Source organism: Macadamia integrifolia, chromosome 14 (genome assembly GCF_013358625.1).
Source record: "Macadamia integrifolia cultivar HAES 741 chromosome 14, SCU_Mint_v3, whole genome shotgun sequence".
Classification (NCBI taxonomy): Eukaryota; Viridiplantae; Streptophyta; class Magnoliopsida; order Proteales; family Proteaceae; genus Macadamia; species Macadamia integrifolia.
This window is the reverse complement of record NC_056570.1, coordinates 20894430-20953063: the sequence shown is the minus strand read 5'-3', so window position 1 is coordinate 20953063 and position 58634 is coordinate 20894430. Positions and strand designations below refer to the sequence as shown.

Below are 58634 nucleotides of genomic sequence, written 5' to 3'. Positions count from 1 at the left end.
CGTAGGGGCACAATACACTGTTTCCCAGAGCCTAGAGATGACTTATAAATGCATAATTTATAAATGTGTCTTCCAATGTAAGTGTTATTCTCTTATTCCTTTCATTTTCAAATTTAGGTTTTTTTTAGGGAAACAAACAACATCTTCCAGCATAGGAAATTAGGAATTTGAAACCCAACAGCCATGTTCCCATTTAGGTTTCAATAGCCTTGTTTCTGTTCCCTTAGTAGACCATGTACTGTAACTAATTAATTAAATGAAGAAGAAATAGTACCTTCTCAATGACCAAAATACCCAGTTGTCCCTCCTTGTTTGGGCAGATTCGCAGAGAGATTGTTTGAACTTAAATGGAAAAGAAGTTAGAGAGAGAGAGAGAGAGAGAGAGAGAGATGTGATGGTATCATGGGAAATCAAGCATGCCATACACGGAAGTAGGAGAAAGGCATTATGGGGACATGAAGGAAGGTGATGGTGAATCTAAATTCTGAAAGAGAAACTTACCCATGTTGCATTATGGACTTATCTGAAACACCCTTGCAGTAGAGAGAGAAAGAGAGAGAGAGGAAGCAAACAAACAACTGAACAGAGCAAACAGAAGTAGTCCCACCAAAGATACTTCTCCCCCTGTCGCTGGGACTGATGACTCATATATGTCTATCCCATATGTAGTAGTAAAAGGTATTTGTTCTTTGTTGTAGTTGAAGAGGCCAAATTAAGCAAAGTAGTGTGGCCTGTGGTGAGTTTGGTGACTGGTGAGTGCATTTTCTCCTTCTTAATTTATCCAACTCCAACTTTTTCTCTGACTTCTCTGACGTCCCACCATCGCGCCCCGCCCCCCTCTTCCAGCTCTGCTTTTCCCATAATTAAACATCACTACTCACTATCCAGTACCCATCTTCTCCTTTCTCTCATGATTTCATCTTCCTTTCATTCCTTTTTATTTCCTCCACTTTCTCTCTATTCAGCAAAAGCAGAGAAACCCAGAAGCCTATTTGTCTCCTGATGATCAACAACCATACCCAGATAGCTATAACTCCACTGAAGATCTCTACAGTTTCGAAATGGTATGTATGAAGTAGCTTTCGTTCTAGACTTTATTGAGTTGGTGTTGTTTCATTTTTCTTTTATTTCCCCTTTCATTTGATGATGCCTTGTTTGAAGTAATAGCTATATGAGTTCTATTGAGCTGTGTTGCTTTGATTTGGGTGGTAAAGATGTAGTTTGTTGTAATGATTTGTGGGTTGCTTCTATAGTAGACTCCTTTTTCTATGCTTTAATGATTTGGGTCTATTTGTTTCATTTCTAATGCTTCTATGAACTTCCTATGGCTCCTTTTCTTTCTCTGGATATGTTGTGTTTGGTTTAATAGTGTATAATCTGCTTTTTGGTGCATTTTTTCTCTTCTCTGAAAGATTTGAGGCCCCTCCTGGCAATGAATAGAAGGGGGACTGAATTTTTTGGAGAAACATGCAAATAGTACAGGGGAAGGAGACTGTTTGGTTCAAAATTTTTAGTGGTAGTATGATGAAATAAAAAATTTCAGTTGTTGTGTGGTTTCTGTTTTCTTCAATTGTGTTCCTTTATACTGTTTACATATCAAGTTTCCCCAGGTACTTATGAGGATTTTTTCAAAGTTAGGACTACGGATTTCTAAGCTGTATATATTTTACGGGAAAAGGAATCACTAAGCTGTATAGCCATTATTTGTCTTTGCAAGATTAAGAATGGTATTCTGAAGTCACTTTCGCGTATTAGTGCTGGCATGGTTGTTTTCCTTAATAGTAGTCTCTGTGAAGTTCGTGCATTTATAATTTACTTAAGTCTGATAAGTGTTTGATATATTAGCTTAAGAATGTTTTTTTCTAGTAAATATTTCCATGAATGGTTATCTGATGGATTCATATATTTGGTTCACTGCAAGGCCCAAATAGTGAACCTCAATTGTATCTTGATTATCTTCTTGTGACCTGAAACATCTATTCTGATGGATTTTGGTGTCTTCACTAGCTATTCATCCTTCTTTGTCACCACAAAAGAGCTACACAGCCTTTTGCATTTCAAATTTAAATTATGAGTGCTAAGGACTATTTTTTGGGTTAGGTAGTGGCATCGTTTGGTCTTTCCTCTATTGGCAGACTCGAAATTTTGATAAAGAATGAAATTTGTTACAGAAAAGGTTTGAGTCCAGCAAAAGCCTCAATGAACTTGGATATTTGTTATTTCAAAGTTGAAATGTCAAATTTGAATGGGAATCCAATGAGGTTCTATCATGCATATCACCTCCCTTGTTATGTCTGTTTTGTTGCGGGTTCAACAAGAAGAGGAAAGTGAAAGTCTTATTTCCAATCCTGTTTGATTCTTTGGATAAAGTTTCCTTCCTGGGTATATTTACACATCCATCCACCCATCCACACAATGTTTGTGGAATATGAGTGGCTATTTGTTGTTCGCATCTCTGCTTTTTCTGATTTTGTACTACTTTCTATGTCTTCTCCATGGTCGAGAGAATGCGTTGGTATTTTATTCTGCATGTGATTCTATTGCACTACTGTTAACTGTGAAGCAAGAAAATGAGAGCTACAATTCTTCTTTCTGTTTTGTGGGTTTCTAGATTCCGAATATATTTCATCAAGTCATGATTTTCTTTTCCATTTGAGGTTGATTTGTCTCCTGAGTAAACTAATTAATTGGTAGTTTTTCCTTGTGTCAAAAAAAAAAAAAGAAAAAAAAGATGTGGAGATGTGGTTTTAGAGTTCCACTCTTAACACTTGCTACCAGTTCCATGATAAATGATCTCCTTGGGTGGGTAAAGTTAATTTCAAGGTACATAGCCCTGTTTTTCATTCTAAAGAAATCATACCTGGCCCATGAAATTATTTGTTATTTTAAAGGAGATCATTCTGGTTTTGAAGAGATTATGGCAGTGTTTGGATGCATGGGAAGTTAGCCGAAAATGCTGTCTGGCACAAGCCAAAAGTTACTTACCCATCCAGCTGGTCAACTCTGGGGGAGTGGCCAGAAGAAAGCCCTGGCTGCCCATGCAAACAAATGCTGCTGCCTTGAATCAGGATCTGAGGTGCAGACAGAAAAAGCGAGAAAATGCTGGCAGTCCATGTATGCAAATGCAGAAATTTGTTGAGAAGCACAGGATGAACTCACTAAATGATACTAACCATATAAGTTGATACATACTGGAATACTTCTATCAATATACACACACATTAGTCTTCTGGTTTAGTTTTGACTAGATATAAATTTTATTGTATAAATATTTGTTTTTCTTATGTCCTCTGCATGTAGCAGTGTAGCTAACCTCATTTATTGTGTGTCCCATGTTCGTCAAGTTCAATAGATATTCTCCTAGCTGACATGATAATTAAAAAAAGGAAAAAGGAGGAGGCCCATGAAGATGAGCTAGTGGCACCATTTCTGGTATTCGTGGGGGCTTCTTCATTGTTGTTCTTTGACATCAACCACTGTCGGGTGGTGGAACACAGTTTTGGTGGACAAAAACTCATGTTATCTTAGGGGATTAGAAAAAGGGTAGAATTTCATGTGATGCAAAGTTGAACATTGCCGAAAATAAATCAAGTTTAGTGTGTTTAGGCCTTGTGGTATGTCCACTGGTACCTAAATATAATGGATCCGTACTATTCAGTTTATCAGAGGATTAAGGGAGAGTCTCCTGACCTGCCACTAGAATGGGATGTGCACTGGTGGTGAAGGCTTGATGTCAAAAGGTCATGTGCTGCTTACATGATTGCTAACCAACTTGTTTGTTTTCTTTACAAGTCGGCAATTGTTGTCATATAAATAACATCCTTAAGGGAAGGATTAAGTAAATGATCTATAGGCTGTTACAATTATGAAACTCATTTAAACATAAATCATATGATTTCAGGTTTAGAGCTTATAAAATGGAATGGTGGAACAGGATCCATGCAGCCAATCAAAAGTACTTGAATTAGGGGTTGGATGAGTTATGTCATTTATTCTCACTATATCTGTCTTTCTTGCTTTACCAAGCCAGTTTTTGCTTCCTATTCTTCCTTTTCTTTTTTATCCAATATCTGAATTACTCACTCTGTTCACATGATCTTTCTCATTCATGCATATACAATTGCATGACGATTGTAGCATGATCTCAACTTGGCAGTTGTAAAATTCGAAATGAGTAGTTGTGTATCAATCTCCTCCCCCTTCCACAGTGTGAAAAATATGAAATGGAATGGATAGTCCTAATCTAATTAGCTGCCTTTAATGGCTTCCAATGCTTGAAATCTTCCATATGGGAAAGAGTTTACCTAAAGTAGGCAAGTATTCTTAAATATTTTTACATTTCTTCAAAACTTTTGCATTTCTTTTAAAGCTGCAAGGAAAACTATAATGGATGTACATTACCTTTCTGCTAGAAATGGAAGGGAGTTAGACAATTAAGGACTTGCTACTTATCTAAGACAGAGGGCCATCTTGAAGGTCTGTAAAAGGTTCAGTAGAGCTTTGAAGTTCTGAAAGAGACCTAAGCATTGGTGATTTCATGGCCCAGATCTCCTTGAACTTCAACTTTACCATTAGGGTTGCAATGCGTAACTTTATAAATACTTATAAGTCGTTAATTTTGTTTGATCTAAACTGTTGCGTGTTTTGGGATTGATGAACACAGTGACAAAGGGATGAAGTTTGTTCTACTGTTTGTTGATTTTTTTTGTGGTAGAGTTTTACTAAGTATTCTAAGTTTGGAGGTCTCCTTTTGGTAAAATAATCCATGCTGTGGGTTTTACTAGTGATGGTGCACATCCATGGTTGGGTTTCCCCATTAAAAGGATCTATTGTTGACTTTCCTTCTGGATAGTTTATTATTACCTTTTTCTATGCAAGAGTTTGTGATCACTTAGATGGTGGGGATTATCTAATTGAAAATTTAACTTAACTTTGGACCTATGACATTTTGAAGATTGGTCCTTGAAGATAGCTTATCCTAAAAGAGTCTCCCCATCCCTACGTTATCTTTCATCTCCACCTCCCCCCCCCCCCCCCCCCTTCTTTCTTTCAATAACCAAATTTTATCTGTTAAAGAGTCCCTATGATTTCTCATATACTAAGATGGAAATTCTGGGGCATTTGCCTGACACCAATATCTGCTGAAAGTTTTGCGTTGAATTCCTATCTCTGTGTTCTTGCTTGTATTTCCTATTTGGTCTTCCCGGTTAAATTATTTGATCTGGACTTCCAAGATAATGGATTTCCATTGCCTTTTATACAGAACAAATGGCTAACTTGATAGAACTGAATCATTGTTCATTGATACTGATAAATGCAGATGAAGAGCTAGCAACAACTGCCTATCAGTTTCTTGATCCTCTCCACAGGAAGCTCATCCTGAATGGAAATGAGTTCTCAAATCTTGTTAGACACAAACATGAAAACACCTAACTCTGACTTTGAAGCAGAAGCCTCCGTGGAAGAAGAATCAGAAATCAGTAGCCAAGTTGCTTCAGATGTATCAAACCTGGAAAACCCCCCAGATCACTCCAAGGATACCACCAATGCCTCTTCCCGCTTAACAGATCTCATAAAGCCTCATCCGGGTGCTACGCCCATGTCCCTTGATTTAACTCTTAGCATCAACAACAATGACAGTGATTTTGGAGGCAGGAACGAGTCGGTAGGGCTTTCAATATCGAGCATGAGTGAGAGTAGTAGTGAAGCTTCTGCCCATCCTCCAGCAGTTTCTGTAGCAAGAGTTTTCTCTTGCAATTATTGTCAGCGCAAGTTCTTAAGCTCACAGGCTCTAGGTGGTCACCAGAATGCACACAAAAGGGAGAGGACACTTGCGAAGAGAGCCATGCGAATGGGAATCTTCTCCGAGAGGTATGCCAGCCTGCCATCTTTGCCCCTACATGGGTCTGCATGCCGGTCCCTTGGGATCAAAGCTCACTCCTCAGTTCACAACCTTGCACCACAAGAGCGACCCCCGAGGTCAGAGGTGGTGGAAGATTTGAGCAAGGGTACCTTGGCCTGCTGGTGTTCACGGAGGATGATGATGCAGAGTTGTATTGGCCTGGAAGTTTTCGACAAGTGTCTGATGGTGGTGCTGTTTATCCAGGCTTTGAATTGGGTGGAAATTCGACTTTAAATATTATGGCAGAGATTCCACCACCAGAAATAGACTCATCAAAACCAGATCTCACACTGAGACTTTGAGAGCTTCCCCCCATTTTCTTTCTTTTGTACTGGCTTCCTTCTTGTTGCAGTGATATTGTACAGTGGGATATACATAACCCATGACTGACAATGTTTTACTATGGATCTGTTATTGCTGCATAAGGGCTTTTTAGAGGATTGTCATTCTCATTATATGATTTATGGTATTTTCTTCTGTTATTCCTTTTGTTACATGATAGTGGCAGATATATAAGTTTCAGATAATATTCGTAGGTGTATGAGCTATATATTGAAGTATAGAATCAGATGATCCCCTTGGGGATTGCTTCCCTATATTTATGAGAAGTATCAGAAGATATATACACGGAATGGGAAGACTCTGGAAATAGAGTCCTACTGTTTAGTATGATTTTTGCAGTATGCCCCATTGATGCAAATAAGCACATTATGCTTCACTTGCAATTCAGAGGAAAGAAAAGGACAGTAGAAACCCAAACTCACACAGTTATGTACTAAAAGGCCTCTAGTGAAATTGTAGAGATACCTTACATGACAACCCATAATTATTTGTGCCACCCACCTTGCAGGAAATAAGGAACTAGATATATGTGACTTAACAGGATTGGAGTATCACTCTTCTGAAGAGATTCATGGGAAGATATCTTGTTACTTGTCCAGTCATTTATAATAGCTATCTATAACTAGCTATGGCTCTTGCATGTTTTGAACACATCCAGTGTTTTTCTTACTGGGCTAGATTCAGGCTCAGCTTGCCAAAATGCAAGGTAGAGTTCAGGTTTGAACATCAAGAACCAAATGTGTCTTGAACTGTGAAATTTTTGTATGTTCTTAGTCTTCTGTAGAAAAGAGCATTTCCTCTAAGCCAATACAACTCAAGGCCAGGAGCATTTTTCCATGTTATTGGTTTTAGATAGTCATTGTACTTAATATACTGTTAAGGCAATAAGCTCAAGTGTGGTCCAATTGATTACAGAAAAAGAAATTTGACATTGAGACCATCCTTGGTTTTTGTGGTTTATTGTCCTCCAAACTGGAAAAGTTCAGGGTCTAAAGACTATTTGAATGGCCTTTCTCCATGGGTTTCTGATAAATTTGGTCTACTTCTGAGTTAAGGACAACGGTTTTATACGCGTACGGAAAAATTCAAACATAATACTTATTGGAAATAATGCAAAAATGTGATGCATACAAAATCTGTACCTTATATGCAAACACAATTCTACGATATAAAAGACAGGGCTTTTTCATATTTTTGAAGTATATCAGATGTAATGTGTATTTTTGATATAATACAGTGTGTATGCATATTATTCACATATAGTACTTGAGTTTAGCATGATAACAGTCGAAATAGCCTCTCAACATTCTCAGGGCAAGGCTGCGTAGTTCTTGCTCTCCCCCCCCCCCCCAACCTCACACATGTAGGAGCCTCGTACACTGGGTACACCCTTAATTTAGCATGATAACACCCCATGATTCATCAATGCTTTTAACCTATTTTTGTGAGTGATGTAACATTCCCAGAGTTTAGGGGTTATTTTTTCTTTTTATTATGAATAGGCAACACAAGGGGTGCAAGTTTGGCCCCGTGAGCCTGAGCCTGCCCATAGCCCGCATTGAGCTTGGCATGGCTTGGATTGGGCTTTTCAGCCCCCGGGGCCGGCCAGGGTTGAGAATTCTAGGCCCAATATAGGGTTGGGCTGGGCCTGGGCTCAGGCCTTGATGCGAGCCTAACCAAGCCCGACCCTATATATTTATATACATATAGACCAAAACAAAAAAAAGGAATAAGTGGGTTGAGATGTGTAGCTTTATTTATAAGCATCACATTCTTTATTCCTTCTCTTAAGTTTTCAATGCGAGATAAGAAATAAACAACTTTTTACTTCAGGGCAAGAAAAAGGACTTAGAGAATGCATTCATGTTTGGTCTCACATTGAAAATTTTAAGAAGAGAACAAGGAATGAGAGGGGAGAGATGATGGAGATTGCAAAATTTGATCAGTTTTGGGCTAACCAAGAGGAAAAGGGCCTAACCTAGCTCATCCTGAGCCCCGTAGGGTCAGGCCTCGATTGAGATACCTTAACCCGACCTAGAGTCAGGATGGGCTTGGGTTAAAGATCGGAAATCCTAGGCTGGCCCAACCAGGCCCTTTCGCACCCCTAGGCAACACACATGGTGAGGAGAGAATCTCTCAACCCTACTAGCAAAGGTCTAAAATACCATTCGTGGTTTAAATCAAAGGGTTTCATCCTATGGCTAATATGAATCCAATAAATCAAATTCCACAAACCTTCTTATTCAGGTGATGACTGCTTCTTCTTGTTGAACAACTTCAGTGGAAATTTCATAACCCAAAAGACCATCAAAGAACCTTTTGAAAAAGAAAAAAAAATTGAAGCCCTTAAGGTTTTCTTAGATTTGGTGTTTGGCTTCACAGTCAAAACATCAATTCGCAAAAACAAAAACAGTTCTTGGCATTATCTAGGAAGTTTGACCTATTAAAAAAGTAAGGAGAAATCATATAGAGGGGGTCCAACTTATTGACAAAGTTGTATTCGAAATGGTGTCATCCTTTCCAGATCTCAAGCTGGTCCGTCAATCCACATGGATTAGATCTATTGTGGGTTCCAAACCTTTTCCTTATTCATTTCAAAGTGCGAAAGTTCTCCATTGTTTCCCCAAGTCATATTTTTCAAACAGGCTTATCCTTAGAAATTGATCCAAATATGTACACAAAGGAAATAAGGGAGAGTCCAGCTCAGCTTCTCACCGAATCCAGAGTCCCTCCCCTACCACAACCACCTCACCTCTTGTCAAACCCCATGAAAGATGTAAGATGGGTTGGAGAGTACAATGGCTGGAGAGGATCCAAATTCTTTGAGATGGGGTAGCGTGATTACTTGCACGAGAGAGGATTTCAACTTTTTCCCTCCTTATACATTCGTAAGCTGCCATGTGTACTCCACCAAACTGGGCATCTCCTTCGAACTTTTTTTTTTCTTTATTCAATCCGTGGATCTTATCTTTTATTTTTTTATTTTATGCTTTTTGGCTTGACCAATGCCCCAGCGACATTTTGCACCTTGATAAACAATTGCTCCACCCCTACCTGGACCGGTTTGTGATGATATATCTTGATGACATTGTGGTCTATAGTGGGACGCTTGTAGAGCACGTAGAGCACTTACGAGCTGTCGTTTTTATAAAGGAAAAAAAATTTGCCCAATTTGGTGGAGTACACATGACAGTCTTCTAGTAGTAGAGCTGAGCCAGACTTACCACAAATTGAGAAGCACCAAGACTAAGGGGGGATGCCAACAACACATTGCACTGTGGAGGCAAGAAAACAAGATATGATTTTTTGATTCCTCACCAGACATGCAAAGAGAGGGCAAGATGGGCTGGAGGGAAGCTTTCAAACATAAAGAAGCTGATTCACTCCCACAAAGTTGTTTACTAAACAGGTTACAAATGCTAATTAATTCCATTTTTGAAGATAAAAAGTGCACTTCTGGATTCTTATCCCTTTGTACTTTATTACATAATTGAACCCCATTATTATTAATGCTAATTTGCAACATTGGGTGATCCTAAATTTTTGATTCCTCTCCCACTTTTGGGTCAGTCTCACGATTTTTATGATTCTATTAGGAATATACGCTGACCTGACTCGTGTATGTGAAGATGTATATATGCATCCAAATGATTAGTCAGTTCAAAGGTTTGAACAATCTCGACTTAAAATAAATAAAATAAAATAAAATAAAAAATAAAATAAACTCGATCATTTTAGAGGAAGGATTACAGGTGGAGGTTAGAAAAAGATGATTTGAAACCAATTTGTAACTCAAAGCCAAAGATACTTTATGGATTCCACAAGTTGGCTTCTTTGTTGTTCAGCCATCAAAAGAAAAAAAGAACAAAGCGTGCTTTGTTCAGCAATGGAATTATGTACTTCCTTGTTAACTATCTTATAGAATGTTTCTTGATACCCAAAAAAAATAAAAAATAAAAAAATAAAAAAAATTATAGTATGTTTCCTCCCAAATAGTATATTACATGAATATATATGCAAGATTGCATGGCAAGCTACTTTTGTTCTAAAAATATAGAGAAGAGAGAATATTATATCCTGAAACATTAAAAGAAAGAGAGATAGATAGACAAATTAGTTTTCTTAATTTCCGAAGACCAGCATTTATGGTAAAGTATAAAGTGGTAAAAAGCCAAAATGTAAGTATGTAGAAAAAAGAGAGTTGTACAGTGAGACTGTGGAACCTTTGATTTGTCATTCTAATAATTGGACATATATAAAATTATCTGATATGTCACTTGTCAAATTTATAACATATTTCGACTCTATGGTTTATCATATATGAGATATATATATATATATATATATTTTCAATTATCTTTATTTTTTAATACATTTAAATTTTTTTAAATAGTTTTCAAAATATTTTAGTGAATATATATATATATATATATAAACCAAATTCTTTTGAAAAATTAACTCATGACTAAATAATGATACGGACAATATGTTTAGAGGGTTTGGGCTCCACTTGATATTTATTTTATTATGGTAAAAAAGATTAATATTGGTGTATAGAAAGTCACAATTAAACACTATTTTCGTGTCATTGCAATGTGTTGGGATCAGAAGATATTTTTTTATAGATCTTTATAACCTTGAGATCGTTTTAAAGATGTTTCAACTACTTGCTTTGAGTAATAAAGTTAATGGCGTTTTCTATGTGTCCATCTTTCTCCTCTCTCCTAATAAAATGGCATTTAATTATTCTCTCCATTAGAGGATGAGAGAGATAGACAGGGCTGTTTCTAGGGGTGTCAATTCCTAAATCGAACCGGTAAAACCGGCCAGACCGAATCGATAACAACCCGGATCGAACCAAACCGAAGCCTTATTGGTTCGGTTCGGTTTCAAGTATTCTAACCCCAAAACCAAACCGAACCTCACCGAAAACCGGATGAACCCGAAACCAAACCGAAACCGACTCAAAACCCGGATCGAAACCGAAACCAAACCGGTAAGAAACCGAAACACTCCAAAATTCATTAAAAAAATTAAAATTTGAATAGTTTTGTATACATTTGTATGGAAAATCGAATTCAAACTAGACCAAAAATCAAAACCAACCCGGTTACAAATCGATTTAAGAAATCGAAGTTCAACAATTCATCATTTGGTTGTTTCCTAATGGCTCCATACCGGTTTAAAAAACCGATCCAAACCGAAATGAACCTAATAAATCCAAACCGGTACCAACCCGAACCCAAACCGCACCGAAACCGAAATCGACACCGGACCGAAACCGATAAATCCTTATTGGGTCGGTTTCGGTCACTTCCAAACTCACACCGAAACCGGTGGAACCGGACCGAAACCGCACCGACCCGGACCGTTGACACCCCTAGCTGTTTCCATAGGTCATGCTCTACAGATAACATTTTTCCATAAAAGTATTAGGAAAAAGGTTGGGTATGCCGGCGATATCAAGTATGCTAACACCCATTGTGTCTATCTCTCTTTTCCATTTTTTTGAAATAGCCCTCATATCATTCCTGAATGATACTCCATCATGTGTTCCTATTGGTGCTATCTGCTAGCATACTTGATATCGGCGGCATACCTATCCCTCTCCCAAAGTATTAATTCGATTTACAACTTCAATCCAACTTGAAAACTTGAGCATTTTTTTCTTTGTGGTTTAAAAATAAAAGTGAGAGTCGAAAGTGAAATTATGCAGCTTTTCCTTCTAATTTTTTTAAAGATTAATAATATATCAAATTTAGTGGCTTGGCCCGTATGCACATCATTACAAAAAATTTCTCTTGTTTTCAAAAATCCAAGTGCTCCTTAAAAATAGCACCAATAGAAGAAGAAGAAGAAAAAAGTGCTTTAAAAAGATTTTGAGATGATTTTTGAAAAATTACATATGAACAGACTATTCATTGTTCTTCCTTTGATTCTGCTTATCTTGTTTCAATTTTATGAGTATATAAAATAGGTGAAAAATGTTTGAAAGTTATTTCAAATTAAGAAGGGTAAGAAAACTCTCTCCTTCGTAGGTACATGCCAATGGGGGTAGTCAATGGGAAGGCATATCAAAATATCTTCAGTGAAGTCTTTTTGCACCCGTTGTATTTTGACGCAGATATACACGAGAGGGTAAAGTCTTTCTTCCAAATGCCACTAATCTTTAATGTGTAATCATGGAGACAATGGAATTGCCGCATAATTTTTCGCTTTTGGTCTTTTAATTTTTGATCTAATACATAAAGTGGTTGTTTTGAATTGAATTTTGATCAATAAGACTGGTGGAGTCCTTTATAAATGGACCCACCAAATACTTAGAAATGTCAAAAAATAGATTGAAAGCTTGGCAAAGTTTTCAAACGGAACGTTGTCAAGATCTTTCAATTCTCATATGTATGCCAAAGATATCGAGGAAAAACAGATCACAAAAGGAAATTAAGAAGCACACACACACTTTATAGAAATGTAGCGATCAGGAAATGACCTAGATCAATTGTTAGTCTGAACTCAACCTTGCATTCCCTTAATTGGGCTCGGGGTCCAGTCAAGTCCTGTTAGGGTTTAAAAAGAATCAATCTTAACTTATCTTCAAAACAAGTCGGGTTTGGCCGAATTCTTACATCTATGTTAGTCCAGATCAACAAAAGCTACTTTAATACAATATGTAATAAGCGGATAACATATTATATTTATATATATATAATAATAATAATATAATAATATTTACAACAAACGTCTGAAACAATATATGTATCAAACATTCATATAAAATAATCAGGGTTAACGTCAGGGTTGAATTGGTCTAGGCCTAGACTTCAACCTGGGTCTGGCCCAACCAGACCTAAGGTTAGTGTTTTTCAACCTTAACCTAACCTTAGAGTTATAAATCTTAGTCCAGACCTTGTTCGGGCCCAAGACAAGTCATGATGGGTTTAGGCGATCAGGGCCAAATGTGCATCCGTAATGCAAAGCATATGTTAAATATGAATAGTTCATAAGTTCATGTTTGGGAAATCATCTAATGGTTTTTTTTTTTTTAAGATAAGTATCCAGACCTTTGATCTGACTAGTCCCGTAGGTTCATATTAATCTCACAACCGTATGAACCGATCATATTGCACAAAGAGATGGGGGTAACACGATCATTTCGCACTTGCTGTGTTTGTGACTCTGAATGTTTCTTACATTAGATTGATAAGATTTTTTTTCACAATATATTATTAGATTCTAGAAACCAATAAACCAGAAAATATACCCAGAGTGCATATCCTCAGCCACTTATAGTGCTAGTTTCCTTGGTGTTTCAAGCCAATCAAATACACATATTTCGTTGACAAAATATGTAGAGAGAGAGAGAGAGAGAGAGAGAGAGAGTGAGTGAAACCGCGTGATGATCGTCTTGTCTATGGTTGAATGAATGGAAGGCAGAAGAGAAAACGAAATTTCAAATACAATATTTTAATGATGAAAAGAAAAAAAGGCGTTAAGAGGTCCCTTGGTCAATTGGTTGTGCTAAGCTCGTCAATGAATGAATCAATGACATATCCATTTATTATTAATCCTCAGCTAAAAAAAACCCCTAGGTTTAGTTTTTGTACATAATTATGGTTATAAATACTGGTATTGACATTTGTATTTATGTCAACGAAATATTTTAGTCATATCGGCTATATGAGGTGGTTTCCCCAAAAAAATAAAAAAATAAAAAAAATCAATTTTTTGGAATAATTTTTCATTAATAAGGACAATTTAATACTGATACTTAGCTCCATGATTGGAATCTGGATGCTAGCACCAAACCAAAAAAAGCAATTCACCTGATTTGAATGACAAATCTGAATCAGGGAGTAAAAAAATGAAAAAATAAGAACAAGCAATCACACAATACACATAGATTTATCAGTTTCGGTAAGATTGTATATGTTCTCGATGAGATAAGATCATGTTTCACTATCAATAAAGAATAGTTACACATGTAGATATAGATACTCAACCCTAAAACAATGTAGACAGAATGAAAAAAATAAAATAAATAAATAAGAATAAGCAATCACATAATGTACATAGATTTATGAATTTCAATAAGATTGTCTACGTCCTCGGTGAGATGAGATCCTGTTTTATCATTAATGAAGAATAGAATTATAAAACTCATCCTCAAAACTCTCTCGGCTTTTTTATAGAGAAAGAAAAGTATCACTACAAATATATAGTGTAACTCTATATAGAAAATTTATAGAAATACCCATATATGCTACTTTTGCCATCGATGAAATTAAAGACATTGTACCCTCAACAATTGATTTCATCCCACCATTGAAAATAACGTTGAAACTACCTTGATGATAGAGAAAGATGGTCTCGGCTTGATCCGAATCGATTGATTCTGATTTGATCCAATTTCTCAAATCCTAAAATGTACATAGATTTATGAGTTTCAACAAGATTGTTTATGTCCTCGGGGAAATGAGATCCTACTTTATCATCAATGGAGAATAAAATTATAACACTCATCTTCAAAACTCTCTCGACTTTTTTATAGAGAAAAAAAATATCGCTACAAATATATAATGTAATTCTATATAGAAAATTTATAGAAATACCCATATAGGCTACTTTTGCCACTGATGAAATTGAAGACATTGTACCTTCAACAATTGATTTCATCCCACCATTGAAAATAACATTGAAACTACCTTGATGATAGAGAAAGATGGCCTCGGCTTGACGCCTTGACCCAAATGGATTGATTCTTATCTGATCCAATTTCTCAAATCCTAATAACAAATCCAAATCAACCCGATTCACTCTAATTCTTCAAACCCTAAATCAAACAGTGATGTGAACTGATCCCAAACGGGCCTTTTGAAAAGAAAAAAAATCCTCTCTATTTGCCTAATGGGTCCCACAGTCAATTATAAAACGGTCCTAAGAATATCTCATTTAAAACTCTCAACGGTCTTGAATGTTTTCGTAATTTACTCTAAAATTTGGACTTTATGAGTTGATTCCTTTAACACGGCGGCGAAAAAGTAAAAGCTGCGGAGGAACCTTTTAAGCAACTCATAGTCCCCAGTCCCCACTCGGCTTGCTTGGTTGCCGAAAGCCATCCGTGACTTATAACATTAATTACAAAGAAAAGCACCCTATAATTTTTAATAATAACAAACATGCCATTGGAGTCAAGACTACCCTACCGACATCATTTTGTGTTCATAACTTGACTTTTTGTTGCATCCTCTATTATTTATTTGGAAAAAAGTTGGGATCTCTTTAACTATGTAAACCTCACAATTGTATGGGTCCCATGTGAATGATACTATCCTTGACGTCAACATTGGCACGACATTGGAGATTCCTCACATTGACATTGTGAGAAATTCTCCTCTATTTCATTTTTCCTCTTTATGATTGGTAAGTAAATTCTTCATTTTTTTAGGGGGGTTTCAAGTGACTCAATCTATCAACAATATATTTATAGTTAATATATAATTTTCTATGTTCGTAAATGGGAAAAGAAAAATCGTGGTCTCAAAAGAATAGAAATTAGGGGCTTGGGTTCCAACGTACATGTATTAGAATTCATTGCATCACTGTAAATAATAATAATAATAATAATAATAATAATAATAATAATAAATAAATAAATAAATAAATAAATAAATCATTGCATCATGCCTTGATAATTTCCATGTAGCGATAGGACCCAAATTTATTAGCCAATTCTTATACGAGAGTTTTCCACCACCTGTGAAGAGGGGCTCATCCACTATGTTATGATTTTTATTTGACTACTTGGATTCACCATTCCTTAATTGCGTATAAGATTTATTTATGAAGCTAGTCTTAATTAGTTCTATTGTCTAAATGACACCTTTAAAGGTATATTTAGAACTTGAAATCTTCTTTTGATTGTCCGTTGTATTATTCCTAAAGTTCTTTAAATTAGAGATGTAAAAAGGTTTTAAAAAAAATTGAATGTAACTTATCATTATTTATTTATTTATTAATTATTTTTAGTAAATTCTTTATGTCTGAATATAAAGGTGTCATTATCATATACATATGAAATGACATTATTAACCCTCATTGGAAAAAATTGTATGTTATACTAAAATGATAAACAAAAAAGATTGCAAATTAGGGAAAAATAACATTGTCTGGGCCTGTACAACTTGCGCTAGACGTAGCACCCTAAAATAGCCTCTTGCCCCCTATAAAATGAAAAATCCCCCAGATCGATGGCCCATCCACTCTCATTGGCCCACGTGCTGGTGCATGAACCATGCGATCGACAACATTCTTCTGCCCTACAAATTATTTGACCCCTGGAGTTGGTTGGAGAAGTATCAATAACAAAATACCATTCATGAACCCAAGCTCTTGATTGGCAAACTAAGGGGAGTGGTTATCTCTACTCCTTGTTTGCTAGTTTTTAGATGAAGAATCCGTCTACAAAAAGTTTTAATGCAATAAACTTAAATCTTTGGTATGAGATACAGTATACACTAGAAGTCATCTCAACACCAAGTAGTTGTCATATTAGGTCTTCTCAACTGCTTCTCATGCTTGATATAGTTATGAAGCATATCACTCCTACTCCATTTGGTTGAAAGGGAATTGAAAACAACAGCAGTGAAGTTAAGAATTAAAAAAGATGATTTTTATTTTATTAACTCTAACACTTATTAATTATGATAATTTTAATTTATTTTTCCTTTCAAAATTCTTGGAATATTGGAATAGGAGAAAAAGAATCAATCCACTTGAAAACTTTAATTATCATATTTGATCAGATTTTAAGTTTATTACAACGTCCTCATCATACAAAAATTTTCATTTTCTTACTTAAATTAATTCAATTTTCTTTCATTTTCCTTTTCATGCATCCAGATAGAGTCGTTTCAAAAACGAAAATCAGACCAACAAATTAATCATTTTGGATTAGAATCATTTATGTTTGATAGCGATTGTGATCTCTTTGATACTGCCAATTAATTCTAAGAAACCTTAGAATGATCAAGTTTCAAATTTGAGGGCCAATTCTAAGAGTCTTAGGACTGATTCAATCCCTGATTTCGTATTTTGGGACACTCAACATGATTAATATAAAGGATGGAAATTTTATCCTTTTTATGCTTTCAAGCTATACAAACTTGATAGCATATATTCAACAACTTGACAACTTTATCTCTGCATCCAAAAATTTTGCATATTCAACTTTTTTTTCTAAGTTTTTTTCATGGACAATCCTTTATTTTTTTTATATCCATTTTCATCCCTCTATGTTTCTCAATGTTATGTCAGACCTTAGCAATATGGAGGGTAAATTGGTAATTTGATTTGGTAAAATATGAGAGCACTTGACAAGTTGATTTGATATAAGAATGAAGGAACAAAACCAATTTTTTTTTTTTTTTTTTTTTTTAATAAAAGGAACAAAACCAATTGTCCACTATTTTGTATATAATAAAGGCTACAAAGCAGTGGGAACATGGGACCAGTTCACAAGTAGAGTAGTTGAGCAAAAGGAAATTGTTACTGTTTGTCTCAGTTTATTGGTTTTCTCATCTTCTTTTGTTGATCTTTGTAGTTCTATTGGCTGAAATTTCGCCGAATCAGTGTTTCCTTATAAAATTTTTAGATTCTTATAAAAAAAAAATAATAATAATAATAAAAAAAAAATCATGAATGGTTAAAAAAGGTTGATAATAAGTCGAATAAGGTATAATTTGTCGTGTGACTTAAAAAAATAAACACAAGGTAAAGGAAGACATTGAAGAAGAATCACAATAATGCCAATAATTTCTCATCAATGAAGGGATGAGAAATCAAATCATCCAGTAAGAAGTGGGTTTTAACTTTTAATAAAGAAAGAGGGTGTAGAGTCCGAAGATGAGATGTAAGAGGCATGAGTAGAAATATACACAATGACATCAGGAAAATCATTTTTGCGAAAAACATATAAGTGTGACTTTTTGTCATATGAGAAAATTATTTTGAACATTGGATTGGAATTTTATTTTAAATACAGTTTTATGATTTGGATTCAATTCGATTGAATTTGACTTGAAATCAATTGGGCCCAATTCTATTTATCCCAAGTCAAGACAAATAAAAAAATAAAAAATAATTAAAATTAAAAAAAAAAATATCAGTAATCAAACAAAAAACCATCCACATTGTTACCAACATACATAAATAACTTCTTACTTTTGATTCTTTTGTATAAGTCTTATTAGAATATACGTCTGAATACTTTTTCTTTTATTTGGAACAAACCTTGTATGGCACATCTGATCTTTGGTGTCAACGAGTTCCCTGAAAATCCATAGCTTAAAGCAGCATAGTGAAACTTTGGTTGAAAAAATAAATAAAACCCTAACCACTACAACATGATCCATGCAACCATCACATATAATTTGATACATAAACAGGTATAAAGAGAGAGATACACCAGTATCAAGATCACAAGAAGTTACAATGTCGAAGCATTACACAAAATCAGAACTCTTCACTAATAAATATACGTAAAACAAGAAATGAGAGAAAGATTAATTTCGGAACATGTTTACTTTTAAACAAAAATATATTAATATAATAAATAGTAACAACTGAGACAGACATAATACAAGAGACTACAATTTTAAGTATAGAACGGGAAAAAAACTAAAAATTCAAAGTACTTTGATCATAGAGATAGAGCTTCGAAGAAGTACGTGTGTAATACAAAGGGTCCAGTAGTATGCCAGCCCATATATTTTGAAATAGAGCAAGAGAAGCTTCCTACAACAACAACAACAAAAAAAAAAAAAAAAAAAAAGCAAGAGAAGATAAAATTTATTTATTGATTTATTTTTATAATAGCTGAAGTTTATTTAATATCGATTGGATTTTGACATCACAATCACTTTCCTTTTGATTAAATCTATAAATCTTTTTTTTTTCTTTGGTGTAATGTATTAATCCTCCTTAAAACAAGGTCAACATTTACTATTTAATAAGCTAGGCTTTCTGCATATCTATTTGACTAAGCTTCTATAAATTAAATTAAATACAAAAAGAAAAAAAAAAACGATTTATGAGGTAATCACAGAATTTTTTTTTTTTTGATGAATGAAAAGTTTTGGATGAATTGTATCACAGAATATTGTTTGTTAGGTGGAAATATTTTTTTAGTACTTAAACTTTGAGAATATGTTGTTCATATCATTACATTCTCATGTGTGTTAGAGTTTCAATTGAATCTAACATTAATGTGTATTAAAATTAAGTGAAATGTTAATAAGGTTTCCTTCCTCCAACTAGACTCGTGCTGGAGCTCAACACATGTGGGCACAAAGTCCCATGTGGTCAACACGCAATCTTAGACTTGCATAAATCTGGTTGATGAGCCATTAGAGAGCATCTCAATCTTCACAACCCCTTGACACCCACCTATTGGACTATGGACCTTCCATAGGTTTAGAAAAAAGAAAAAGAAAGATTGACCTTAAGCATTACAAAACTAGGTAATGGTGTAAGGATGCCCTCTAGGCTATTAGTCTAGGGCACCGTTTGATAATGTTTATGGGTTTTTCATATTTTTGGAAACAAAAAGGGATTTTTTGGTCTTTGATAAATCTGTTTCTTGAAATGTTTTTCGCAGTCATAATGCCACTAAAAAACCCAATAGTATCATCGGATGCCCAAAAGGGAGAGAGGGTTCGGTTGTCTCTTTTTATGTTTAAATAATTGGGAGATTTATCGGGCATAACAACCTCTTTTTGATTTATGTTTCTAGAAACTGGTGAAACAGAACAACTTTATCAAACGCTTTTGAGGTTATTTCTTCGTTTCTGGGAACAAGAAAATACAAATACGGTAGAAACAAAACGTTATCATACAGTGCCTAGGTTTCCCACTTCCTAATAATATTATTCTCCTTAATATAGGTAGCAGTGGCACACATGTGAAGCATACCCCCATTAAGATACATGGAGTGGTTGACAAATCCTCCAAATCCTGTAACTCTCCTCTCTCATATATCACTTAATTTAGGGTCATATATATATAGTAAGCTTTTTCCTCTTCACTCTATGTCTATATCCTTTCTCTTCTTATATGTATAAGCATTGATTTTTGTTGCACATGATCCAACCATGTTTGACTTTCCTTATTTGATTATTTTCTAATCTTTCCACCTATATATAACCATTTAATATTTTCGCATCTCATCCACATCCATTCTACATTCTGTATATCCCTTAAATGCCTTTATAGAATAAGGTTAGTCTCCTATTCTTTTCTATAACTTTTGCAATAATATAGGTAGTATTCATTGACCATAGATGATAGAATCATAGAACAACTCTCTTAATTACTTGGTGAGATATTTATATTATATATCAAATGATGATGATCATATATGTTCTTATATTAATCAAACTCTCTAACCAAAGTTGTTGACATTTTAGATGTGTCATCACGACGTAATTAATAATTTTAGGCGGTCGAATGTCTCAAATTATCTATTACCCATATCGCGGGTCAATTATAATTAAAAAAAAAAAAAATTGTAAACGTGACTTATAAATTAAGTTTGAAATGGTATATTAGAGTATTTCATTAAAATGGTATTAGTTGTGATCAATATTGATACTTGACTAATATTGTATGGGTGGTATAAAAATAGAGGAAGCGAAATGGTCCAAAAAACCTTGTATTGATATCTCCCATGGCCAAGTCTTCATATCATGTTGTAGTCATTCATCACGTATTGAGAATCAGTCCAAATGTTTACGAAAGTGATTACCAATTCTCTTTTTCTTTCCAAGCCGTCGTAAACTGCTTTTACTTTGGATTCCTTGCATGTTCCCTATCAAACTAAAGTCCATAGAGAACCCCACAAATTTTTTATAATAAGTAATACGCTATCATAGAAACCCATCCCCCTTTATCCAAGTAGTTGATCGAAGGAACTCTCCATGTTGTTATAAAAGAGTGGAGAATAACATCTAATCATGGCATTTGTGGTGATCGAAATTGATACAATAATATCATTATATGTCAAAACATCATTTTTTTCATAAGAAAAAATATGGGCAAGTACACACCAGCATGCAAACCAAAGAAAGGACGCACATGAAAAATAGATAGCATTCTTTCTTCCAAAAGATATATATACATATAATATCGGTCAATTAATATCAATCATGGTAGATATCGATACAAATCGACCACAAAATGTGTCAATAATCTTGTGTTTCTACTTGACTTCAAGTTTTACTAGGCTTCTTGCATGGACTACAACAAATAGTAATGGGGAAAAGATGTGGACAGATAGAAATGTGGATGGATAATGACCATAACATTCTTTCCTTGCTGTCACCAACCAGAGCCAATCCAGATTGGTAAGACTTTTTCTTAAGAATGGATTGACAAATCTGACATACAAATTGTGTTGACTAGGACCACCCTCAATATGGTTGACTTTGACCTCAGGAAATTAGACCAAAACTCTGTTTCAAAATACATGTGGACATGGCTTCATCCCATTCCATATGGAATATATTTATATTTTTATAATAATTCCATGTGGAAAAACACATTGACCAATTTCACAATTTCACCCTTATTTCACATCCATATCAAATTTCCATTTCCATGACCTTTTGAATTAGATATTTACAATCCTACCTTCTAAGGTCATCAAATCATGAAAAATTGATTCCTATAATTGATAATATAGATATTTTTATTACTGTGTATTTTTCTATAGTCTTGAATTTTCGAAGCTTTGTTTTTATCATGTCTAGATATCTGATAAAATTGAAACCTGGTATATGAACAAAGGACCTATTCATAAAACCTGGGTCCATCCATTTATTACATGGTAGTTATTGGCATTTAAAGAGAGAATACAAGTCCTACCATGCATAGGCAGATAGGAAGTGGGTTCATATCAACTTATTGAAAATAGTTAGGATTGGAAGAGGAAAAACAGATCCTAAAAGCACATAACAAATTAGGAAGAAAAATCTAGACATAGAGAGAGAGACAGACTCCTAAGGTCATTCTCTACACATTTGCTGAGTTTTAATAACCGTTGTGCCCTTAGCATGCCATTTCACAGAAGTGGACCTCACACCATGGTTTTAGGTATCAGTTTGAGATTAATCGATCATGTATCGATATAGACCAAGAGTAAAATAATAATAATAATAATAATAATAATAATAATCAATAAATACACTGATTTGTATCTGATCTCATATTGGTCTTCAAAGGAAAAAAATCATGGATCCAATCCTGTAAACTTAAACCATGCTCCAAACACTCTCCTCGTTGCAAGCCCAATTTGTTTCGAGCAGGTAATTGACAATCAATGATCTCATCCAAAGGTTTTGAGGTGATCAAAATAAATCAAGGCGTGCCAAAGGCACATATCTAACTACAAGACAATCACTAGCTGAGTCGCATGGTAGAATCCGCACCTATGACCAACCAACTCGTTTCTCTACAATTTGAACTTTGGGAGATTCTCTCCAGTTTGGATTTTGGAAGATCTCGTTGTGTCTTGCGTTAGTTAGTTTATATTTTGGATTCTTCATTAATAAGGGATCTATTATTCATCAAAAAGAATCCTTTGATTTAAGGGTTTTTTTTTGTTTAATCTCAATTATAGGATTAATAAGTGTAGAGGTTTGAGTTTAGGGTTTTTAATAATTTACACATGTATCGACTTTTTGAGAGAATGTATTGAATGATAAGTGAAATTTTAAGTTCATGAACATTCGAAATCTTAAAGAGTTTATACCAATAGCCTTGAAGAGCTATGATATGTTGTTTGGAGTTCTTGTTCATTTGCTACAATCCCTAAAAAGTTCGTAATCTAAGTTTTTGTAACTTTTGTATAGTTTGTAATCCATCCGTTCCTTTCACTCCAATTAGTGCACCAAAGTTTGAAGAAAACATTGCCTTATTTTCAATTAAAAGTTTTCCTTTTATAAAGCAAAAGGTGAATGGAGATCACAAGACGCATCATTAGAGTGACATTAACAAGAGAGCTATACATTTCACTATATTAAACCATCCAACTAATCACGAATATGCTCTAAATGTGATTCGTTGATCAAACACACATTTATAAATTATATTAAAAACTGATTTCATTGTCAACTTACAATAGAATTTCTCTTCTTTCGGGAATTTTTTGAACGAGAATTATAACCTTATTTTTTCATCTTCTTATCATAATACATACTTTATTTTTCTTTTATTGATGGTAAAACCTTATAATTGATAGTTTAAAAGTTGAAAAATCTTAGACTAATATCCATAATTTGTGTCAACAAAATGAAATTATATATTTTCTAATCCATTCAAGATTTGATCATTCCCCAATTTTTTTCAACTCATCATTTCTATTTATAAGTATCATACTACCATTATCATCATTTTAATTAAAAATAAAAAAATACAATTTTAAGATCTTTGTCATGGACCCCACCATCTTCAATTAAAAATTAGAAAATAAAAGGAAAAAGCCCGCACTTCGTTTAGTGCTTTTGTGATTGTGTGGCGGTAATTTTCAGTCCTTTGGACGGTTTGACGCATGTCCCCTCCACCTTCTTTACCATTTCAGTAATTAAATAAACCATAAAGGGTATTCTTGGAATATGAAAAGTATCACCGTTTGTACTTATAAACGCCGCCGGCTGAACAGCCGTTGCAGGATAGAGAAAAAAGTTTCGCTCAAATAGAGAACAAAACCAGAGCAGGTTCGTTGAAGTCGAAGGAGTAGTAGAAGAACTGAACAACAGAGGAATCTAAGCATCTCTCTCTCTCTCTCAAATCTCTGATCCCTTCAACAAATTTGCTTTTCTCGTTCTTTTTAGGGAGAGGGCACTCTCTCTCTCTCTCTCTCTCTCGGACGAGCCATGTTTTCAGATATCGATCTCTCAAATGGGTTTGTTCCCTCGAATGATTTTGTTCCCGGAACTGAAGGCTCTACAACAAAGAAGCTCAAACCACACCTCTCGAAGCAAAATCTCGAGAACCCAGATGGGAAAAATGGATTTTCCGACAAGGGTTCCGATTTGCTGCGCGATTCAGATGTGGGTCTTGATGGGTTCCGTTCTAAAGCTTCTTATTCAAGAATTGGGAATCTGGGTTCTCAAGAACTGACTCTGAGCTATCTCTGTGATAACCCAAAAATGGTTTTTCAAGAGAAAGAGATTTCAGGGAAGAATCTATTGAGTGTGCTGGAGAAGGATAGGTACAAGGGGAAGGAGGTGATTTCGGAGAATACCAAGGAAGAGGAGAGATGGGTTGAACGAGATTTTCTGCAACTAAACGGGGTTAGAGCGGCAGGGACGAAGCGAGAGCTTGATCAAGAAATAGAAAGAGAGAAGACAGACAAGAAGGCGAAGCTAGAGACTCTTAATCTCTCTCTAGCACTCCCAGATGTGTCTCTCTCTCTCAACTCTTCACCGAATGCAGATTCTTTTGCTCTCCCAAAACCTACTAGAAGCATTCAATCATTGGCTCCATCGAACAATAATACACGAACTGCGAGCTCTGACGACTTCACGGCTGCTTCGCTCTCCTATTCGTACTCTGTCCCGTTCTCTCACAACCCTAGCTGTTCACTCTTCACACGCAACTCCACCGAGAACTGCGAGTACTCGTTTGGGAGCCACCAAAAAGATACTGACCAGATTTGGTGCTGTGGAGAAGGAACTAATGGATCGGTTCACAGTAGGTTCAGGCCCGTCGGTGACGGCGTTGTGTTGGCCAATCACGGTGGCGGAGGTGGCATCGGCGGTGGTTTTGGCCATCAATTGATGCAGAGTAATCGTCAGATTAATAAGGATCCATGTAGTCTTCACCGAACAGCGAGCTCGGATAACCAGTCCTTCTTCCCGTCGGAGCTTCCGGCCAGGCCGAAAAAAGAAGACACGGCCTTGATGGATTCGAGAGGAAGAGCTTCTCGAAAGAATTCAGATGGGAACAGAGCAAGAAAGGGCACGAGGCCACCGAAGAGGATTCTTTTAGAAATTGTCTCAGATTCTATACCTGTGATGGCTGGGATGATTCAAGACCTCCCTGATGAAACGATTGAATCTGCAAAGGAGCACTTGAGGAATCTCATTGGGTCGCCTGAGAAGAGAGAGGAGTTGGCTGATTTGCAGAATCGGCTTAAGAGAAGATCGGACCTCACTTCTGAGACACTCTCTAAGTCTCATAGAGACCAATTAGAGATATTGGTTGCAATCAAGACGGAACTTGTGAATTACATATCAGGGAAGAATCGTATCCCCATGCCCGAGCTTGTGGAGATCTTTATGCTCATGAGGTGTCGCAATGTCAACTGCAAGGGTTCATTGCCTGTTGATGATTGTGACTGCAAGATATGCTCGGCAAAGAAGGGATTTTGCAGTGCGTGTATGTGCCCTGTGTGTTTGAATTTCGACTGTGCCTCCAATACTTGCAGTTGGGTTGGTTGTGATGCCTGTTCGCACTGGTGCCATGCCTCTTGTGGCATTCAGAGAAATCTCATTAGGCCAGGGCCTAACTTGAAGGGGTCTGCGGGAACCTCGGAGATGCAGTTCTATTGTCTTGGATGTGACCATGCTTCTGAGATGTTTGGATTTGTTAAGGATGTGTTTATCCACTGTGCAAAAGATTGGGGTCTTGAGACCCTAAAAAAGGAGCTTGACTGTGTCAAGAAGATCTTTAGGGGGAGTGAAAGCTTCAAGGACAAGGAGCTGCAGAGAAGGGCAGAGGAGGCTCTCTTGAAGCTTGAAAACAATATCATTTCTCCATCGGTAGCCTGTGATTCCATCCTACAGTTCTTCAAGTGTAAGTCTCGCTAATTCTTCAAGTTGGATTTTGCTCTATGTTTTAATAGCACTTCTTATAAACTGAAATATTTGTGCGGAAGGGTGGTGACCAATGAGTAGGTCTTGTGGGAGGGACCCTTTTCAATCATTGTATCAGTGCAGGAGGTATTTATGCCAACGCAAGGTGGCTTATTGATGATAAATGGATTCCTAGCTGATGGAAAAGTAGTCTCTCCCATTGGAGCCCTTATTAGTGAATCATAAAATTGATACATGAAACTAATTTTATCTCTAATTACCAGATACGATTTTATCAATGAGATTGCTTGAACTTTTACTATTCAGCAATAGCATGAAATGGTCTCTCTACACGAGTGTTTTATGGCTGGCTATGTTCCATTAATGTGATAGTATCTGTGAGCGGGTGCTGTTGGTTTTTCTTTATGTAGAATGTTTAAAATTCCTAGATTATGGCTTTTGTGGAACCTCCCATACTTCCCTTTTTTCAGTTATTATATGATGGTTGGCTATGTTCCATTAATGTGAAAGTATCTGTGATCGGGTGCATGGTTTTTCTTTATGTAGAATGTTTAAAATTCCTAGGTTATGTGGAACTTCCCATCCTTCTCTTTTTTCAGTAATTATGTGTGGTTTTGCTTTAGGGAACCAAGTAGTAGAATTTGTTTGAAATAGTAGAGTGATGTATTTTTTCTCAGGCTTAATTTTTTATTTTATTATTTTTTTTCCGAAGGATAAAATAGTTTTGATAGTGGAGAAGTGCTGTCGAGACATTGTTAAATTCTTTTCTTTGATTTTAATGTCTTAGGACTTCAAACCATTTAGCATTACAAACCACCGGTAGCAGTTTGGCCAAATAAATAGAAAGTTTTGCGGAAGACTCATCTTAGTTTGTGATAAGCTCAGTGATGAATTTAAACCATGCTTTGCAAAACCAAGGACAATTTCTGCCACAAGTCCACTAACATCTATTATGATCTGCTGGTAGTTGGTGAGGTCCCTGAACTCATGCGGCTGTTCATGAGTATCTGGACCAGGAACTGGTAACTCTTTCTCAGTAAGATCTTCCTTGAAGTATTAGGCCAATGACTCACCATCTCCCCATTTCCTGTAGACATGGTTGGAATCCCAATGTACTGAATTTTGTGTGTTTGGCTGGTTGGCAGAATTAGAAAGAATTTTAGTGACCAATTATCTGGTGTTCTGGTTCATTATGAATACATTACTTCCTAATATGTGCTTTTCTACAGCCTTATTTGGGATCTCTTGGGTTTTCCCAAGGAATATAATAGCTGAATTACAGGTTGGAGTATCATACATCTAGACTCTCACATTAGATAGTCAGGAATATGCATCCATGGATATTCAATGATAAGCATTGCTCCTGATTGGCCATTTCATGAAGTGCTTGACTTGCTGTATTCTTGGTGATGACTTTTTGTCAGGGTTTTAAGGTATTTCCTTTTGTTAATTTTGCATGTAGATTGGTCAGATGATTTGTGGTGAGTGATTTATCCTTTTAGGTGGGCCACACTTCTTGTGCTTGCTAGGCATCTTGTCCCCTATGCTTTTGGTAGAATGGTATTTTTATTTATTGAACATGAAAGATTGGGAATGCATGAAATATTCTGGAGTTTGTGGGGTCACAGAACACGGTTGATATTGATTAGCCATCTCTTTCATACCCAGAAGGCCAGTGGTTAAGTAAGGATGTGGGGGAGGAGCTTAGAGTAGCTAGTAACAATACGAGGGAAAGTGAACACGGTAGTTTGGTTATAAGCATGCACCAGCAAGAAGAAGTGTATCATATGAGTTCAAGGTGTTAAAAGGGACAAGGGGAAAGCTGAAATGACAGGGGTTTTAGTGTCCAGAGACATGAGTTACGATGGAAGATGTGGCTCTAGATAGAATGGGATTTGGAACCAAATTTCCATAGCCTAGTAATCTTCTTAATCTTCTTTGCCTTAGTATTATGGGTTCTTGGAATTGAAGTACTCAAACTGATAATTTCAAAGTTAAACTACTGTTGAGATTAGAGCGGAAATATTGTTTATTTATGTTCTATAAAGCTTAACTGAGGCTTGTATTGATTGGAAAGGTGGATGGAAACACCTTACCTTGGTAGGGGCATTCTAGTAGAATAATGTGCTGCATTGTGAATGTGGCTCATAATTCTCATCTTTGCATTTTGTTGTTAATGGGAAGGATTTGGGATGCTAGTTTTTGCCGTTTGTACAGAAAATTCAAGTTACAATTAAACATAGAAAATCTTCAAATTTGAAGCATATGTGTTGTTGGAGCTGGGCGACAGCTTACCGGTTTTATTATTTGGTCACTTCTTATTCTGAACACATGTCGTGTAAGATACAATACTGTCTAAAATAATTTACATTAAATTATTTGTAACTATTTAATAAATTTCATATAAATACCTTCTTTGCATTGATAAACGTCATAATCTTGCTGTACGTTATTTGATCTTCAATCTTATTCACTGGCTCACTCAGTTGTTGACGTCCTCCTATCTGACTTCATTTTCTAGTGAAATTGGGCACATACATACACATGGTATATATGCTTATGAGACATAACTTTAAGCAGTTCCCCTGAGGCAGTTACTACGACTTCCAATTGGATGGGGACCTGTGGAAGGTTATGCTTCTTAGTGATTCTAAGTTCCAACCCTCTGATGTAACTTTCGACTGCTCATTTTTCCAATCTTAAAGCAAAGTTGAGACTGTCAATATGAATAACTTCTATGCTGATTTGATATCTATAATTCTGCTTGTTTGTGTAACATGTCTTCCGCTAACACTGATAACCCCTGTTATATCTATGGAATACAGATGGTGCATCAGCAATTCCCGGTTCTGGTGCCTCATCAAAGGACTTAACTATGGCTCAAATATGTCAAAAAGGAGATGTGGTTTCGCTTTCTACTAATTCTCCACCTTCAAAATCTACCACTTACAACATGAGCTCCTCCAGTGGAAGGCAGGATCGGCTGCCAAATGATGTTAATCAGAACATTCTTATGGGTGCTCTCACAAGAGAGCGGAGAGTCGATGACGAGCTAGAGTCAGTCTTGAAGAAGGATGGCTTCGACAGCCTGGAAAGCATTGTGAGAATCAAGGAAGCTGAAGCAAGGATGTTCCAGAGCCACGCAGATGATGCACAGAGAGAGGCAGAAGGGTATCGACGGATGGTCCGTATAAAGAGTGAGAAGCTGGAGGAAGAATACGCCAGCAACATTGCCAAACTGTGTTTACAGGAGACAGAGGAGAGGCGGAGGAAGAAGCTTGAAGAGCTAAAGATCTTGGAGAATTCCCACTGTGACTACTACAAGATGAAGTTCAGAATGCAAGCTCAAATTGCAGGCTTGTTGGAGAGAATGGAATCAACAAAAAAGCAATGGGGTGTAAACATTTGAGGTATCTAACATTTATATGATGAAATGGAGTGAAGATGAGGTTTCGAATGATGGGCTGAGATGACGGCGGCTTGTAATATGTTTGAGTTGTTGCCATGCAGAAATTGCTTGGTGTATGTAAGATTTTCCAATGTCAACTTGAATTTTAGATAGGAAAAGGAATGTGTTTATTGCCTGTCCGGTGACCATTGTGACCTACTTTTCTCGTACTCATCTGAATCACCTGGTTAACGGCGGAGTGACGACCGGGCTGTGATTAAATATGTCAAACGCAGGCCGAGTCTGAGGCCAGGGGCAATGGTAATAAACCTACCTGGAAAATGCTGTTGATTATTTATTTATTTATTTTTTTCAAACCTACATAGAAGATTTGAGATTCAATGAATCCAAACCCTGAACCGATCAAAACCACTTCTCTTTGGTTTCCTTCTCTGTCTCTCTCTGAGTAATGTAAAGTCGAGTCTATACTTTGGTCATCAACATGTCTCTTTCAGATGGGAATTGAGCGATTTGTTCCTTCCCTTTCTTGGGTCTCAAGTCTCATTGTATGTATGGAAAGCTATTTAGCACTTTTCCTCCTGGTACCCTTTATAGTGGGCAAGCCTGTGGTGCAGCAGCTAAGTTGCATTATTGCAACATGTAGGTCACAAGATCAAACCTTGGAAACAGACAAACAGTCTCTCTGTGAAGCAGGGTGTAAGGCTGCATGCATTTACCCTTCCCAGACCCCATAGTGGGACTGTGAGAGCCTCGTGCACTGAGTTACTCTTTTTTTTTGTTCTTGGGATTGTCATCTTCCTGAGGGCAGTCAGCACTCTGCATTGATTGAATGAGATAGGTTGTTCAGAATTCATCTGTGTCAGTTTACTGCATGGTACAAGCACATTGGCACCAACAAGAAAAACTAAAAATCATATGAAACCCACATTGGCATGAACCCCTTGGCAACCTTTATTGGCTACGGACAAGTTGCAGAATTGGATGATTAGACTTGGCAAACAGATTTTCCCCATGAGGTGTTCGATGAAATGCATGAGCATTTTAAGATCAAGAATGTGCTGAACAATGTTCTTATTCTCAGTTAAGAATGCAGAGAGAGAGAGAGAGTCCCTTTTTTTTCGTTCATACAGAGATATTATGGGTGAGCGATCAAGATGCCACTGCATTACCATTATGGATGAACAAATGCCCCCATTACATGGAATTTTAAAGAATAATCATATACTGTACATAATTCACCAATTACCAGTAATCTTTGCAAGAGCATGCCCCATCCTTGAAATGGTGGAAACGATTTTTATCTCTCAAAACAATCAACCTTCCTGAAAATTTTGAAGTTATCTTAATCCAAGTATGGCAATCAGTACAAACACGGAGGTTCTTTGTGACTCGAATCGGCACTCCTGAACCAGTATGGATGAGTCCAAACATAACAGCAAGTCGTTCGCTATGACCACAAACCCACTTTGCCTTGATTTCTTCCTCTACATCATGAAGTACTACTCCTGTATCAGGAACATAACCAATCTCTTCCATTGCTTTCTTCAGCTCATTCCAAACCTTTTCATATTCTTCTGAATTACGAAATTCAATGCCCCCTCCTGCTACAAAAGTTTGAACTCTGTTTTTGATCTGTATCCAACTGCATCCTGTCTCTTTCTTGATTCCCCTCTTTTCCATCATCTCTCTCACAAACTCAACATCTTTCCACCTTCCCACTTTTGCATACATATTTGATAATATCACATAATTTCCAGGGTTATTTGGTTCAATCTCAAACAACCGTTCTGCCATCACCTCACCAAGTGCAATGTTGCCATGGATCCGGCATGAATTAAGCAATGAACCCCATATGCTGCTGCTTGGGCTCATTGGCATACTCTTCACAATATCCAGTGCCTCCTTGATCCGCCCAGATCTACCCATGAGATCCACCAAACAAGCATAATGCTCTATAGTAGGTGAAACTCCATAATCTGTCTCCATTCTGTCAAAAAATCTCTGCCCCTCAACCATGAGACCGACATGGCTACATCCCGAAAGCAACGCAATGAAGGTGACTCCATCAGGTTTGAAGCCCATTTCAATCATCTCATCAAACAAATCAATCGCCTCAGTCATACACCCATTGATCGCATATCCCATAAGCATCGTATTCCAAGATGTTAAGTCTCTACTGATCATTCCTTCAAACACCTCTCGACAGTAATTCACTGCTCCACATTTAGCATACATGTCCATAAGCGAGTTCAGCACTGGAACATCTGGCTGCGCAGTTGATTTAATGATTTGTGCGTGGATCTCTTGGCCACAATGAAGTGAAGTTACTCGAGCACAGACTGGTAGGATCGTAGTTAAAGTGACCCAACTGAACCCAATTGCCTTACTCTGTATCCTCCTAAAAGTGTCTAGTGATTCAAACAATCGGTCCCGGCATACAAAAGCAGCAACCAAGGAGTTCCAAGAAACAATATTTCTTTGACCCATTTCTTCAAAAATCTGGTGTGCTTCTTGAATTGTCCCACAATCGGCATACAATCTAAGAAGAGCATTGTTCACTACCTGATCTGGGCTTTCTTCAGATTTCAAAATCTGGGCATGAATTGCTCTACCAATCAACAACTCAGACAAATGAGAACAACCCTTGAGAGCAGCGGAGAATGCGAAATTACCCGGTCGGATATACCGATGAAGCATCTTGGAGTAGACAAGGAGGGACTCCTGGAAGAGCCCAATCCTCGAATATGCGATGGACATGGCGACCCACACGGATTCTGGGACATGTTCAGCCTCAAGACCATCCTCGAAAATGCGACGAGCTTCGTCGATTCGGCCACAGACAGAGTAAAGGGTGATGAGCTTGCTTTTCAAGGTGGGATTGTTGAGAAAATCTTGACGAGCTCCGTCTCTTGAGAGGAGGAGTTGAAGGTGAAGCCTCTGGCCATGTTCCAAGGATTTTCTGGCGATGCAGGAATGGAGTAGGAGAGAGTAGATCTCAAGGTTGGGCTGGGTGTCGCAGCTATTTGATGGTGGGTTTTCGATCAAACGCAGGGCTTCGTCTAATTTGCCGGAGTTGAGGAGGGATCGAAGGTTGGAAATGGGATTTGTTGAAACTAAAGAAGGAGGTTTGTGTTTGTGGGTTGGAGGACCAGAAACGACCGTTATGGTAGTTGGAAGAGAAAGGGCGGGTATCATCATCTCCCTTACTCCTGTTTTTTTGATTTAGCTTGTCATGGGGGTATCACCATCATCTTCCTTACTCCTGTTTTTTTGATTTAGCTTGTCATGGGGGTATCACCATCATCTTCCTTATTTTTAATTTAGCTTCTCATATTTTCCTCATTTTGTGTACATGGAATACTCTCTCTCTCTCTCTCTCTCTCTCATACGGTTCATACCCAAAAGAAAAAGAAAAAAGGAATACTCTCTCTCTCTCTCTCTCTCTCTCTCTCACATACGGTTCATACCCAAAAAAAAAAAAGAAAAAAGGAATAGTCTCTCTCTCTCTCTAAAGGTGGGTCTTGTACTCTGGTCTAGGACATGTACAACAGTGCGATCCATTGATCCAGTAGCAGTATTAAACCCCCCCTCTCTCTCTAAAGGAGGGTCACACGCGCGCACACACATGACACATGTAGATAAGACTGAAAATTGCATAATTTTGCAAATTTCCATTCATCCATAGTGAGAAGAGGACCTCTTAATCTATGGGATCTAACCCTCCGATTATACTAAGAAAGAATGTTTTGAATCTTTGTAAACAAAGGGCAAGAGTTAATATGACATTTCATTGTTATAGAGTTCAATCATAGCATAAATCACCTTTGAGAAAGACATTCTCTCTACAACATGGGTGGGCAAAAACTTTTTACATAATAAATAGAGAAAGGGGAAAGGTAATTAGCATGAGAGATTCTTCCATCGACTCCATAAAAAGAGGAGGTGTTAATGTCATTTTGAATGTGTATTGATGGCCGTGTGTAGAAACTTTTACTGAAAGAGAATATTAAGCAGGAGACGTAGAATGAAAAGAAGAGGATGGAACAATAATCAAGTTAGATGAGCTTTATAAATACCAACACACCCTTTTTAATCGCATGAAGCAAGTATAATATATTCTCCAAAGCAAAAAATTAAAATTAAAAAAATCCCATAAATCACATCACTCTACTACTTCCTCATAGGTCAGGAAGTATGAAAATCCCATCCTCCAATGGATGCAGTATCATATCCTTACAAAAAGTAAAATTATTGACAAACCACAATCAAATTAGGGTTGGAGGGTATGGAAAGGGGAAGATGAAGAAGAAGAAGAAATAAATTAAAAGGCATCTGGTATAGGTGCAATTGCGAGATCCGCAGAAATGCCAAAGAGAAGAATTGCCAATCCAGCAAAGTTGACAATCCGAGATTCAGTGCCAGCTCCTAGCCCCAAAAGGGTTGATGATTGCATCAAACCACTCTCTGCTGTGCATATTGCCATGTATAGAAGAACTCTACCAAAAAATATATGCCAGATGGCATATGATCTCCTTGCTGATGCATCAGCTCCTTGAACCCAGAAGTAGAAGAACCCAAAAATCCACTGCAAAACCAACAACATTAAAATAATATGACCTTAGAAGGAATTCATGAAATTAAAACCCTCATTCTAAAATTGAAGAACATGTTATGGGCAATTTGGGTTCACCCATTTTGAACCCAAAGTCATCATCAACCTTAAACGTGCAACTTTTTTCCATTTCTTCCCAGATCCAAATTTACTAGCTATATGGGCATGACACCTCATAAAACTGCCAAGGGCTGTGAGACTGCTTCTGATTACAGTTAGTATTAGAATAATCAGCACCGTAATATAATCCAATGTGATTAACCAAGGGCAGTCTCCTCCTAGTTTGTCAGTTTTCCACAACTATTAGTGGGATATATAAAAGGATAAAGGTCTTGAGGTCCATAGAGTGAGGCAACAATTGGTAATAAAGGTTTTGTATGTCAAGTCCAGACTAGATGGAGCCAAAGGACTTACATGGGATAATGGCAATCTCTAACTTTCCATATGAGCATGTCCAGTTCACTCTTGACATATCCACATTTTTACATAGGAGATGGAATGTGAGATAGATTTCTAGGGTGGGAGTGCTTATTGCCAAGAGTTTTGAGATTTCTATGGTGGGAGTGGTTCTGGTATGGTGCTGAGTGATTTGGTGAGTTGACAAAATGGTTGGTTCCCTATATAATAATTCTCAACTCTAGAGTTTAGACCCCTTTTTTCCCCCTCCTGTATAGGAACCTTTGACCCTTGTCATGGCTTTTTCTTCTTACCTGCAAACCATATATGATAAAGGTTCCCAGGCCGAGCCAAGAATGCAAGCTATACATATTTGCTATCCCTTGCTGCTTGTGATACTTGAAGGCAGCATAGATTCCGACAATCCCGAGTACAATTGCGATAACATGAAGAGACATGTGAACAAATTTCTGAGCCTTCCAGTCTACACGTACTGTCTTGTAGGCCATAATCGCTGATCATCGGTCACACCAGAACAATAGCATCAGAGACAAATATATGTAGCAGTTGCAAGTGAATGGGCTAAGCCAAAAACTATATATACCTTCACCAGCAAAGAAGACGAAACCAAAGTACATAAGAAATGGGTGTACCTGCAAGAGATTGAGAAGGGAAGAAAATGAATTAGTCTCCATAATGTGCATTGGTTGAACAGAGTAACAAGCTCAATTACATTGAATATGTGTGCAGCATCAGAAGAATTAAGATCAATTCCACCACGGAAATGTATAAGCCATGCTAACAAGAGAATTAAGGCTAATATGCCAAAGATGTGTCCAGATGCCGTGGCAACAAAAGCCATGGCAGGAGTACTGAAGCTAGAGAAACAGGGGAGGGTGGGAAGAAGATAGCAGAACTGATACTTTGGATTGTGTTTGTTTCAGATTGTAGACATGGGTTCTTATCTAAATTTAAAATGCTAAAAGATAAAGTAATATGTTCTGGAGATTGCTTTGGTTGTTGGGTTTGGTATTTTGTGAGTAGCACCTTCTACTTTAGTAAAGCATCACTAGAAAAACAAAAGAAGAACATCTCTTTTATAGGACTGATTCTTTGTGGAATGGGTTAATTAAGGTATCTTAACTTTTGTGCTAAAAGTAAAAGGTTTTATTATTAAGATTTAAGAACCAGATTTATGCATGGTTACAGGTAAGGTATCATGCTTATGATGCTTTAACCCATTTCTATCTATGCCCCATGAAAGGCCAACTGTTCTACCAATGATAATTGGTGACTGGTGTTCAAAAAGATTTCAACCATTCAATCTGGAAGTGTCTTATTGTTAGAACGGTTTGAACCAAAATCTGGGCATGCATCATTTTGGGGGTAAAACACCATGTGAAGTGTGAGAGAGATGATAACAGCTTCAATTCACTTGGTAAATCCATCAAAATATATTACTGTTGTAAGACTTATTTTTTGTTCTCTCCTGACCATAGTGTCAAAAAAGGGGACTGGCAAAAAAAATGAAAATGGTCGGTACAAGTTTTAAACATGTAGATTTAAAAATTAAATAAAGGGAACAAAAAACAGCATTATACTCTTATAAATTGAGAAATTATTACATGAATTGCTGCATTTAGTGTTCAAAACAAATATACTATCTATCTAACATTAATGTATATATATTTCACAACCCATTATAAATTACTAGACCATTCACATAACTTCCAAATTCATGCACCATCACAAAAAAACATGTCCAAGGTCTTGTTGAACAATGTGTCTTGACTATGATGTTGTTCATTGTTGTCAACACAGTCCCAGAGTGTTTATATTTAGTTGAAGTCGAGAGTCATCGCTTTAGAAACACTTTTCAACAAACGCTTCAGTTTGTAACTCAATTTTGGAGTCCGTGCATTGAATTTGAGTTGAAGGTGATATCATGAGAAGTGTGGCTTTCGAGTCAACTTCAGATTGACGAAAGAATCATGTCGATCAGAGAGAGAGAGAGAGAGATGGTGAGGTAAGTAACCATTGTATTCAACAAGTCTAATATCTTTAAAAAAAAAAAAAAAAGGCCTAAAAGGGAAACGTGTTTTGAACATATTTAAAACTGAAATGCTGGCCGTTTGCCTTTTTTCTTCCCATATGTTTGGGAAACAAAGGGCAAAACATATTTAAAACGGTAAAAAAGGGAAATGCTGTTTTAAATGCATATTTGCTAACTATGCTCCTGACTACTTGGATTTGGAAATCACATAGTCTGGAACAAAGAGCCTGTAGAATTGCAAACTAAAGAGGCTGACTGATCAAATCTACCAGAGAGATCCACACAACCAAAATGGCAATGATAATCTTCACAAAGATCTTATTTGGTACAGCAAGGTGAACCAACACTATACAGAATAAGCGATCATCAAACATCCGCTATGAACCTAAACTATACCGAGCCTCCTGGCCCCCAAAGCTACTCTACATGTCCTGACCAGCCTCCTGGCTGTCAGAAGCAAATAGTTCCCGCTTCCTACCTACATTTGCATTCATACAGAAAAGCCCAGAATGGCTATGAGATTATCCAAACATAAAATAAAAAAAATAAAAATTTGATGTCCTCATATCTCTCTTTCTCAAAAACAGTAGTAAGCACAATAAAGAGGCTCACTACTGGTGAAAGAATTTCACTCCTGCCTTATGTATGGTCATGAGCTCATTTCACTGCTGTAAAATGAATCCTCCACACCAATTCCATACATATGTTCATCCTTTTCTTCCTCCCACTTAAGAACCTCCCTAATGTACTTGAATGCTTCATCTACAGAGCTCTGTTCATGGGCCCTGGTCTGCCACACAAATAGTTTCCGGTTGCTGAAGGAGGCATAGAGTTCCTTAAACTTCATTGCAACATAGTAATAAGCCTGGTTCGCCAATGACTCATTGTTGTGATAACATTTTAATGGGCTGAAATCCCCAAACCAGTCACAAACTGTTAAGGGTACCCAACGGATCTTCTCTTCAAAGGCATCATACTTATTGAGGAGGAGAATGAAGGGAGTATCCCTGAAACATGGTTGTGTCAGGGCACTCTCAAAAAGTTCTCGGCTCAGTAGCATCTTGTTGCGCACTGGACCATCTCCTTCGGCCCACACCTGATCATAGTCACTCAAAGAAACACAAAAGATAACAGCCCCAACATCTTGATACATGTCCAGCCATTTGCAGCAATCACGGAGTCCCTTTGCGTTTACTTTAATTAATTGGTACCTGCGCAAATATAAATTTCTCAAAACCAAGAGATATTATTAAGATATGGACGACGGACTATAACTGTGTCTGTGGTATTTAGTATATGCTCTGCTAATCCAGGGGTGCCCCATTAAATGGAATGCATGCATCTGCCACATTAGCATGGGATTAGACTGAGTTGTTGTTGTATGGATCTGCCACATCAAGCTTCCACACGGCAGAGAGTTCCATGAATAAGGGCAGGGTTTTCCTTAAATTGCAGTCAAGAAAAGCTTTTCCAGTGTCCATTTTTTGAGCCATGAGGAGGGCTCAGCTTGGTAAAATGACTCAGACAGGCCGTACATCCATGGATTAGCCAAATGTCAAATTTGTGGTTCCATCTTGACCATATGGCCCACCATTTTTTAGCATCAACCCTTTCTCTTCTTATTTATTATCATCATCATCATTATTATTGTTTTTTTTAGGGGGGTGGAGGGGACCACCCTTGTGTTTTCTATGGTTTATACACAGCCAAACTCAATTCTCCATCCAGTTCTCAGTGCTTTGTATCAACATGGGAAAATGCACTGGCCTTGAAACATACCATATAAATAGATGCTGATGTTGACAACATGCTCACATAATTTGAGGACCAATTAAACTGCCATGTTGCAGATAGCAGGGCCATCAAGAAAGATTTATCTTGGGCTTATCTAGGGGGCCTGGTGGGTGTATATGTGTGAAGAAAGAAAGAGAGCTTACTTGGTAAGTGGAAGTGGGTAATCAGAGTTTTCATTGTCTGTCTCTGACATTGGACTATGGTCATCCAATGAGAATTCAAAAAAGCCAAGGCCATTGTTCAAGGTCACTCCTTCAGAATATAGAATGTCTTTCTCAGAAGGCACATAATCGTTACTTGATATCTCAATAGCCTGCAAAGCACAGACATCTGAATTCTATAATGATAACAGAGCACAAATATATGATGTCTGTAAATAAAAACCTCCCTAGAATTTGAGCACATAAATCAACTGTTTTATGAGCATTCACTTAAATGTCTAGCCATGTCACCTTACAGCATGTTGAAATCTACACTAGACACCCAGCCACTAACATATCCTTGAACACAAATTGAAGCTCAAAGCTAAGGAAATAAAGGACCCACTTAAGTTTTTCACTGTAAACACTCAGCAAATTGCCCAAAAAGGACCACAGGATATATAGTTGTGGTAGCAGGGAGAAGAAAGAAACATTTCAGAGTGGTTCTAGATTCAATTTTATATCCATCCCTGGAAAAGTGGAATAAAAGAGTTCTAAGAGAAACTGGCCAGTTAAATTATAAGACACCGCCTCTCCTAATTGAGTTCCAAGCACAACAGAACCCAAGAAAGGGTTCTTGAAATAACAAAAGAACAGTAAAAATCTCAGTCTCAAACCCGTCATATATTAAACTTGATCCAACTCTTTATGAGGCTTTTGAAACACTCAACATATGTATACAACCGGCCTTTTGTAGACTTTATTGCGCTATATGGAGACTTCCAACTGACCCTCTTCATAGAAATGGAGGAGCAAAGAATTGTACATGCCCCCAAACAGGGATAATCAACTACAGTCGCATCATTGCTAATTAAGATATGACCTTAGCATGTGTGAAAATAAAGCATTACAGCAGACAAGCTGTTGCAAACCATTTATAACTTTGCAACCATTTGTAACAGGTAGATGGAAGAGCCCTATTTCAATTATCAAGGCATTGTATGGTTAGAACAGATGCAAGGTGAAGTAAGATTTTCATTAATAAAGTGCAGTGCAAGGGAAAATCTAATGCGGTGACTTGTCAGTGGCATTTGATTCTTGACACAAGGACATGCTTCTTGTCATGTTGCAGACTTGCAAGGATGTGGGTGGGGTCATGGAATAGAGAACAAACACATCTCACTGGTCAAATTTCAGCCCGACACAGGCAATGCGAGTGTTTAAACAGTCAGTGCAAAGTTTCACAAAATACAGGAGTGCCAATTCACAGAAATGGAATCTATGGCATTTCTGGAATTATCAGTAACTTTGAATCTCGTTTTTAGGCACTTTCCCTGCCTGTTTTGGTCAAAACTTGACCAATGAGAGATCGGTATGGGGTGTCCTATCACATGAATACCCATGTTTGCTGATGACATAGATTGCAATGCAACCACCTTGCACTAAGAGGTAGTTACATATGATGCACAAGGGAGACAAAAAGGTCAGAAATGAAGAACTAAACAGATACATTTATGCATACCCGATCTAAGAAATAATTGGCAACATCTGGAACAAAATGCAATTCATCTCTTCTCTTGTATGTCTCCTGAATCGCAGGATCCCGCCAAACCTCATCGACAACAGGAGCATATTCATGTATTGCAGAAGCAAAGAAAGCTTCCAAGTTTTCCATAGCCATAGTTTCCAAAATCTTATGAGAAAAATGCTTCAATTTTTCGTTGATTGAATAAATGCACTGCTTATGTTCATCGGTTCCAGTTTCACCTAAATTCATTAACAGTAGATCAACATCAGTTCATGATTTCCACCCATTAGATAGACCAGAGATATGATGCTTCAAAACATATTTATTAATTCAATTTCCAATAGAAATTGGTGCAGATGGAGCAAATTTAGAGAACAAAAGAGAAAAGATGTCTCAAGAATATGAAATTGGACATAGTACACACATCGTAGAATTTGGAACATATGAGATTATTTAAATCCAATGAATTTGCACGAGCAGATTTAATGGACTCCTGATAGACATCCACAGTACAGGTGTCAGAGTCCACAAACAATGCATCCACCAACAGTAACAGAATGAAGGAGAGAATGCAAAATAGAAAAGGAGAAAGTTGTTTCATTGACACCTGAGCCGGACTCCTCAGAAAAAGAGGCAGCATCTCTTTTCATCATCAAAGACTTCTCTTCAAAATGCTCTCGGCCTTCAAGTAGTACACTTAAATATTTATACATGTTGATTTGAATCATAAGCTTGAAATCCTGCAGTTCTTCCACAGAAAACTTGTCCCCATATAAAAATTTGGCCTGTTCAATAACAGGGGGTGATACATGATGAGAAACAGAAAAATAATTAGGGACCAACAGAGCTTTAAAATTGAACATCTGAAGCACCTGAAATTCAATCGACATTTTCTTATCTGAGTTTGGGGAGGAAAAGTAGAGGAAACTGCCACAAACGATAAGAAACATCTAACCCAGAAACACACATGCTCACAAAGGAAAGGAAACAACAACACTCATTTAGAAAAAAGGGAGCGTACCCAGTGCATGAGGCTACCGCTACTGTGGGTCTGGGGAGGGTCATGATGTACGCAGCCTAACCACTGCTTCATGGAGAGGCTGTTTCCTGACTCAAACCCGTGACCACTTTGTTACTTGCATCATGCACGGTTATCTAGGACTTATTAGTATTGTCACTGGAGTAAGTTATTGATTCTATGTTGATTGGTTAAAGTAAGTTATTGAGTCGATATGAGTTAGTGGTAGAGTTATTAGGCAGTGTGTTGTTGAGTCATTATGGGTTGGTAATAGATTAAGTGGAAGTAGTAGTGAGTTGTAAGTAAGATAAGTTGTGTAACAGTCTCTTTTGTTGCCCTATTAGTTAGTAATGGAAAAGAAGAAAGGTTTCAAAGAAATTCCTATTTTATCTCTATGAGAAATGACGCTAGTTTCCCCTATTGAGCAAATCAAATCCCTCCTTTATCTCTAGTCTATCCTATTCCTTTCCTTTGTCAAGATATGTAAGCGTGGGCAAGTCCAGTACATACCAAAATCGGTCACAATGGAGCAACTTACCATTGCACCAAGGTCCACCCTCTAAACAAGAACACTCATTTGATCGTAATAAATGCGTTCTTTCCAACTACCAGATTTCCTTCAAAACGAACTGCTTCCAGGTTCTAACTGTTAGTTAACAGGACATTTGGAAACATAAAGAAAAGTAGAACTCCAAAAACAAAACATGCAAATGTTACATTATACTAAAGATTGAGATAAATGATGTGGAAACACATCAACAAAGGACTTACTAGTCATGAATTTATTTCATTGGGCTCTTTTCATATAGGAGATGCATTCATCTCTTTTTATAGAGTTAATATTCTAATCTGTCATTTCTAAGGGCTATTTAGGGGCTTATGTTTTTTTACTACTCGCAGTAGATTTGTTTTTACTATTTTAGGGGTTACAAAGTATAATATTTCAGCAAGTTGTACTTATTTTTTTAATAAAATCCCAATTATACTACTTTTAATTAGTTCAATTTCTACTTTTCTGGTAAGTTCTCTATTTTGAGCCATATTAAGAATTGTACCTACTTGGGAGTTCTGCTTTGAGCCCCAGTTTGAGTTGAAGTTTGAGTCTCAGATCACAGTAGGAGTATCAAGTCATAGCGTAGTTTGTTCACATCTCTATCGGTTTTATGATGCCATCCACAAGTTTTGGAATATGGAATAGAAGTTAAATTGTTTTGTTGACGCTTGGAGCTCCAACTGTGAAATCTAGTTGAGTCTTCTCTTCCTTCCACCATTTCTTCTTCCTTTACTATTATCTGCTATTTTTCTGTAACATTTTTTATGGCAAAAGATTCTTTGAAGTTAGAAAAAGCAACATAGGAATGCCTTTGTGGGTAGTCAATGAAGTTATGGCACATGGAAGTAGGATGCAGTAATTGAGACTGCAGGATAAATAGGATATGATCCGGATAGCCCAGGTGTCAGAACCAAATTTAGTCATACAACCACCTCCTCTCTCAATGTATTACATTTCCCCTTGTATTTTCAGCAATCCATTTGCTTTCAACAATTTTTCAAAAAGTACAATATTAGTCGGTTTTCGAAGCAGTATTTGTCACATGGCCAATTTCAATTGGGCTGAAACTTGACATGTGAGCAGGGGACCTTTGGTCTTACCTGTTCCCAAAATTTGGGCCCCATCCAACCTGCCACATGGCAGATGTTAGGGCCATATAGGAAGCCCTTCTTTATTCTTAGTTTTTGTGGTGAAAATGCTTTATTCTTAATCTCTTCTACTTGATATCTTAAAACCCAGTATGATCTTAAATTCCAACCTAGATGTAAGAGACTAGCTTTCTTCCTAATTTCTCTTTGCTGGAAAATACAAAATTAGCATTACTCCATCTTTACTTTTGCCCCCTTTTGCCTGCCAATTCTAGGCTTCATTTGGTTGCAAGAGAAATTAAAGAGAAGGGAAGGTGTAGTTTTTCAAACCTAAAAAAGGAAACTTCTGTAATATTACTCAACATGATTGTATAAATTACTTGAATTTCTTACCATATTTTACTTTTCACATCCAATGAACTTGGATGCAAAGTACAGTTAAATTTAAAAACCAAATATGGAATGATTTAGAGTTAGTCACATAATCACGTGGGATAATCAACTAATCATTACAAAAAATTTCCTTTTTAGGTTTGAAAATTTCACTTCCCTTCCCTTTAATTTCCCTTTCAACCAAATGGAGCCCCAAGGATAAGGCTTTCCCTTCCTTCCTGACATAAAGTAGCAACGGGAAGATCGCATTATACCTGCTAGGCTGCTACATATGTACACTTGTTACTTTACAGATGAAATAAACCTAATATAAAGAGTAGCCTGGGTTTATAAACAAATATAAACAAAGGAAGTTTGGTGTCCCTTAAAAGGGAATACTCCTTTTTTCAGTTGCTATAAAAGCAATTGAAATTTTCAAGAATCATCTACATCAACAGAACCTAGTTACAGAATAAATTAACACGGATCTTACATTCATGATGTTAGAGTATGTCTCGGTTGGGGGGGGGGTCCACGGGAGTCCATAAACCTCTGTACCATGGGATTGTGTCTAAGTAGTTCAATTATTGGTTTATTATCTTTCTTATTGTAATTAGACTTGATAGGCTAGGTAGGACTTCTATTTCTATTTTAAGTCTGTAATTAAGTCCTTGACTCTTAGTAGGTTGTTAGTAAGAGTCAGTCTATAAACTGCTGCTCAAGATAGGGAGGTTTATTCCTCTATAGTCCAGCCTTCTCTCCCACTTCAATTCTCTCCATCTTCTTCTCTTCTTCCCATCGCTCTATCGGGTTAATTAAGACTTTGGTACAATTTCACATGACAAGGGGACAGAGGGCAAAAAACTGTACCTTTTTACATAACACAATAAAACAACATATAAATGAGATGAAGATTTAAAGTAGCTACAAAAATTAAAAGTACATGTTGAGTTTGACCTCCATACATAGTACAGAAAACAAGAACCATAGTACAGAAAACAAAAACCAGGGAAATGCTTAAATACCAGAGGTATACCTGCTTGAAGATAGTGCTGGTTCCAGACCCATCCAACCCAAGCAACAGAAGTTTCTGGACTCTTTCCTGCTCCAAATACTTGGGCACGAGCCTACTAGAAGAGGTATCCGTATCTTCTTTTAGCCCATTAGTGTTTACCGGTGGTACAGGCAATGAGAATAGTGAACATAAGAAACGAATCGATGCCTGCCTAGCAAGGACCAGACTCCAACTGTTTAACAAATCAATTTTGAAACCATAGTTGAATCTTATCCTAGTGATAATTGATTTAATATGAGAAGATGTAACATACCTTTCCCCATATATTTCCTTTTATGTTATTCTGACCTTCTTCCTCGTAAGATCCATCATCATACACCCAAAAACGAGTATTCCGGGGGCACTGGACCTTAGCCAACTGAAATGAAAACCAATCGGACCACACATCAAGTTTTTATATGACAAATAGGACCACAGCAGAGTCAGGAGAACTGAATAAAAGACCTGACCTGAAGCAAACAATGACTAAGCCACTCAAGGAAGCATATGAAGAAGAAAATAAAAAACAAACATTTATGAGCAGAAAACGTAGCAGAGATATTGCAAACTCTGAAAATAGAAAAAGCACATTATCAGGAAGACATTGCAGCTGCAAAAATAAGCAAGACTACCAACCCTGAGAAGAAAAGAGGATTATAAAGCACGATGATAGAGAGAATAATCATACCTCAATGCAACATGGGAGATGTACATATCCCCCCCCAGCCCCAGCCCCCCCCCCCCAAAAAAAAAAAAAAGAAGTGAAATAATATAAACTAAGAGAAGGAAACAAGAGAGAGAGCCTGTGTGCATTGTCAGTAGCAGGCAGAATTAAACTTCATAGTGCACTTATGCTGTTTAGAGAATTTTTATCCTTTAGCAGATACATAAACTTAGGCTTTACCCTTTCTTTGAAAGGATAAATGCATTGCAGGTTAACTTTCTGATCCATAAAATTCTTCCACAACATATGGAAGGTTGAAACAAAGGAGGCCAATCCACCCTCAAAATCTCCGAAGGGCATTCTCTTTTAAAAATTATTAAGAGCCAACGTCATCCATATTCAGTATTGAAGCTTTAATCTCTATCAAATATCTTTTTTTTTCTTGTTGGAAAATCTGTCAAATGTCACGATTTGATGTTGTAATCCAAGTATCCAATTCAAACATTTCCAGGTCATTTGAATCATCTGGCATGCAAATGCTTACAGATATCCAAGAAACCTCCACCCTAAAATATTGATGACACTGTTCAACTTTGGTCATTTTCCACCCAAAACTGTTGGTTAAGGTCCATGTGACCACCAATACCACTGAAAAAACTTGTAAGTTGAAACTGAACAACTGTACCTAAAAAGAAGGCTAGAAATGTCCCCAATTTCATTGGAGCATCTTTCATAGATTAACGTATCTTTTGGGGTTATTTTAGCTGTTCCAGTATACTTCAATCTTCCTCTTCTCTTCCATACTTCCCTCCTCTTTACCATTATCTACTAATTACTTTCCATACATAGCAAGTTAGCAGCCATATGCACCTTGTTTGCCAGAAATAAAGATCAGATAGCCGGTATCTGTAGCCAAAACCTTGAAACAGGAGATTATGTGAGGACGACAGGACAACAAACATAGTTTTACAGCCCAGTACCCAATTATTAACTGAAAAAAATCCTATAAAACCTAATTTCTGAATCTCATTTTTCAGAATAGATGGTTCCATGAAAGTGTTTATGTTTCTTAGTAACTTGGTTGGAAACTAGTTAAAGAAGAAAAAATGGGCAGTTTGTGAAGAGGCAGTGATTACGTCACCCTCTATCAAATTACATGGTAGAAAAAGATATCTAGAAGTTTTATTGTAAATGCAAGGGGTTGCACAAGTCCAGTTACTGATATACCTAAAGTACATGTTTCTTCTCATGAAATTAATTGGGTGAATCACCCACAGGTGAGGCGATTATTTTCCTTTGAGAAAAATGAAAATGCAGTAGGGGACAACCAATATAAAATTTTCTACAGTTGAAAAAATCTAAAGGAGATCCGCCAATGCATCATGAGGAGCAAGCATTACACAACATTGGAAGACTCAATTTTAATCAAGTTTATTCTTTCCAAAAGGAAAAATTCACTTCATGGTTACAGATGGTGCACTAGGGAAAAATCTGTGATACCCAGATAATTCAAACAAATCAACACCACTGATGTAAATGCTGGTAAAAAAGAACTCCACGACCACTGCAGAGAAAATTTTATTATAATAGTTTCCTTTCGGACCAAAATTACTTGGTGTATTAGTGTATATTAGTTCCTGCCTGCGTCACTTGTTGTTATGTAAACAGAAAATTTTGTAAATTCTATAGTGTGGCATGTCTTTCTTATCATTTCTCAGTGATGTACCTATCATTTTATTGACACATACTTTTTAGCAAATATCATTGTAAAAATCTCCAAAACTACCAGAACTGACATTAAATATGACAAGATCAACATACTAAAGGAAAATTTATTTCTTCTATTGTCCTCTTCTTTTGCCTGTTATAATTTTACCATTATTCGTCAAAAAGGAAAAAGAAAATCATAAAAGACATTTAACAAGAGGCCCATAGTATTAAATTTTTCATGCACTTTCTTGTGTACCCTTTTCCTGGCTTTGGAAAATTTAGAGTATACTCCTCATTTCATGATTTAATGCTTGCATGCTTTTCTCTGTCTAGGTTTCACATGCTCAAAATAATATGTGCAGTTGGAACCTCATTAGTAATGGACCTACTAATGCAAATATAGATGCCCTCAACGGATAAAATTTCCTGCAATGACAGCAGCAAATCCATTCATTGCCACTGCTTGCCAATATAGTCCAAATTCCAGAAAATATCAATTTATTTTTAAATGTTTAGAGGAGACTTCAATTTATTCTATTGACAAAAGTAAACGAAAAAAGCCTTCTACTGTCTATTCAGTCTGTCCAGCACCTCCTCCAAGTCTACCATCAAACTTTTTCTTACTTAAAGGGCGTACCCAGGTCATGAGGTTCCCCTGCTGCGGGGTCTGGGGAGGGACATAATGTACGTAGCCTTACCACTGCTTCGAGGAGAGCCTGTTTCCCAACTTCGAGGATCAACCTTACCAATGCCATTGGAAAGTTCTTATTTACCAACTAAAAAAGAAGCCTCAGTAATCATACAAGCACGGATTAAGTTTCCTTCTTTTATGTATACACATATTTGCCATGGGACTATTTACGCATTTTTGAGTAAGTTCTGGAAGAGACCAAGACCTTACCTTAAGCACCCTGAGCTCTATCTTTGTGATTTCACGGCCATTTGCGTAAACTTTTGTGTTCCCATTACTCGCATTCAAGCTCAACTTTCCACCAACATTCAGTTTCGAACTTATGATTCTATCAGGCTTCTCTCCTTCCTGCAATCCAACACTTAAATGTTAACTATATAAGAAACCAGAATTAAAACAAAAAACATTTCCATTCTGAAGCACTAGGAATTACCGATACCTTTCCCCAAAGCCCAGAGTCCTTGTCGTACCAGTATTTCCCTGGTTTCAGCTTCAAGGGAGGGAGAGGGCAACCCAAAATCTCAGCCAATTCTTCTTGCCCAAGTGCCTTTCCATTGACAATTATTTGCTCTGGTCGAATCTGGTTTGCCGAACATTCCTTCTCCAATTTCATAATCTGCTTAACCTCTAAAGGATTAGAGACTCTGCTCAACATCCTCGAACACTTCCCCAGACTCGACCTCTTCGATTCATCTATAGGTTGCCCAATGCAGTCCAAACACTTTCGACCTTCAGGCATGGAACCCATAGCCTTAAGCATGCAATGACTACAATACTTTGCATCACATACCAAACAAGCCTCCCTCTCGTTCAACCAACTCCCTTTCTCACATCTGCTACAAACTCCTTTTTTCCTTTCCTTTACCCGATCCCTAACCACAACAGGGGATAATGACTTCCCCTGATCTGCAACGCGAAACCTAGAAGAAGACAACTCCGCATCCTCATCCTCATCATCCTTATCCCACTCTTCTTCATTATTGAAAGCCACAACCGCTGCTCGATTCGGCTTCCGCGGCGAACCACCGAAAGGAGTAGGAGAGACTGAGCTAGGATCTCGAATCGATGCCTCTTCTGGCTCCTCTCCCTTCGATTCAATTTCCATTCTCAAGCCTCCATTAGGGAATTTACTAAACCTAGAAAACTTGGAAGCTACTGGAACAGCAATACTGGGGACCGAAGAACGAGAAGCAACATTATCGAGAGGTTCAGCTTTGGGAAGATGGTAAGATACGGGAGGACCTTGGTACTCAACAGCGATGGAGTAGTCAAAGTGTTCTTCCTCAGGCAAGGAAGAACCAGGAGGGAGCATTTTACGCAGCGCCTCATCCCATGTCTTCTCTTGCTCTGCTCCACTCGCCATTACTAAAAGCTTCAGAACAAAGATTAAGCTTCAAGAATCAAAAGATTGTTTTGTATCGAATCCAATAATCTTCCATGAGAGAACGAAGGTTTAAGTCCAGGGGGTTTCCGTGGGAAACGAAGGGGATAGCTTTCTCGGCAACAACAGAGTGAGAGAGCCGGCGTTGACGTGCGTGGCACCAACGGCGACATTGGAGGTGACGATTGACGTTTGACGAGGACTAAAGAATTCGACGTTTCTCATGTGCGGTGTAACTGAAACCAATGGATGGTTGGGAATGAGGATATATATTCTTGTGGGTCCCACTGTCACTAGTCATTGGGCCCACTATGGTCAAATTCTTATTATTTTGTTTTATTTTTTTACAAGTCAAAATTCTAGAAGTAGAGAGATTCCGTATTAGGGACGTGAATGCCATCATCCATTATATCAATAGTATGTTGGAAATAAGGGAGGCAACCGGTCTGGTTCGCTTGGGTCTAATTTGGTTTGACCAATTTTTTCCTGAATCGTACATCAGACTTTCAGTCTGATTCGCTTGGGTTTAATTGGACTTGACCAAATTTTTTCCAGAATTGCGGATCAATCATTTGACTAATCAGACTTACATGAATATGGTATTGTTATTGGTCAGTTTTGGGCTTTAATAGAGCCACATATGATCAGGCTAATCGGGCCATAGATAGGCTATTAGACTGTTTAACTCTAAATGAACTCTCAATGAGAATGATCAAAAAAATGTCTCTAAAATAGGGCTATAGACCAATAATATAGTCCTTAGTATAGCCTCAAGAAGTATAGCCTTAAAAATGTCTTTAGAATCTCCTATTTAGGTTTTAAGGTGTATCTCCTCAACTCCATCCAACGGTTGTGTATTTGATCTTGCATTATGCATGATGGTGGATTAAATATCTCCCCTTTTGGTATTGCATTTTTATTTTCAATGAGCATGGTTTCAAGTATTATTGGTATCGGCTGAGAGTCTGAGACCGATCAAAATACCTACCCGATTTGGATCCATTGCTCATATCGTTTCAAGTGTAAAACAATAGAAAAAGAATATACATTTTTTGACAAAACAAGGGCAAAAATGATCGATATACATCGATCCTTACCAATACTGATCCATAGCGTGATATCAATACCGATAACTAAATCCTTGCCAATGAGAGTAAATCCTATTGTTTCACATTTGTATTGAAAAAAAAAATGTAAAAAACTAACAGCTTTTAATAATGACACGATAGTAAATTTTTTTGGAGGGATAACAAATAGTAAATTACTTTGAAAACTTTTTTTTTTAAGTATTTTTAGGATTCAAATAAGGAGTAATTAAAAGAAGGTTATGAGTTTTAAGGATGAGGGACTACTGTCAGGCTGCGTGGTCTCAAGGAGAATCAACATCCATGAGATTTTTGCATTTCTTGAAGATGGGATTGCCATTTTGCCCATTGTGTCTTGGTGCAGGCACCATATAGTCTAGCATTAATAGTTTTCCAAATTTTAAATACACCTATAGAGGTGTCATTTAGACCATCACTATATCATTTGCTATACATAGGCTGGGGTGAACTAAGTACTTTTTGTTCCATAGAAGTTACTAAACATATTTTGTAAACCCATCGCTTCTTGGTTCTTGCGCTTTGGCGTGATTGGCTGTTGGCTTTGTAAAGACCCAGGTAAGTCTAAGGGTAGGTGTTTGAATCCTTACACCCGATCCTTTTATGTAGTAATTAGTAATAGTAGTTGTTGTTGTAGTTTGAATAAGTGGACACATTGGGCCCCTTGCTAGCCCCCCTTGTGTGGGTCTTTGTCTAGCTCCTTTGCGAGTCTTGTACTCCTATACGACCATAATAGACCTTGTACTTATGAAAAAACAAACCATCACCACTTACTTTGAGTCTCCGCTATAAATGAAAATAGGGAAAAAGAACGCTCCCTTGTCATGTCCTCTACTCCCAAATATAGGTGGACATAAAAAGACCACGGTTGAGGTCCCCTTCAAGCTATATGTTCCACATCCATAAATCAGTAGGCCAACCACTGCATCTTGCTTACCTTTTATGTTCTTTACAGTTTCTAACATTAAATTTAAAGTGTCGAAGTATTAAATGTGTGATAACCTTTATATTTTCCATAAATATATTGGCATTATATAAAACAAAGGTGAGAGAATATGGCTATGATGTCCTCATAGACAGAAGACTAAGAGATGGGAAGAAGTGCAGTTGTGGCATTGCTTGTAGTGTTCCTCATTGTCTCTGCAGCTATTCTTTATTTCAGCTTCTTCGGTAAGCAATAGTTTGCAAACTCTCTTATATGACTTTCTAATGAAGCATGTTGAATTATCTAGCTTTTTATAAGTTGGAGAGAGTTTCCCCTTCACTCACCCATGGTGAAAGAGGTATTCCTTCACTCGTATCTATCATTGTAATAGGATGTTTGCCAACTAGTAGTGAGAGGCATTTCGGGCCTTCAACTAGCACGGCGAATAAAAATGACTCTTGATTCGTGGGTGAAAGTAGGAAAAGTTTTATCTTATCATTTTATCGTTTCTTGTCTTTCTTTTTTATAGAATTTTCATCTTTCCACCTAAAACATGAGTTCTCATTCACTCTTCGGTAAGCAAAGTTTTCAAACACATGACTTTCTAACGAGCATGATGAAATATCATGTTCACTTTTCTCTTATTGTCCCTTTTTATCAGTTGGAGACAATTTCCCTTTCACTCACCCACAATGGAGGAGGCATTTCCTTCACTCGTATCCATCATTCCATCATTGTAATAAATGTCTGCCAACTAGTAGAGGCATTTTTGGTCTTCAACTAGTATGGGGAATAAAAATGACTCAAGATTCATAGGTGGGAGTCAGAAAATTTTTGTCTTATCATTTTGTCATTTGTTGTCTTTCTTTTTTGTAGAATTTTCATCTTCTTACCTAAACACATGAGTTCTTATTCAGTCTTCAAATGGATCCACAAATCATTGTTGTAATTGATATGACCAATCATATTACAGTTGAGCTACTAGTAATCAAAATGGATATTTTTCTATGGCTCCGTTTGGTTGTAAGTAAAACGAAGTGAAATCATTTTTGAAGAAAAAAATAAAGAAGGAAAATTTTGTAGAGTGGCTCCTTTGTCAAGATAAAAGCCAATAAAGTGCGCGTGGAAATATCAACAATAGAGGATTTTTGCCTTTTATATATATTATAGGTTTCCTAAGAGAAACTTTATGAAACAAACTTAGCTTCCTAGGTAGTTGTTTAAATACAAATTCTAAAGGCATAGATGAACACAATAGGCAGAGTTTTAATAAAGAGAATGAAGTTTAGTAATTTTTTTAATTGTTATGTTTTTTTTTCTCTCAGAACGTGAGGCAACTTATGAGCACAAGTGCTGCCAAAAATTTCATAGGTGGAGATGTGACACTAAAATTGAAGAAGACAATGCCCTTTGTGATGCACTATGCAAAAATGGTTGTTCTAAGGGTGGCGAATGCATTGAATCAAGTGTGCCAAATGGAATTTGCAGTTGCTTCTGTTGATAGGCCATCCCTCTTAAGACTTTCTGCTTAAAGAAAAAGGCATTCTATCCAAACATTTGGGTTGAAGTAACTTGAAATAATTATTTATCTTTATTGGATCCAACATTTCTTAGAAAATAATATCATTTCCCTATTTGTTTCAACATCTTTTTTTTTACATTTTTAAAGTTACAAAGGGGAATTTTTTTTTTCTTTTTTTTAGGGTGGTGGGTTTGGGAGGGGGGCACAAGAGGAATACAAGGTGTGGTACTGAGGCTCAAAACCTAGATCTTAGGGTGCCAGTGTCTGTCGCACTAACCTATTCCAGCTGTGCTAGGTAGCTATCCTCAACATTTGGATCTTGAATGAGCTTATTGTGAGAGTTTAATTGACATTCGTAACTAAGTATGTTATTGACAAAATTTGTAATTTTACTTTTTTTGGCCCTAGGGTAATTGGTGTGAAGTCACTTATTACTATCTTAATCCTCCATCTGAAATGACAAAAATTAATCTTATTTAAAAAGTATAGAATGGGTAACAAAAGTAAAATTATAACAATTGATTTTCTTTCAGAATCCTCCATATGAAATGACAAAAACTAACCTTATCAAAAGTAGGTGAATGGTATGGAATGGATAAAAAAGTAAAGTTAAAATAATTGCTTGTCATGAGGTTGGTTACAACAAATTCAATTTTTTTGGCCGGGAATTATAGGGACGTTTAGCTTTTGTGTGTGTGTGTGTGTGTCTCTCTCCCCAACCATCCCTCGACGAGAAAGGATCTGAATCATTGATAAGAAGAGGGAGCGGGGGAGGGGGCCAGGGGAGACACACTAAATGCAAACCCACACACTCATGTGACAAGATTCGAACCACTGACCCCTGGTGATTGCTCTTCAATAGATCATGCACTAGCTATCCTGCAAGCCAATGCACTAGGCACTTGATTCACTCAACAAATTTTACTTTTATAATAAAGCTAATTTCGATTTGCTAAAATTATTCTATTCAGGAGCATGCCCTACATGCTCTCTCATTTGTCTCTCTTTTCCTCTTTTGAAAAAATATCCCTACTTTTATTTAAGGGAGGATAAAGATAGACATACAAGGAACACTAGCGTGGGCCATACTTTTGGAAAAATAATTATGTCTAAGAACATATCCTATACCATTGCTCTCCTGTGTGTCTACCATTCCCCATGTAAAAACAAGACATCTCTACCTCTACCCCATTGTTTTGGAAGGCAAGAGATCAACACAGGGAGCGTTGATATAAGCTGCACTCCGAGACAAATAACCACTTCTCTTTATTTAGTTTGAATAACTTAAAAAATTCACCAACATATGGGGATAGTTAGATATTTTCACATCCAACTTGTGTCTAGGTATGGGGACACAATAAGTACAAAATTCTTTCTTCAATTCTAAATATATATTATGAAAATAACACAAAATTTGAAGCATAAAATCACTACGTACATGATCTAATTACTTGCAACACTATCTCATTCAAAATTTTTCTTTTATAAGAAAAAAAAAATCATTAACTTGTGAAACATGTGTTAAAGGTTTTATTTTATTTTATTTTATTATGCATAAGATGGTAAGGCAATTGTTTAAACAATTGAAGGGATTATCGAAAGATCGCCGAGATAAGCCCTTTGGTAGCATCGAAGGATCTTTTGATCTATAGAACCATATCGATATCTAATACCTAAACTAACCTTTGATGCTTCTCTCCAAATGAACTAAACCTCTCTCTAAGCCAAGAGGTTTTTCAGTAAATAACAGCAAAATAAGCTGCAATTCTATTCTGTATATGACCATTTCACCTCTACAGATAAGACCAATACGGCAATACCTTTCTAACCCTTCTCAATCTAGAGCCCTTACAGCCAATCCTCCCTCTCCCTCTCTCTCTCTGGCTGTTGGGTGCTCTCATCTCAGGTATCAATGAAATCATTATGTTTGATTTTTTATGGAATTAGTGTTTGGTGTTTTGGATTTGGTTTTCATGGAGAATTTGTGTGTGGGTTTGTTGCAGTTTTGTCTGGATGGAAGCGGCGGCTGTTCTTCAATCTTCTTATGGTTTTTGTAAACCTTCCAGTTTTGTGGTTAGATCGGGTCATGTAGCAGCGAGTGTTCCTGATGTAGTGAGTTTAAATACCAAGTTTCGTTTTCCGAACAGATTGATTAAGGTATGCAAAATTTTCTCCCATTTGTTGATTTTGGTTTGATGTGCATTGATGGCTAGTATGTTCAGATGGACTCATAAGATTTTGGTTTAGGTTCATGAATAATTGATTTTATTTTTCTCTTTTTGTTAATTAGGAGGAATTGGGTTACTTCATATAAATGTGTGTGAAGGTGTTTATTTGGTTTATGGACGATTTTACCTTGTAAAGGAGTAGTCTTTGAGCAATCTAGTTGATTTTGAGGGGTACCCACTATTTTATTTTTTAGGTTATTTTTAGGAATTAAGGAATAATTACTGGTCTCGCCCATTATCGATTGTAGGAGTAGTTGTGATTGAAGAAAGATAACTGTAAGCATTTCACATTTAAAACTACAGGCAAGGGATTGCCACGCTGCCTGCGGGGAATGGAATTTCCCATGCCAGGCGAATGGAGCATGGAAGTGGCACATATTTCAGGGAGTAGAGAGAGTTTGAGAGTGCAGAATGCAGATGACACCGGTAGCATGGCCATCATATTTCCTAAGACTATAATTATAGAATGTAGCAAATAGAGGACTAGTCAGCTGTCTCAAATTCTTCCTGAAAGTGGTGATTTTTTTAAAGCTTAGATATAATAGTTCCCCCAATCTTTCTTGAAATAAATTCAACAGATTTTTTTTTCATACTTGAATATTTACACATTAGTAAGAGTTGGCATGTAGAACAGCAAAGTGAAAGCTCTTTTACTTATATATATATATATATATATATTTGGGTATTTTACACTTAGGGTACTAATGTTTATAGAAACTATGCATCTATGCCTAAGGTACCTGATGTTTGATCTATTATGTTTGGGGGTTGCCTTTTTTCATATTTTGAACTTTGCTCATATCACCACTTCCAAAAACTCCTCCCCACCAACACCTCGTTCTCTTCTTACGGAACGATGTGGTCTCCTAATGCAACCCTGGCACACATTTCATAGTTTCAACTTTGCCCATATCGCCACTTCCAAAAATTCCTTTCCACCACCACCTCATTCTCTTATGAGGGAACGATGTGGTCTTTTAATGCAACCCCGGGTCACAAAACCCTGATTTTAGGTCGTTATGGGCACACTAAAGTGAAGAAATTCTCAAATAGAAGGATGAGTGGAAATTTTGTAATTCTTGGAATAGTTCATACCATCAAGAGTAAGGTAAACAATCAAATTGGGTTAAACTGAAATTAGGATTTGAAGAGGTGGGGTTTCTGGAATTAAACTCATAGTAGGGTTTATATAGAAACAAAATAGGATTAGATGGTATTTTATGTAATGTTTAAAAGTTATACCCCTTAGTTGTAATTACTAAGGGAGGGTTGTCATCAACCTCTCGACAAGAGAACAGTAACTCAGTTGGCTTTCAGTCAACAGATCTCATCCTACATTAATCAATCCACCCGAAATTTAGGCTAGAGTTTGTTAACCCATAGATGTACTGAATACAAGCAACGGTCAGACAAAACAATCAGTTATCAAAAAATAATAAAATTGCTGAACTAATCCTGGTGGAAGAACTCAGAACCAGCCTAGTTGCAGGTTTGGTTCTCATGGTGGGGAGACAGACTTGTATGGAAAAGAAAAGTTGGGGTTTGGGATGTCTTGGGGAGGCAATCCCAACCCCCAAAGCTAAAAGTGAAAGGAGTTGGGATAAAGGAGGTTGACCCAGTAATGCAAACTACTGGTACTGCTAGAATAGAACAGGGAAGAAAGGGGGAATGGGAGAAAAGAAAATAGGAACAAAACAAGGAGCAAAGGAGTAAAAAAAAAAAAACAATGGGGAGAGATAAGAAGCATAGTACCTGATGGGGATGGGGAAGGAAACTTTGATTGAAGTAAACCCGATGGAAGTAGAATGGTAAGAAAGAAGACCTTGGCCGGTCTGTTATTAGCCTCTCACGCAATCATTGCTGTGACTTGAAAATCTCAAATTCTATTTATTCAATTGTGTCTATTCAATAGTTGGGAGGCTTACGTATCAATAAGGAGAAAGGAAACACTCTTACTCCAATCCTAAAATAGAAATAGAAACTAAATCAAATTAGGAAACTACTAGTAATAAAATCCAAGTGTCACAAGAATAGCCTATTGGACTAGAATCCCCCAATTTGGATTTGATTCACTTGGTCTTGGTTTCCAGATTGGGTCATGCTGGTCCAACCCCGCAAATGCAGCTACGTCATCTTTTGACCTGAGAAAGTAAAATTCAGTTGTTCCACTGGTTCTGAGGAGCAAAGCACAGGCAGGCCGCTCCACAGTCTCTTAGCTGACTATTGCCCTCTTCATCTCTCCCTCCTGCACCCCCGCCTTTTGCTCCCTCCCGCACCTCTACAAACTCTTACAGCCCCACTCCCACAGCACTCCCTCCCTCCTCCACCCTCTGCTCCCTCCCTACAACACCGCTGCACCCTTGCGAACACCTCCAACTTGCAGTACCCCCTCTCTTTCTGATGCAGGAGCGCTTCCATGGGTTGACCCAAACCCATTTGGGAAGCCAGATTGTGAACCGGGTCCAAATTTGGCTCTTTGGTATATTAGAATATTATTGATTTTTTATTTTATTTTATTTTTTACTAATTTACATTATCTTATAATCTTTCAGTTAGGCTAGAGTTTAATTCCATTTTTAATTTTAGAGTTTGATTCCATATAGGTTGGGTTAGATAATTAGGAGATTTTATTTCAGTTTTAGACTTAAATTAGGAAACTTTTAATTTCATTTTTTTATAAATATGCTTGTAACCCAATTCATTGGGCAGATTGAAGATAATGAATTGAGTTTTGGTTGAATCCTGAGAGTGTGTGATCTATCCCTCCCCCTCTCTTATTTTCTCCTTCCCAGCAAGAACTCCCCCCTTCTTTTTATTGAACTCCATCAATACAACTTCTTACCTCCAAAGAATGTGGGCGCATGTTGCCTACCCATATGCAAACTAAACCCTAGATGCTTAGCCCGAAAACATTCCCTATTGTGAGGAATCGAACTGCAGCCAGATTAAAAGCAGTACCTACCGCAAGGTCTTGAATCAGGTTGATCTCTTCCACTCGTTGCTTGTTCTTTTGACCTGCTACTGGTTGTATGCGATAGGACTTTGAGTGGTGTCTTCTTACCAGAAATTTCAGGCCCAACTGATAACAAGTGAAGGAGTTCTTCTCCCTCACAGAGAGCTGTTTTTTCCACTTCCCTTGCAGGTCGGGAGATTGAAGATAACCCCTCCCTTAACGATTCCCTTTTTTTCCTTATTTTAATCTTTTACTTTCCCTTATACCCTTGCCTTTCCCCATATTCTCTTTTGTCCTTTATTGTCAAGCTCTAAGTTTGTCCCAGTATAATAAATCTTATTCTCCATTATATCCTTTTCTCTTAAGTGACCCAATAGCACCTTTAAGAATTCTAATTAATTACCAAGTTGCCACCTCCATTAAAATCTTTGGTCTATTTACAGAATTGCCATCCATTTAATAGTTGGCCGTTATATATTTGGGTGGGCCCATAGCGGACCCAATAGAGTTTTGTGTCCCGGGTTCCGCATCTCTCTCTCTCTCTCTCTCTCTCTCTCTCTGGCATCCCCTCCCCCGCTCTCTTGCCCCTGCCGTAATTAGCCACCTGCTGTGCCCCCAGTGATCTCCCCTGCTCACTCTTCCCTACTTTGTTTCTCTCTCTATCTCTCTCTCCCTCTCTCTCTCTCTCTCTCTCTCAGCTAACTTTTTGCATCTCTCCCCCACGGCAAGTGGGTGTTGTGGTAAATTACTCGAAGGGGAGGAAAGAGAGTGCCCCCGCTATGGGTAAAATTGGAAATATGAGGAGAAGGTAATCAAGAAATGTAGGGTACCCCATTAATTGTTTCTCTAAACATTACATACCCCAAAGGGTAATTTAACCTATTTTTTTTCTTTGATTGCGGGGAGGGAATGATTTTGTTGTGTTCATAAATGGGCACTGATGCTCGATTTTGTTTCTTATATTTGATCAATGGATGACAGCATTCTCCTTCTATTGCTCTTCCCAATCAAGGCCGCAAGAAATCAACTTTTGTACGTAGAAAAAGCATTCTTGTAATGGCTTCATCTTCATCTTACGAATCAGCAGAAGAAGCAACTCCAATCGCTCCTCTTGAATTGGAGTCTCCGGTTGGGCAGTTCTTGTCTCAGATCTTGAAAAGTCATCCTCATCTGGTCCCAGCTGCTGTCGACCAGCAGCTTAAACAACTTGAAACTGACCGTGAGGCTGAGAAACATAAAGAAGAGCCTTCTATTTCTGGCACTGATCTTGTTTTGTACAGGTGGATATCATGTCAAGCCACAGGTTATGAATAGATTATTTCACG

The 58634-nt window shown here is 37.2% G+C and overlaps 5 protein-coding genes and 1 pseudogene across 6 annotated transcripts in view; 3 read left to right on the top strand and 3 right to left on the bottom strand.

Moving 5' to 3' along the window:
* The first annotated feature begins 419 nt into the window (after positions 1-419).
* LOC122061164 lies at positions 420-6384 on the top strand (annotated as a pseudogene).
* A 17563-nt stretch (positions 6385-23947) lies between these two features.
* LOC122061344 (protein OBERON 3-like) lies at positions 23948-29699 on the top strand. The gene is made up of 2 exons (XM_042624578.1): positions 23948-26095; positions 28941-29699. Exons 1-2 carry the CDS (start codon positions 24172-24174, stop codon positions 29522-29524), a joined length of 2508 nt encoding a protein of 835 aa, XP_042480512.1. The 5' UTR covers positions 23948-24171; the 3' UTR covers positions 29525-29699.
* Positions 29700-30666: 967 nt separating this feature from the next.
* On the bottom strand, positions 30667-32938 carry LOC122061345 (pentatricopeptide repeat-containing protein At3g14330). The gene has a single exon (XM_042624579.1). It carries the CDS (start codon positions 32720-32722, stop codon positions 30767-30769), a length of 1956 nt encoding a protein of 651 aa, XP_042480513.1. The 5' UTR covers positions 32723-32938; the 3' UTR covers positions 30667-30766.
* A 625-nt stretch (positions 32939-33563) lies between these two features.
* LOC122061431 (probable transmembrane ascorbate ferrireductase 3) lies at positions 33564-35490 on the bottom strand. Its single transcript, XM_042624685.1, has 4 exons — positions 35266-35490; positions 35137-35185; positions 34847-35046; positions 33564-34109 (listed from the first exon to the last, which is right to left on the bottom strand). Exons 1-4 carry the CDS (start codon positions 35392-35394, stop codon positions 33846-33848), a joined length of 642 nt encoding a protein of 213 aa, XP_042480619.1. The 5' UTR covers positions 35395-35490; the 3' UTR covers positions 33564-33845.
* A 1372-nt stretch (positions 35491-36862) lies between these two features.
* On the bottom strand, positions 36863-48793 carry LOC122061058 (extra-large guanine nucleotide-binding protein 3-like). The gene is made up of 8 exons (XM_042624224.1): positions 47637-48793; positions 47408-47545; positions 44407-44511; positions 44115-44300; positions 40655-40832; positions 40042-40286; positions 38523-38692; positions 36863-37796 (listed from the first exon to the last, which is right to left on the bottom strand). The coding sequence occupies exons 1-8, from the start codon at positions 48558-48560 to the stop codon at positions 37235-37237; spliced, it is 2508 nt and encodes an 835-aa protein (XP_042480158.1). The 5' UTR covers positions 48561-48793; the 3' UTR covers positions 36863-37234.
* Positions 48794-53886: 5093 nt separating this feature from the next.
* The window catches only part of LOC122061778 (UV-B-induced protein At3g17800, chloroplastic-like), a 6467-nt gene continuing 1719 nt past the window's right edge, over positions 53887-58634 (top strand). For both annotated transcript variants that reach the window (XM_042625242.1, XM_042625241.1), the window contains exons 1-3: positions 53887-54034; positions 54132-54285; positions 58291-58589. In XM_042625242.1, the coding sequence (XP_042481176.1) occupies positions 53907-54034; positions 54132-54285; positions 58291-58589 (581 nt within the window). In that variant the 5' untranslated portion in view covers positions 53887-53906. The remainder of the gene's footprint in view (positions 54035-54131; positions 54286-58290; positions 58590-58634) is intronic.

Excerpts from the sequence above, each read along its gene's own strand:
- LOC122061344 (XM_042624578.1), top strand. The coding sequence starts at position 24,172 with ATGTTTTCAGATATCGATCTCTCAAATGGGTTTGTTCCCTCGAATGAT. Across the intron at positions 26,096-28,940 it reads CATCCTACAGTTCTTCAAGT|ATGGTGCATCAGCAATTCCC; the intron begins GTAAGTCTCGCT and ends TATGGAATACAG.
- LOC122061345 (XM_042624579.1), bottom strand. The coding sequence starts at position 32,722 with ATGATGATACCCGCCCTTTCTCTTCCAACTACCATAACGGTCGTTTCT.
- LOC122061431 (XM_042624685.1), bottom strand. The coding sequence starts at position 35,394 with ATGGCTTTTGTTGCCACGGCATCTGGACACATCTTTGGCATATTAGCC. Across the intron at positions 35,186-35,265 it reads ATGCTGCACACATATTCAAT|GTACACCCATTTCTTATGTA; the intron begins GTAATTGAGCTT and ends AATCTCTTGCAG. Across the intron at positions 35,047-35,136 it reads CGTCTTCTTTGCTGGTGAAG|CGATTATGGCCTACAAGACA; the intron begins GTATATATAGTT and ends ACCGATGATCAG.
- LOC122061058 (XM_042624224.1), bottom strand. The coding sequence starts at position 48,560 with ATGGCGAGTGGAGCAGAGCAAGAGAAGACATGGGATGAGGCGCTGCGT. Across the intron at positions 47,546-47,636 it reads ACTCTGGGCTTTGGGGAAAG|GAAGGAGAGAAGCCTGATAG; the intron begins GTATCGGTAATT and ends GTTGGATTGCAG. Across the intron at positions 38,693-40,041 it reads CCAATTATTTCTTAGATCGG|GCTATTGAGATATCAAGTAA; the intron begins GTATGCATAAAT and ends TGTGCTTTGCAG.